Source organism: Bidens hawaiensis, unplaced genomic scaffold (assembly GCF_021521415.1).
Source record: "Bidens hawaiensis isolate Kalapana, Puna unplaced genomic scaffold, B.hawaiensis_p1.1 tig00018754_1, whole genome shotgun sequence".
In the NCBI taxonomy this organism is placed as follows: domain Eukaryota; kingdom Viridiplantae; phylum Streptophyta; class Magnoliopsida; order Asterales; family Asteraceae; genus Bidens; species Bidens hawaiensis.
In genome coordinates, this window is record NW_027492845.1 from 55,203 (window position 1) to 127,291 (window position 72,089).

Consider the following 72,089-nt stretch of genomic DNA (forward strand, 5'->3'; position numbering starts at 1 on the left):
CATTTGTGAAAACTCCAAGGGAATGTGGATATGAGACATATATTTCAGATAACATTGAAATTACCCATGAAGATCCTGAACCCATAACACTCACACCTAATGCTGCTACTGAAAATGAATCTGATGATTTGCAAGTTAGGATAGCTTGCACTTCATCATCTAACTAATCACTCTCTTTTAATGTGCAGAAAAAGTCCGCTACACTGAATGAAGTATGGCATTTGGATAGTGACTTGTGACAAAAGGTCACTTGTTAACTATGAAGAGAAGTTTGAAGGACCAACGGCATTTGGGAGTGATGAGAATGGAGGTAAATATTGGAAAGAGTATCTTGACAAATGGTAAAGTCACATTTGACAATGTTTTCAGTGTTGAAGGACTTCAATATAATCTTTAGAGCATATCCCAGATGTGTGATAAGGGTTATAAAGTTGGTTTTGATGACTCACACTGTTTCATCTTAAGACCTGAATATGTTATTCCACCTGAGATGATCATGATGATGGCCCCAAGAAATGGAAATTTATATGAACTTAACATGGAGAATGTTGTTTCAAGGGGTGGTACATGTTTTGTATCTAAAGCCTCTGAAAATGAGTCAAAATTGTGGCATAGAAAGTTGTGTCATGTCATTCTCAAGAATATGAACAAACTAGTCAAACGTGGGCATGTCATTGGCATACCTACTAGAGAGTTAAAATTGGATGACAATTTTATCTCATGTCAAAAGGGAAAGCAGCACAAGTCTTCCCACAAGACTAAATTCATCAACTCAATTGATCAAGTTCTTGAAAATGCTTCACATGGATCTCTTTGGTCCTGTGAGTGTACCAAGTATTGGGAAGAAAAGGACTATCTTGTGATCATTGATGATTTCTCAAGATATACATGTGTTTATTTCCGAAGTACAAAGGATGAGGCTGCTGAGTTAATTATGAACCGTGTAAACAAGATTGAGAATAAACTGAATAAAAGGATTAAAGTGATGAGAAGTGACAATGGTACCGAGTTCAAAAATGGAGTTATTGAAGAATTTTGCAACAACAAAGGAATACTTCAGCAATTCTCAACTCTTAGAACTCCTGAGCCGAATGGTGTTGCTAAGAGGGGAAACATAACACTCATTGAGGCAGCAAGAACCATGCTAGCTGATGCTAATCTGCCTGTCACCTTTTAGGCAGAAGCCTTTAACACAGCCTGCTACGTTCAGAACAGGGTACTAATCAACAAAAGTCACAACAAGACCCCTTATGAAATCTTCTATAAAAGAAAGCCCTACATCAGGTTTTTCAAAGCTTTTGGATGAAAATGTTCTCTTCTGAACACCAAGGATTACTTGAACAAATTCAAGCAAAATCCTTAGCCTGTTTCTTTGTTGGCTACTCTACACACTCAAAGGCCTGTAGAGTATATGTGAAAGATCATTTGGTTGTAGTTGAGTCATCAGATGTAGTCTTCAATGAAAATCAATTCAACATAGTTGATGGAGCAGCATGGCTGTTTGATTTAGAGAAATTGATCAAGTCTTTCAAGATCAATACTGAAGATTTTGATAAATCATTTTACAAAACCAGTGTGATTGAAGAGACAAACCAGAAAACATTGGATTTGGAAAAGTTGTGGAAAAAGGTTGCAAGTAAATAAAGGGAATATACAATAAAGGATCCTTCAAGTGCAAATATTGAGCAAGTTCATGACATTGAACAAGAGAACAATCAAAGTCAAGAACAAGATCAAGCAGATAATAATCAAGACAATCAAGAAGTGCAAGATGATCATGTTCAATATAGAGAAGATCCAAGAAACCAAACTGATGAAGAAGCAACTGCTCCAGGAGCAAGGTTTTGAAGATTTGTTTGAAAGATTGAATTTAGGAAACAATGGTGCATCTACCTCAGGATAGAACAATGAGGAAGCACCTGAAGTTGATAATGCAACAACTGATTTGATCATTGAAGAACTAGATTTCAATGAATCAAATCTTGACACTACTATGTTTACAGATATGATAGTTCAAACCCCTTATGTTGAAAAGAATCATCCTTCTGAGAACTTCATTGGAAATATATATGAAAGAGTTACAAGAAGTCATTATGAATCAACAAACATTTGTTTGTACTCTTGCTTTCTATCCCCAAATATAACCAAAGAACATTGTTCAAGCAATAAAGGACAACATTTTGGTAGAAGCAATGCAAGAGGAGTTGGCTCAATTCAGAGATCTACAAGTTTGGGAACTAGTAGATAGGCTAAGAAACAGATATGCAATTGGAACCAAATGGGTTTTCATAAATAAAAGGGATGAAAGGGGAATTGTGATTACCAACAAAGCTAGACTTGTAGCTTTGGGATGCCTACAAGAAGAAGGGATTGACTTTGAGGAAGTCTTTGCACCAGTTGCAAGACTTGAAGCTATAAGAATTTTCCTAGCTTATGCTGCCCCAAATAATATAAGGGTATTCTAACTTGATGTCAAATCTGCATTCTTAAATGGAAAGATAGAAGAGGAGGTGTATGTTTCTCAGCCATAAGGTTTTGTGGACCCTATTTATCCGAACATGGTGTACAAGCTAAACAAAGCCCTGTATGGACTTCATCAGGCTCCTAGAGCTTGGTATAATGAACTGTCAAATCACCTACTTGAAAATGGTTTCCAAAGGGGAGCTATTGACAAGACCCTCTTTTACAAAAAGAAAAGAAGAAATTTGTTATTGTTACAAGTTTATGTGGAAGACCTTATTTTTTGGTCAACCAATGAACATATGTGTATGGAGTTTGAAGAGGTAATGTAATCCAAGTACAGTATGAGCTCAATGGGAGAAATGAACTTCTTCCTTGGATTGCAAGTTCAGCAGAAGGCTGATGGGATTTTCATCAACCAGTCTAAGTATGTGCAGGACATACTAGATGCATTCAAGTGTAATGATCTGAAGACAACATCAACTCCAATGGATTCAAATGAAAAGATGGTAGCTGATGAAAAGGGGGAGCCAGTGGAGGAGCATGAATACAGAGCCAAAATTGGATCACTAATGTATTTGACAGCCTCAAGGCCTGATATCATGTTTGCAGTATGTGTCTATGCAAGATTCCAGTCAAGTCCTAAGGTCTCTCATATGAATGCAGTCAAGAGGATCTTTAGATATTTGAATGGTAGACCTGATTTGGGAATTTGGTATCCAAAGAACCAGTCATTTGATCTTACCGCCTACACAGATAGTGACTATGATGGCTGCAATATGAGCAGGCAGTCAACTTCAGAAGGATGTCAATTTTTGGGTGACAGATTGGTGTCATGGCAACTGCAGAAGTTGAATACAATGCTGCATCTGCCTGCTGTGCACAAGTCCTCTGGATTCAGAATCAAATGCTGGATTATGGTCTGAATTTCTTAAACACCCCTATTTACATTGATAATACTGCTGCATCTTTTATTGTTAAGAATCTTGTGCAACATTCCAAGACTAAGCACATTGAAATCAGACATTACTTCATAAGAGATTGTAGTGAAAAAGGTTTAATTGAGGTAAAAAGAGTTGACACAAGTGACAATTTGGCTGACCTATTCACAAAACCACTTTATAAAACCAGGTTCAACTTTCTTCTGAAAGCCCTGGGAATGATCAACTCCAATGAAGTTTGATTAATGATGTGTGCTTGTTATGCAAACTGACTATCTTTTCAAAGTCTTTGTGAATGCTGTGTGAATGTGTTTTGAATATGATACTTTTCATGTTGACTGATATATGCTTAAATGATTATCTGTGAAAATTTAGGTATCTTGGATGCTTATGCTTGTTTATCAATTAATATGTGTGTGATGTCAAAATAAGTGATTCTGAAATGAAATACCTGACTATGCATACTTATCTGATACCTTTATTAAATGTTTGATTATGTATGCTATCTTATCAGATGATGTTATTAGGATAGGCTAGACTATGCATCATAGAAATGTCTGCATGTTGTGATAATATCATTGATGATTAAAATTTCAATATGTTACAACTGTTTGTGTCAAAAAAAAGTGTCATTATGTCAAAATTAAATGTCCAAATGAATTTTCAAACGAATTTTTCATATTCACAAAATTTTGATCAAAACATGAACAAGTTGTTTATGGTGTAGAGATATGATAAGTCTATTCAGTTCAAACTTGAAAGAAGCTTAAAAGGATTTTCAATGGAAAGTCTCAAAAGAATTACTTTTGCTGAAAATTATGTCATTTTCCCATGTCTAAGGAGCATATACTTGTATATGTTTGGTCATATCATCTACTTGTAGATTTAAAAGGATAGCCATTAGTCCAAAGTATGAAAGCATTTGGGGCAATTGTAACTTATTCTTTCACTTACAATTATGACATCGACTCTAAGCCAAAAGGACATACACTTATGTGTGTGTTTGGTCCTGCTGTTTACCTGTAGACAAACTGGATAGCCTTAACCTGGAAGCTGAAAGTACTTGGGGTGATTGAATCTGTTAAATTGGGAAATGATAGTACATTTACTACTTAGCCAATCATATGGATTTAATAGGGTAAAAAGACACTTAGTACAGTTATTAACATGTATGGTTGCTTTCTCATGATGTGTAAAATCTAAGGTGATATAAAAAAATGAAAATGCTAATCTTTATGTGGAGATACATAGTTGTCTTTGCATGTCTCAAGATAAATCTCTCCAAATAATAGGCATAAAAGTTATTACCCAGTCATACACGAGCCTGTTGTTATTTGGTCAACCCAAAAATGAAACATCTTTATATATGACAAAGAACAAACTTGAGAAAAATCGAGAAAATGTCAAAAATAAGAATAAATCAACCAAAAGTTTATAAGTGTTTTTAAATATTTTATCAAACAAAGAAGGTTCTAACTAGAACTACAGAGATGTTGACATAATCTGTCTCATCTTGAATGAAAGGCATGAAAGTCCGGATGGCATTTAAGTCCACTGTTCAACCTCTATAAGTTTGAAATCAAAAATACAAAAATATTCAATAAGTTCGGTCATACACAAACAAAATTTTGTCCAAATATCAGGAGGTTGAAGTCAAATTGGGGTGATATAGGGAAAGCCAAATAAGCTTTGTGAAGAAATGTGAGGCATCATAGCACAGTGTTGACCATTTCTGAATTATGCTTCTTAATTGAACCTTAATCATATCACCAAAAAAATGAAAGTCATGCTAAGTTCAGACCTGCTGTTAACCTGTCTATACTGTCATAATAATGTTGAGAATGAAGTATTGAGAAAGCTGCTTAGTCAATATGATCCCATCCTTGAGATCTTTTCAGAAAAGGAAACAAATTGTTTTGAAAGGAAATATGACTGAATTTGATCTCTAAATGCACCATTTTCTCTTAAACAATGATCTTTAATGAGAAATATGTTTGATAATTGGTTTAACTCAAAAAGAGTTGCATTTTACATTCAAACAGGTTGAATATGTATTTTCGGGTAAGGATTGATGGTTTACAACTTTTCCGAGCATACTTAGATGTTTTTATCTAAGTTTACCCATATCGAGCATACTTTGAAGTTCTTATACTTTTTGGGTAGAGATTGTCTTTTTATCGGAAATTTTTCTCTTCCGAGCAGGCTTGATATATGATTACAATTGAATATGTTTTCTAGCAAGCTTCAGCAAGTTCAAGTTTTTCTAGCACACTTAACTATTTAATAACATGTTTGACTTGTTTCTAGCAAGCTTTGCATCTTAAATGTTGAGTATGATGATTCTAGTATGCTTTTAATTAGTTTGTATTGCTTAGCAGACCTTACCAATTTGTTTTAGAAATACAACTGTTTATTAGCAAGCTATTTGATATGTTACTATTCACTAGAAAGCTTTGTGATCTTTAAACTTTAGCAAACTTAAATGTTATAAGGTTAGTCAGTTGAGCAAGCTTTGTGAATGAATGTCACTTCCAGCAAGCTTTAATGTTTTTAAGACTATCTAGCACACTTTTGTGATTGACTATTTGAATTTATTTTAGCAAGCTTTGTGACTTTGAGTGTGTTTATTGTGAATAAGTGTTTTCGGGAAAACTTTGTTTTCCGGGCACACTTTATGTTTCGAGCACACTTTGAAATTTTCAAGTGTTCTCTCAACAAACTTGCTAATTTCTTACTTTTGCTTTTCGAGTACACTTTCTGTCTAGAACTCAAACCTAGCACACTTTGCTTGTTGAACAATGTCTCGAACACACTTTGTGTAACAGTCTACTTGAATGATCATTTTCTAACTGTTAATGCATTTTCGGCTACGGTTTGTGTTACGTCAGTCGAGCAAGGTTAATATTCTGGAATGTGTTAAGATATTATTTTGGGATTCTTAATTGATTCTTAGCAAGGTTGCCTACTTGTTGAGTTATACTTGGTTATTAGTCTTGTGATTTATTTCCCGAGCAATCTTGTATTTCGAGTAAGCTTCATTTATTTTACTTGTACTCATTTCTAATACATCTAAAACAAGCAAGCTTTATGAAAGTGGAATATACCTAGCACACTTTGCTAAACGAACTTTATAGAGTAAGGTGTTTTTAAGTGTTAAAACTTTTAATGGATAAGGTTACTGTATGACAGCTATTAACTCACTAAACGACAAAAAGCATTTAAAACCCACTTTAAAAAGGTATATAAGAGGGAGTGAGAGAAGTTTTTCAATATTATTTTTCCTCTATCTCTCCTTCCACTGATTGCTCTCAGAAAACCTAAACCGACGTATCGCATTCATCATAATCCTAACCCTAATTTGTCAGCCCTTTCAATCAAACTCGGTAAGCTTTGAATAAATGTTTTCCGACCACGATTACATGATAATGGGCTTTGATTACTTACGATTACTAAGTCTCTGTTTCTTGTGTAGGTTATAAACTTGTCGAAGATCTGGTTCTTAATGATATTTCTTTCTTTCTTCTTCAAAATTATAACTTGAAATTACTTAATGCTGTGAACTTTAGGTCTAATTTCTACTTTGAATGTGTTTGTTTATGTTTTCAGATATGGCAGATGATGATCAACCGACCTATCCTTTTGAGCATAAGCATAATATGTGCGCTCTGTTACAAATCACTCTGGAAAATGAAGAAGTTGCTCCGATGATCAGATGGTTACAAAGGTCAAATATCCGTGTCGCTTTGACGGAGTCCCCGGGGATATACAGGAATCACTCGCTCGATTTTTGGAGGTCAGTGAGGTTTTATAATGATGTAAATGGGAGAAGGATAGATGCCACAATTGCTAATCAGGAGATACAAATAAATGAAGCTGTGATACGAAGATGTTTACAGTTGAATGATGATAATCCGAACCCTATTCACCTTACAACATAATATCTACTCAAGGTGTTTGTTCAAACAATGGGTTATCAGGGGACTGTACATGAAGGACAATTCCAGAAGGGAATGTTCCCCAATATATACAAGTTTAAGATACACCATATCATTCATGGCTTCGCTCCAAGAAAGGGCTCATGGACTCTTATGAGTCGGGATCTGGCCAATGCCATTGTTGCTGTATTACTTAATCAACCATTCAATTTCTCCAAAATGATCTTTGAAGGAATGGTGAGCAACATAAAAAAGTCAAACAAGAAGAAACTTTTGGCCTATCCCAGGTTCCTACAGCTTATATCATCCAAGAGCTGGAGGGATTTCCTACTCATGGAACAACCCATGTGTTGCAAAATCCAGATACCTACAGGAAAATTGAAAATTTGGCTAGTACAAGCAGGTTTAATCCTGAAGAGGTGTTTGACATTGCACCATGGCTATTGATTGAAGGTTTTGAAGTTGTTTCTTTTCTTGAGTTGATCTAAGATGAGGATGAGGATGATGGTGAAAGTGAGGATGAAGATAATGATGAGGGTTAAGGTGATGATGATAATGATGATAATGATAATGATGATGATGGTAATGAAGAAGTAGGTGATGCTAATTTTGATGAAATAGTACAGCCTCAGGGGGAGTACCAAACCATACCAACACCACCAACCACACCCGTAGCCACACCACCACAAACACCACCATACCCACCATCACCATATGACCAAACTTACCAAACCCCACATCAAACACCACCTTTCTCTCCACCACCAAATGACCAACCCGCTCAATCCACACCCACTCAAACACATAACTTAACCCTAAGCCAACCCGAACCCAAATCCCACCTCAACCCACAACCCAACCTTTAACTGAACATATTATACAACCTGAGCCTACCATGAACCTTATATTCAAGAACCTCTACCCATACATCTACATACATTTACATCCCCACCCCATACTCAAACCACAAATCCTTTACCAGAACTATTTAACATGACACCACCTACTACACCTCCCCATATTTACAATCTTTACTAGAGAAACTTTAATTTGATAATTGAAGCTGTGAAATTGAGAAATGAAAATGATAAGTTGAGAAAAGAGAATGAGGAGTTGAAAGCTCAGTTGGCCGTAGCCCATTCAAGAATTCAAACCCTAGTGCAGGAGGTTGAGAAGACCTTAGCTGCCCTAAAACAGGGGGAGAACGTTTCACATGATATGGCAATTGAAGCTGATAAGGAGGTGATTGTGGAGAATGTAAATAATGATGGTTTGACTTGTATCTTGAACGCTTATGATGAAAGTGATGATGTGGACAGTGGTCGAAGGATGATATTTGAGGATGAATATGAAGCTGATAAATCTGTGGGTGAAGAAAAAAATTATGATGTCAATAATGAAGTTTTAAACACTGTTGAAGTTGATGATGATGTGTTGAGAAATAAGAAGGGTATGGAGGAGGATGAAGCTTAAAATGTGATTGTTCCTAATGTAGGTACTACTGATGTTGCTACTGATATTCAAACTGATGTTGCAATAGATGTTTTAACTGCAACTTATGTGCTGACTGATGTTGTGTTAGATGAAGATGCTGCTACTGAGGAGCTAGTACTCACAGAATCTGAAACTGATCAAAGAAGCTCTAAGAGGGTAGAGCATGATGATGAGATGGATAATTTGGACAGAGATATTGATGAGTTTCCACCTGAAAAAGAAGAGGAATTAAAAGAAGACTTGATAAAGGGAAATCTATAGTCAATGAGGAGGAGGAGAATGAGCCTGAAAAAGCAAGTGATGAAGAAGGGGAGGAAGATGAAAGCACTGTTGCTGCCAAAAGGCTAGAGAAAATTTTACAAGAGGCAAGGGAGAGGGAGCACATTCCCAAACCCTATCAGCTGAAGAATTGGCAGAGCAGGGGAATCTACTTGATCAAGCCAATATTACCAAAGTATTTACTGAATAAGTGGTTGATGATAAAGTAGTGATTGAAACTTCGATACATCTGAAAAGGCTGAAGAAGTGAATAATTATCTTGCTATAGTGGTAAGCATGCTTAGTCGATCCAAAGGCCAAGCTGAAAAAAGAAACTCAAAAGGAATCTGAGAGGCAAACTGGAGACACTTTTGAAGAGATGATGGCAAAGGCCTCAAAAATCCATGAAAATGTGAACATGTTTGAAAAGATATATTCAAGAAAGAGGAAAGCACATGAACAACCTGAAAGAGAAAAATCTGTAAAAAGAGGCAAGTGGGATGATAAGAACCAATATTTTATTGAAACACCTCATGATCAAGAGAGCCCTATTAGGCTAGTTCCTCTCCAAATATTGAGGCCAGAGGAAGTAGTTCAAGGTGTTCCAAATATTCTAGTTGCAGATGTTCCAAATCCAAATGAACCAAAGATTGATGCTGTGAATGAATCAACAGAGAAGAATGATACATCTGATGATGATGATGATGATGATCAGGGTAAAATGGCTGAAAATGTTGATGTTGTGTCCCCACAAGTAACAATGACAAATGATCAAAGGGCAAACATACAACAAAGCTTGATAGATGCTAAAAAGAAAAATTCTCTGGTAATAAAGCTGATGACTCATGGATTCAAGTGTGAAGATCTAGCCTCTCTAACTAATGATGAGCTACAAAGAAAATTGGATAGAGAGAGGGATATTATCAAGACACAAATGCAACAGAAAAACAGGGATAGTCAAAAATGTCAGCTCCCCGATTTCTGGTAGATGTTACACAAATCAAGTCATAACTCACACAAATAAATGTGTTGACACGGGAGTTAATGACGGGTTGCTATATTTAGAAAGATTACCGTTTGTTAAAGGCGGAATCAATAACAAACAGGGTAGTTTCTAAACAATAATCAAAGGTAACTAACCCACACAAGATTCACTAAAAAGATTTCCATTCATATAATGTTCATCATACTAATGATAATCGATTTAGGGTTTCTTGAAGGGAAAGTTTATCCGTATGATTGCTAGGACGGTTGTCAGACTCAGAAATAATCCTTCTTATCCTAAAAGTATGATTGCCTGAATCTGTCCTCAGGAGGCGTGCCCTAAGTTATTCCTTTTATAGGCCTGACACCTCCTTTACAGCTGTCATTCCTTCTAGAAACCCTAAATGCAAAAACATATTCAAAATTATTCTAAGTGTAAAACAAGTCTTCCGGGTAGGCTTTGTAGCAGTATAAACTTTCCGAGTAGACTGTGTGCTCTGCCTTCCTTCAGTATTTGGTAACATAGAGGTGTGCCCGGGATCAGTTTCCGGGTAGACCTTACTTAAAGAGTATTTTACCAAGTAAAATACTCACCGGGTAGACTTCAATCTTCTTGACTTTATCAAACTTTGCCCGACAAACCCTTACGAGCAACCTTGTTCTTCAATGGTCCCTTCAACTCTTTACTAGAGAATAGCTTATTAGCAAAGTGTGCCCGGTAGCATTGTTCCTTACTTGAGTTGAACCTTGCCCGATGTTACTTAAGATAATTCATTAAACATCAAGCTTACTTGGACCATTGTATTATTAAAGAATACCTTGCCCGGTCTTCCAATCACTTGGCTTCATGAGCTTGGTCAGCCAAAAGCTTACTCGGGAGTAAACCTTACTCGGCTGTGAAGAACAGACTTGCTTGATAAAGTGATCCTTGCTCGGGTATGTACAAACTAGTAAACCTTACCCGGTAATACACTAATTTGCGAACCCTACCCGGATATCCACTAAAAAGGAATTCTAGAATATAACCTTGCCCAATTGACAAAATATCATACTCGGCTAAGTAAAACCTTGCTCGGATGTCTAAGGTGTGCCCAGATCCATACTTAGCGAATTCTGATGAGGTTGAGAAGATTCCAATCTTCCATATATCTCTCTTAGGTCAAATCTTTGACTCAACAATCTCCCCCCCAGGTCAAATCTTTGACTCAACAATCTCCCCCTAGATTGGAACACCTCAGTTATCCCAAAACATCTCTATGGTTACATACACTTAGTCAAAATACATATTTATAATAAAATCAAATAATTTACATATTCAAATGTTGTCCTTAGACATTACAAAACAAAGCCTATACGAATGTTCATTTTCTTCTTGCATCATAGTAGGCTTGTCTTCTATTCACCATGACTGTTGCTGCTCTCTTCTTGAAAATATCAAGGATATGGTAGTGAGTGTGACTTTCTGGAATGACCAAATCCCTAATATCCATTAAGTCATCATAGTGCAGGTAAGTCAAGTCTTTATCTCTTCTTATTACTGCCAAAGCTACTCCATCTGAGTTACTTAGAACATAATGGCCTGTGTTTTCCTTGTATTATACCATTCTTCTGCACAGTGTAATTTGGTCTTGTCATTCTTCTTTCCAGACTTATGCAAGTATTCATGTTTGACAGAGGATTCTTGTCCTTTGCATTCATCTGATAGTACAGTTCAGCTTTGGCTATCTTTTTCAACCTATCAGCCCTTCTTGATTTGATCCTCTTTGTCACTTTCCAGCTCTTCTTCTCTTTTAAAAATGTAAAACCTTTGTCAGCCTCATCTTTCAAAAACTTGGAGAGTTTATTTTGTTGTCTCCATGCCATTTTGCTTGTGTCATGATAGTCAAAAAGGTCAAGCTCGGCCATCTTCTCCAACTGTTCTTGTGTGAAATCAGCAAAGTCATCTCTCAGAATTATGTCCCTTAGTTGTCTACTTTCCATTACTACTTTCAGAGATTGAGATATTGAATCATAGTAGAGTCTTCTGGGTAGATCCACATTTGATTGTGATCTTATTGTTCTTTGCAGTTCAGCTCCACTTGATTCCCTTCTGTGAGTTGTTGGTTGTTGTCTTGATGTAGATGGTCTTGTTTGTGTGGCCATCATGGGTTGACTAGGCCCCTCTACTTCAAATCTTTTCTTGTACCAACTCACAATCATTTTAGCAGGAAGATTGACTAATTCATCCAATCTTTCACCTCCTTCACTATATAATCTTGCAATCATTTCATCAATTGCCTCATCACGCAGTAGACCAGCATGTACAAATCTTCCTCTAATAAAACTTCTTGGATTTGGCCCCTGCAACAATACCTTCTCCCACTCAACCTTTTGCATATAGAACATTTCTTTCAATTCTTCTTTAGTTAGTGCATTAAAGGCTTCAACATCCATCCCTTTCTGAGTAGTCATTACCCCTCTCAAGATGTCTATCATTTCATCATTTTCCCATAGAACCATGGGTTCATCAATAGGCTCTGTTTTGACTTCCACTGGGATTGGGAAATCTTCTCCTTTCTTTTCAGATTGCTCTTTTAGTTTTTCCCTTAATGTTCTGATTCTTCTCTTCTTTGCTGGAGGTTCACCAAGTCTTTCAGACTGCTTAGTGGAGGGCTCAGGTTGTAATCTCTTCAATTTTTCTTTTATTATGAGTTTGTTGTATTGACCCAACACTGTTTCTCTTGATAGATTTTCGACTATCTCAGGCTTCAACCCTTTCTCCAATAAGTATCCACACATTCCTCCATACTTCTTTTTCAAAGCTTCAATCTTTTCAGCCTCTTCATTTTCGTTGACAAATTTTTCTATTACTTTTTCCTTTTCACTATTATAGAGATCTTGAAGCTTGTCAATCTTGAAGTGTGTTAAGTCTTTTTCTGAATAGCCATATTTTCTTATATATTCTCTGTATTTCTGGCTATCTCTATTCTTTTGTTGCATCTTTTTCTTGATTACATATCTCTCCTTGTCCAGTCTCTTTTGCAACTGATTGTCATCTAAATCAGCCAAAGTTTAAAACTTATACCAAAGGTTCTTAGTTTCATAACCAATTGATGTTTCTTTTTAGCTTCCATCATACTCAGCTCAATGTTTACCCTTTGCTCATCAGTCATTATGACTTGTGGGGACACAACACTGGAAGCTTCAGCACCTTTTCCATCATTGTTATCATTATTATTACATTCATCAGACTCATCCTCCTCCTCTTTTTATTAATTTACTGCATCAATCTTGGGATCATCAGAGGCTGGATGTTCTGTTTTTGGATCACATGCAACAGGAACATCAGGAACACCTGGGATCTTTTCACATGGTTGCAAAGTTTGTAATGGAACTGCTCTGATTGGACTATCTTCATCATCAGGAGTTTCCACATAACACTTGTTCTTTTCATCCCATTTTCCTTTCTTCTCAGGTCTTTCATTTTCAGACTGTTCATGTGCCCTCTTTCTTCTCATATAGGTCTTAGCAAACCTGTTGAATTTGTCTGCAAATTGTTCATATAGATTAGAAAGTCTTTCTTTCTTTTGTTGTAGTGTTTCATGAGATTGAGTCACATGTTCCCTTTCTGGCCAGCTATCAGTTGGGTTTTTCCTGATATCCTCTGTTATTTGTTAAGACCATTTCTTGGCAGCCATTGAAGCAATAGACTCACCAATTTCCTCTTCAACCATCATCTCTGTATTCATATTGGTTAGTTCAGCAGTTTCAGTTGACTTCTTTTCTGGTTGAAACATACTGACCACCATAGCCAAAGAATTGTCTATTTCCTCAACTCTTTTCAGTTTAATCAGGGCTTCAATAACAACTGATCCTCAGCCTCATCTTCATTTATCATTTTGGACACATTGGCTTGAGTGATCAGTGCTTCCTGCTCTGCCAATTCTTCAGGAGTCAAGGTTTGGGCCAAAATTTTCCTCTCCCTTGTTTCTCTCATAGTTTATTCAAGTTTTCTCCTAGAAGCAGCAGAAGCTTCTACATCATCTCTAAACAGAATGTCTTTCACAGGATTAGCCTTAACAGGCTCTTCTTCAGTGACCTTTGCCTTTCCTTTATCTATTCTTTTCTGCACATCTTCATCATCTTTAGATTGTTGATAATCATCAATCTCCTTTTCAAGTGCCTCTAATTCTGGATCATGCTCTACCCTCTTGGAGCTTTCATGTTGTTCAGATCCAGTTAGTATCAACTCCTCAGTAGCAGCATCTTCTTCATTCATTACATCAGTTTGTTCTTCAGTTTGAATGTCAGTTAAGACATCAGTTGCTTCATCAGTAAGAACCACATTTTCTTCATTGATTATCATTTCAGTTTCATTTACATTCTCCTTATCATGTCTCACTTTTTCATCCTTCTCACTCCATATCACTTTCATTACTTCATCATTCACATCATAATTTTGTACTCCTTTATCAGAAGAATCTGCTTCAAAATCAACATCCTCTACTAACCTCTCTTCACTATCCTCATCATCATCATAAACATTCAGCGTACATTTCAAACCATTAACAGTCTCTGCACCTGTATCCATTTCTGTTTCCACACTCACCATAGCATCAGTTGGTATATTTTCATTATCCCCCATGTCTTGGGGCAGCTGAGGTCTTCTCAACCTCCTGCTCCAGGGTTTGAATTCTCAATTTTGCCCGGACCAACTGATCTAGCAACACCACATTCTCATTTGTTACTTCTTCCGTTATTTTCTTCAGTCTTACATTCTCTAACATCAAATCCAAGTTTCTTTGAAAAAGGTCTGTATCAGTATGTGGGGTTGTAGGTGGTGATGTAGAAAAGGGTTCATGTTCATCTTGTTCATGGCTTATGGTTTTAGTTTGGATAATGGGTTGGGGTGGTGATTGTGTATGGGGTGGGCTTGGAATAAATGGATCTGTTTGAATTGGGCTAGTGGATGGTGGTGTTTGTGGTTGTGGCGATTCAGGTTGATGGCTCAAGGTTAAGGGTTGGGGTGGGGATTGAGTGGTGTATTCTTGTGGTTGTGGCGATTCAGGTTCTGATTGGTTTAAGATGGGTGGTGGTGATGGTATTGGTTGGTCAATTGGTAAAGGTTGCTTCCCCCTTGATCAAGTACATCAACTTCCGTGGCTACTCCATCCCCTCCTTCATTTCCATCATCATCATTATCTTTATCATCAGAATCACCATTATCACCTTCAACATCATCCCCTTCTTCCTCCTCTGAGCTCAACTCAGGAACTGGCATAATCTCCAAGTCATAGTTCAATAACCATGGCAAAATTTCAAATGGGATGTTTGGATTAAATCTGTTTGCCCTTCCCGGATTTACAATTCTTCTATATGTGTTGCGATTCTGCACAAAAAATGAGTTATGCCAATTGTGGGTAAGTCCTGTAACTCCCTGTTGAAGATTATCTGTAGAAATCTGGGATATTGTAAGAATCTATCCACTTCAGCCTTCTTCAAGTTTCCTACCATTCCTTCATATATCATCTTGGAAAAGATGAACGGTAGATCATATATGATAGCAACAGTGGCATTTGCTAAATCACGACTCATCAGAGTCCATGATCCTTTCCTTGGTGCAAACCCTTGAATCACATGATGAATTAAAAATCTGTACATCATAGGGAACATTCCCTTTTGAAATTGTCCATCATGTATTATCCCCTGATAGCCCGTAGTTTGTTCAAAGATCCTCATCAGGTGATCAGTGTTGAAATTGATCAGGTTATGATCATCATCGTGTAACTGCAAGCATCTTCTGATCAATCTTTCAGTTATGTGTATTTCTTATCATGCAACTGTCGCTTCTATTCTTCGACCATTTACATCATCAACCAGTCTTGCTGAGTGCCAGAAATCGAGTGAATGATTTCTATAAATGACCGGGCACTCTGTGAGAGAAAAGCTCACATTTGATCTTGACATCCAAGTAATCATCCTTGACACCGGCTCATTGTCAGGAGTGACTTGTAGCAGGGTACACATATTATGCCTCTGTTCAAATACATATTTTGGTTGATATTCTTCTTCTGCCATATCTGAATCAACACAATCAAACATATTCAAAGTGAAATTAGCATAAAAGTTCATTACTTTAAGCAATTTCAAGTTATAAATTTGAAGAAGAAAGAGATAAATTTCATTAAGAACATGATCTTTGACAAATTGATAACCTGAACATAAAACAGAGTATTATAATCAAATACATAATCAAAGTGTAACAACTCGGTTTTTCAACGTAATAGTTTATATCCGTTACCCGACCCATTTCGATGCTCGGGAAATTTTATCGCTTCTATCGAGTAAATTAAACTATTATTATATTATTATTTACATATTTATAACTTTCATATTTGGCAAAACCAACCCTAACTAGACCTTTTATCTCTTTTTTACCCATCCTTAAACCTTAAAGGGCTAAAAGGAAAATTGTTATAACACATTTGCACAAACGAGTCACCAAGACCCGTATCCTGATCTAAATTCTTCACCCATACCCTTTTCTTTAAACCCGATTTCATTTGAATACCTGGACCCAAATTCTCGGCATAAAATTTGAAAATTGGATCAAACCAATTATATACATACTTAATCTGGCTAAACCGACACGACTATTATGTTAAGACAAATCAATTTTGATCTGCAAATCGTTTATCAAGCCGACCCTAAACCCTAAATCGATGTACATATAATCTTTTATAAAATTTCAATTAAACCTGCAAAAACAATCTACTGCCCGTCGCCAACAATACCATGAATGTTAATTTGATTGTGAAGACCTGCTAGTACTTGTTCTAATCCCACGTTCATGCGTCTATACATCGGGTTAATTGATCATCGTAAATTAATCGTTAAGGTAATTTTTTTAGACCATCTGGTTCGTCTTTGATTACTGGTCAATAACCCTTTGTCTTTCTGATCAATTAACAATAGCTTAATCAGACTTTGATTTTAGGGTTCATATTAATTAATTGGGGCTAAATAACAGCAGCTTTATATAATAAATCATTTGTGTTTACTAATCAATTAACAAGATAGATCAACTCGTGTAGGGTGTGCGTAGTTGAGACTGTTATGGCTGGGGGCGCGGGTTCGAGCCACCCCAGCCCGGTTTTTTAGATAATTTTTGTTAATAAATCATTTTCTTATTTTGTTAATTCATTTCTTTAAACTATACTATCAATATTTTAAATACAATATTTACTCAATATTTTAACAAAACCGACATTTAAACTAGTTGTTTCTCGAATCTTAGTTATATATATATATACATATATATAATCATTAATACATAGTATATTTAAATTATTTTATATAATTATTAAGTATTTTTTAAAAAAGGTTTATTTTATATAAATTATTTATTGTCTATTAATTTTTACTTACACTAACTTAATTAAATAATGAATCAAAAAAATGCATATTAATACATAAAACGTATTTGTAGTTTTAAATATTTATTTAAGAATTCTAAGTATTTTATATAATTAAATCATATTATAAAACTTTGATTATAAAATTAATAATAAATATTTATATAATTTATTAAAAATTATAAATATTATATATTCAAGTAATCTACTTATAATTATAATTTTATATAATTAAAATATACTATTTTCTATGAAAGTTTGACAAATTAAAGTAATATTTAACCTTCGTAAGAATACGCCCGATCGTCTAATCTCGAACCTCATTCTAGTTATAGCTTCGTTATATCATCCATATTTATTTCCTTAATTATTGTAATTAGGATTATCGTCGGTATATCTCGAACTGCTTTCTTACATATTCCTTGTCTCTTTCTTAATCTCTAAGGTGAGTACCACATTCCCCAATTTTACTTGTTTTTCACTTTTGGGGACATATGCGTAAATATATTTTCTCATATATACTTATACTCAAAACTGCAACTTTGTCTTATGTGTTAACAACTTATACCTTACTTGTTTATTTGCTTATTTGCTTTGTATGCTTCCGCATTCGGAGAGGTCCAACATAATCGCAGTCTAGTATGATCATACGCCAGTCGTTAGCCTTGTGCTTCTCGACATCTCAGTTATACTTGATCATTTGGTTAATTTGTTAAATACTATATGTACATTTAAACTGGTGTGTTGCTCACTCAACCTTGTGTTGACAAACTATATTATTTTCAACGCATATGCAGGTTATCGTGTGACGTGATTAACAAGATTGTTTGAAGCAACTTAGGATGCATGTTAGAGAAAAGATAAAAGAATTTAATTTTGGCTGCTTAATGTAATTGTTTATTTCTAACATTGATGTACATGAATATTTTTTTCATTTGAAATTATTAAATAGATATTGAAACTTATATTGTGCATGATAGTAACCTTGAGAGCTGTGACAATTATTTCGCGCCCCGACATTTCCGCCGTAGGTTGGGGTGTGACAGATTGGTATCAGAGCCAGGTTTAAGATAGGTTGTTAGAAATTGCCTTAGACACATGTTTAAGAACCCTATACGTGTCTATCTGTTTATTTTTATGTGTTCAAATTAAATTGTTTACAACTTTATTAGATAATTATTTATTTATTAATTATTGTATTGTTATGCACACACACACACAAACTCCGAGGCTATGCCTCAACATTCAAAGAAAATTTTTCGAAAAGTAGATTGTTTTTATTTTCGGGAAATTCCTTAAGAATTCTCACATGTTGTTTTAACTCGTACACCTTAAGGCTAGGTTATGTGGCATGTCCCTGTGATAGATGAAAGGGGAAGCGAAACTGTGAGTTGGGCACTGGCAAAACGGTTCCAAGAACCAAAGGTAAGACGCTATTCCTTACCTGGGTGATAACCTGACCATAGTACTCAACCCTATGGACCCGAGCGAGACCCATAAATGCCATATGACCGACACCTTAGGTTAATTTTAACCGAATTCACGGTGATTCGTGGCTAAACTCAGTTTTCCCGATTATTGTGTTCCGTTATTTAAATGGTTAGTTTGGTGAAAAATCCATGGAACCCATGGGCACTCCTACTATTCATTTCTTAACTTGATTTCGTATTTTTGTTGGAGTAATCAACGTGGTGATTCACAAGATTCTCCGACTACCCATATTTATTTCGATAGTTCGTTATTTAGTTTGGTCGGTTAAAACGACGAGTAACGCTCATTGGGCCAACAAACTTCGTTGCATTGATTCGTTAATTAGTTGGGACAATCAAATTGCCATGTAACGCTCATGGGCTGTCCAACTCAGTTGTTTTTCGTTAGTTCGTTGGGCCATTCAAATTGCCACGGAAAGCTCATGGGAGGCCAACATTCACAATTTATATTTCGTTAGTTTATTGTAAATTTAATAATCTAAATTTTAAACTGACTTAACTCCTCATGTAGTCATCACACATTAATCTTATTGACTACATCATTTAACAACTATTTACGCTATGTACCCCCTCATCTTATAAACTTTTACTTTTAATCCTCATGACGCAATTCCTCATTTCTTAGGACAACATTATTATTTTCACATAATTAAACATTTTAGTATTCTTATAAGTCCTCAGTTTATCCTTCGTCTTATAAATCCTCATTTTTTGTCCCTATAAAATGTCTCATTCAAGAAATCAATGTCGTCCTCAACATCAATCGTCGAATTCTCACGACCACCGTATGGCTGCCTGTATCGCCAAAGAGATAGCTGCTGCGATCCTTAGGATAGTGACGCAAATTCAAACATCAGTGCAACCGATTCAACTTTTCCCACTAACTTATTTGTTGGTGTCTACAAACCATCTACCTCCACTCATCCTCACAACAAGAAATGTAAGAACATTACTACAACAAAACCTACCTACCTGCAAGTCTCCTCAAACAAGAAACCTTACCTCGGTCCTCTTCCGTCATGCTCCATTTGTAACTATCCTCACTCGGTTGAATCCCTATGCCGTCGCTGCACCCAATGCAATCGTTATGGCCATCTTGCAAACACATGTCATGTTCCGCCTACTACACAAGCTGTTCCGCAACAACCTACCCCCTTGCTCAATCCGGTGATCCTAATACCCGTGCTTGCTACCATTGTGGAAACCCAAATCACCTCCAAAATGCGGACCCATGCTTACCAAGCTCAGACCCATCAACCTCATGTCCCTCAAGCTCCTCCCATCAGACAAGGTTAACCTTACCTAACCCACCAAACCTCGCAACCACAAGCTCAAGTTTACCAGACATATTTTCACCAAACAACCTTTTTGCAAACTGTTTAAGCTCACGTTATTCAAGCTACCCCAATCAATCTACCTCAACTGCTCCTACTCCTGCAATTCCTCATGGTACTTCAAGTCACGCCAATTAAACTACTCAAAACCCCGAAGACTTCTATTGATTCCCTTATCTTATCTTACCATATTTTGTGTTTTTATTAATTACATATTGTAACGCCTTTTTATGGCTTTGAATTATTTCTCCATTTGAACTATCTTATATTTTATGAATAAAATCTCTTTTGTTTAATAGATTGTTTATTAAAGTCTACTTCTATCTTATTTCTTACCTTCATTAACCTTAACTACTTATAATCTACCCCTTCTTGATCTTTAAATAGTTATATCTTTACAAGTCGTCTTAAAATTTTTTTGCTTTACTAAAATTCACTGCAACTTTTGAAATTATTTTTGTACATTGGTGACTTCCTAGTGTTCTAAATTAAAACTCCTTAAAACTTTTGTTTACTCAAAAATCATGTTTTAACCAAACGTTTTGTAAATCCACATGATGGGACGAATCATGTGGACCATCCGACGATAACAATAATTATGGTCCGGAACATAATTATCAAAATCCTCGCATGGAAATCATGATGTGCAAGATTAGTGTGTCATAATATAGAATGGAAATTAGTTGGGATAACGGTACAAATGTAGAAATGATAAGGGCATGGTCGATACGCTGCTGGTACATCCTATATATAAGTGCCTTTATCGGAGTTCCATTTGGAGAGTTATTTTAACTATTCAAAGTTCAATATTATGAATTTTTAAATTTTATTTTAAAATTTTGTTTTCCTCAAAATTTAATGGTGTTAGTATTCTTTAATTTCGGGAGGAAATTCCCTAAAGTAGGGGAGACTGTAACAACTCGGTTTTTCAACGTAATAGTTTATATCCGTTACCCGACCCATTTCGATGCTCGGGAAATTTTATCGCTTCTATCGAGTTAATTAAACTATTATTATATTATTAATTACATATTTATAACTTTCATATTTGGCAAAACCAACCCTAACTAGACCTTTTATCTCTTTTGTACCCATCCTTAAACCTTAAGGGGCTAAAAGGAAAATTGTTATAACCTATTTGCATAAACGGGTCACCAAGACCCGTATCCTGATCTAAATTCTTCACCCATACCCTTTTCCTTAAACCCGATTTTAATTGAATACCTTGGACCCAAATTCTCGGCATAAAATTTGGAAATTGGATCAAACCAATTATATACATACCTAATATGGCTAAACCGACACGACTATTATGTTAAGACAAATCAATTTTGATCTGCAAATCGTTTATCAAGCCGACCCTAAACCCTAAATCGATGTACATATAATCGTTTATAAAATTTCAATTAAACCTGCAGAAACAATCTTCTGCCCGTCGCCAACAATACCATCAATGTTAATTTAATTGTGAAGACCTTCTAGTACTTGTTCTAATCCCACGTTCATGCGTCTATACATCGGGTTAATTGATCATCGTAAATTAATCGTTAAGGTAATTTTTTTACACCATCTGGTTCGTCTTTGATCACTGGTCAATAACCCTTTGTCTGTCTGATCAATTAACAATCGCTTAATCGGAATTTGATTTTAGGGTTCATATTAATTAATTGGGGCTAAATAACAGCAGCTTTATATAATAAATCATTGTGTTTACTAATCAATTGACAAGATAGATCAACTGGTGTAGGGTGTGCGTGGTTGAGACTGTTATGGCTGGGAGCGCGGGTTCGAGCCACCCCGGCACGGTTTTTTAGATAATTTTTGTTAATAAATCATTTACTTATTTTGTTAATTCATTTCTTTAAACTATACTGCAAATATTTTAAATACAATATTTACTCAATATATTAACAAAACCGACATTTAAACTAGTTGTTTCTCGAATCTTAGTTATATATATATATATGTATATATATATATAATCACTAATACATTAAAATACATAATATATTTAAATTATTTTATATAATTATTAAGTATTATATAAAAAAGGTTTATTTTATATAAATTATTTATTGTCTATTAATTTTTACTTACACTATATTTATTAAACAATGAATAAAAAAATTCATATTAATAGATTAAACGTATATTTAGTTTTAAACATTTGAAACAAACCTTTTTATAATAACTATAAAGTCTTACAAATATTATAAAACTTTGATTATAAAATTAACAATAAATCTTTATATAATTTATTAAAAATTATAAATATTATATATTCAAGTAATCTACTTATAATTATAATTTTATATAATTAAAATATACTATTTTCTATGAACGTTTAACAAACTAAAGTAATAATAAGTTAAGTAATATTTAACCTTCGTAAGAACGTGCCCGATCGTTTAATCTCAAACCTCTTTCTAGTTATAGCTTCGTTATATCATCCATATTTATTTCCTTAATTATTGTAATTAGGATTCTCGTCGGTATATCTCGAAGATTTTTACTGCTTTCTTACATATTCCTTGTCTCTTTCTTAATCTCTAAGGTGAGTACCACATTCCCCTATTTTACTTGTTTTTCACTTTTGGGGACATATGCGTAAATATATTTTCTCATATATACTTATACTCAAAACTGTAACTTTGTCTTATGTTTTAACAACTTATACCTTACTTGTTTATGTGCTTATTTGCTTTGTATGATTCCGCATTCGGAGAGGTCCAACATAATCTCAGTCTAGTATTGATACGGGCTAAATAATGTATAAATATTATCATTATTTCCTACACTTTTGAGTTGCTTTAGGGTTGTTTTTAATAAATCATACCCTTAATTTGTTTATATTTACATTTTAAATGTTTTAAGAGTCAACGAGTTAAAAGAAAACAAACTTTACGTATATTGACACTCTTTATAAATGATTTTATACAAAGAAAAAAAATGATTCATTAATAGAGTACAAAAGATAAAAACATGTTAAAGTTAATTCTTAGAATTAAATGATGAAAATTAATATGATATAAGAAATTGTGTTATGAGTGGAACTCACGTAAATTACAAGAAATTGTGTCTTGAGAGTTAAATTGCATTTAATAGTCCTATTTAACTACTTGTAGAATGTTGAGGCAGAAAAAGAAACGTGATGGATAAATACAAGATGGACTTTAATCAGAAATATTTATTGGACTCTTACATTTACATGGATCATGGGCTGAAGCAAAAAAGAATATATCGAAATCTTGGAATGCAAGAAAAAGGGGTCTGTAGACTATTAATTGGTTTTTACGGAAGGACACTAAGAAGGTTTTAATTGAAGGGGCGGCTCTTTTTGTCTGCTGTGTACGAGAGGGGTCCAAAAACATCACAGGGGATCCGCCCCTGTGTTGTGGTGGAATTCGAGACAGAAAAGAAGAAGGAAAAACAAGGAAGAAAGCAAGAACAACAAGAAGGTAAATTATATATATTTTATTGTTCGATGAACCGGTTTGTTTGTTTTGTTTTTGTTTTATTCATAATTATGATTGGTTAAACTTTTATACTGCCTAGGTTTTGGTTGAATACTAGTTTAGATTAATGGTTTGACGAACTATTATTTGACGTTGGTTGATTTAGTATTATGGTAAAGTTTTTAATTGGTTTGTTCATGGTATTGTTGAATAATTGAATCTAGTTTATTACTTTAATATTTATTCCACTTGTGTTTAATAGTTTTTTGGTGATTGTTAGCGGTTTTTGGTTTTCAACTTGTTTGCGGTTTTTGGTCGAAACAACCGTAGGAGTAGATTATAAAAGTTTATTATATTTTTATTCTTCTTTCACTAGAGAGACCGGAAGGTGATTTAGTGTTGTGCCATCTTTGTCTTTTGCGAGTTTGGGTAATAATTGCACGGGATTGAGTTATCCTAGGTCCCTAAGATTATTGTGATACAAGTTGTGTTCAAGTTAATTTAAAATACCCTCTTTATATTAATATATATTGTATTCGAAGAGACCGGAAGGTGATTCGTGTTTTGGGGTACTATAATATTATTAGGCAAGGTGAGACCGGGAGGTGATCCAAACCTTTAGAAAATAAGCTTCACATGTCATTAGAGTTCTAGAGTGTCGTTGGTGAGGCCGGGAGGTGATATAGTGTATTTTAGTGGTCTCTAGTGTCATATTTTTTAAGGTATTGTTTTTCAACCAAGTCAAGTTCATTAACTATTAATTTTAACTAGTAGGATTCCATTACCCAGGTAGTCGTTTATCGCATATTAGTTAAACCCAATTTATATAAAGTTTCGTTTTTAGTTTAATTTTTAGTTTTAGAGCAAGTATTATTTAGTTTATATTTAATAATAAAAAAACACAAAAAATTAATTTAATCTATATATTTAAGTTATTGGTCAGAGTCTAGTTTAGGTGTCGCCAGTGTCCTTTGGGTTCGATATCCGGACTTCATTAGGCTTTACTACAGTCGATAGGTACACTTGCTTGTTTAGTGGTCTAGTATTAGGAGAGTCCAGATTTATAAATTGAAAACTAGAGTGTCTAGGTTAGGTTAGGTTTTTAATAGACCGTTTTGCACATCAATTTTTTGGCGCCGTTGCAGGGGATACTTAGGCGATAGCGAAAGTAGCTTTGATTGAACTTAATTGATTAGTTGGTCTTTTTGTGTCTTGATTTGTGGTGTGTCTTGTGAGTCAGTGTCTTAGATTAAGCGTGTCTAGTCGTATTTAGGATAATTTAGTTTGTGTTTTATTTTATCGAGTCTAGTTAATATGTTTAATAGATCGAGTCAGTTTAGGATAATTTTATATCGAAGATGTTGGAAAGAGATGATGTTGGAAAGAGTCGAACAACTGGAACGTGAAAAATTCCAAAAGATTAAGGAATTGGAAGTTAGGATTGATAAGTTGATCGAAAGAGAAAGACTCCGTAAGATAGAGGAAATCGAAGCTAGGTTAGACGAGGTAAGTGCTAGAATTCAATATGAGAGTTTTTCTTACAAGGAGCAGGAAGCCGTCTATGAAACAGATGATGAATGCTGGAATAATGATGATGAGGGCTTGATAGAAGAGATGGAGTTGGAGCTACCTGATTACACGGATCTGAGCGAAGATGCCGTTGTGGAGCCACTTGAACAGATGGAAGATGAAGAAGAGGAGGAGCATGCACCATCTTGGGAAGATAAGTTTGGTGATGAGTTAGTGGGTTTACCAGATTTTGAAAAACATGAAGAATTTGACCCTGTTGGTGATCTTATCTATTTAGAAACACTAATCATGGGGAAGCCAACAATGGAGATCAAGTGTTCACCAAACGAAAAAGAAGAGGAAGTGGTAAAGGAGAAGGATCAAAATATGGTGGTACTTGAGTCGCCACGTCGTAGGAATGTTAGGATGTCTGTGGAGGAAATAGGTAGTGGACCGCCACCAAAATCGACAAAACCATAGAAGAGGAAGCGGAAGTGCTTGGATCAACACGTTTTGAGGGTTCAAAAATGGTACATTAAGAGTTATACGACAACACTAAAATGCGCAAATAACCATTTTTCTCATTATATGCCACGTATTAGGTTTGGTCCGGGTAAGTTTAAGTGTTGGTGGTCTGACCCGTTTGAATGTTTTAAAATGCTTTAGTTTCACTATGTGCTATTTGTTTAAATCTGTTGGACGGGTGGAATTAAACGGGTTAGACCGGGGTTGGATAAAAGAAAAGCCTCCTGATTGAAATGTCGGGAGAGAGTCTGGCTGAAGACTCTTATGTAAACTTAGCGCTTCCCGGGAGGCAACCCGGTAGTATGTTTTGGTTTACTTTTATTTTTTTGGGTTTCTTGCTTTCTTGTGCTGGCTGTTTCTTGGTTTTCTTTCAGGTTGATTCAGAGATGCTATTGTATGATTGATGACACATGGTTTGATTCAAGTGTGGGGAGACTATTTGCTTATAGACTGTCGCTTTCGTTCGTAAGTGACTATTTGCTTTTATAATTTGCACATCAAGTATGATCATACGCCAGTCGTTAGCCTTGTGCTTCTCGATATCTCAGTTATACTTGCTCATTTGGTTAATTAGTTATTCTCATATGACTTGTTGCAACTACGTATTTTTGTTATATAGTATATGTACATTTAAACTGGTGTGTTACTCACTCAACCTTGTGTTGACAAACTATATTATTTTCAACGCATATGCAGGTTATCGTGTGACGTGATTATCAAGATTGTTTGAAGCAACTTAGGATGCATGTTAGAGAAAAGATACAAGAATTTAATTTTTGGATGCTTAATGTAATTGTTTATTTATAACATTGATGTAAATGAATATTTGTTTTATTTGAAATTATTAAATAGATATTGCAACTTATATTGTGTATGATAGTAACCTTGAGAGCTGTGATAATCAGTTCGCGCCCCGGAATTTCCGCCGTAGGTTGGGGTGTGACACAAAGCCCATAATCATCTAATCGTGGTCGGAAAACAAGTGATTATTGCTTAACGAGTCGGAATTAGTGGGCTGGTAAAGTTAGGGTTAGGATTAATCGAATGCGATGAGTCGGTTTAATATTACTTAGAGTAATCCGTGGAAGGAGAGAGAGAGAGGTAAAATAATGTGTAAACCGTCTCTCACTCCCTCTTATATACCTTTTGAAAAGTGGGTTTTAAATGCTTTTTGTCGTTTTGTGAGTTATTAGCTGTCAAACAGTAAAATGATATTTTAAAAACATTTGAAAAACATACAACTCTTTATCATTTAGGTTTAGCAAACCTTACTCGGAAAAGTAAATCTTTGCAACGTCTACTCGGTATACTCAAAGCTTACCCGATTATAAGTTGGTATAAATTAGAAGTTAAAATGAAGAAAGCTTACTAGAAATACAAGATTTCTTGAGAACTCAATCACAAGTAACATTAATTAAGTATAACACATCAAGCATGCAACCTTACTAGGAATCAGTTAAGACGCCCAAAATAATTTACATCTAATTTAACTACCTTGCTCATTAAAACAGTTAATCACAAACTTTACCCGTAGTAGTAAACATTCACAATAATTAGTCATGTATACTTTGAAGCAAAGCATGCTCGACAACCTTTCAAGAGTACAAAATGCTAGAAAGGGATTCATAGCACACACTGTACCTGGAAAGTTAGATTGAAATTACCCAAGTATATTAGGGGAACATTTGAAAACTCAAAGTGTGCCCGAAGTATAAAGTGTGCCCGGTAAACAAGGTTTGCCCGGAAACACTTGTAATTTCAAAGAAAACATATTCACACAAATCATAAAGCTTACTCGGTGTACTAAAACTAAGTTCACAAAGCTTGCTTGGTATATCATTCAGCATATAAGATGCAAAGCTTGCCCGGAACAAGAAATCCTTGTTAAAAGTTAGCTAAAACACATATTCATCCCAAGACTTCAAGCTTGCTCGGGAAATTAGTACAGTAGTGTACTCTACCCGGAAAGTGTAAAACACTTTAAAGAATGCCCGAAAATCATAAACTTAGTCCAAAATGACTAAGGTTGCCCGGAAAGGTTATAAAACATCCAACTTACCCGAAAATACTTATTCAACTGTTTTTTATTCGGTAAGGTTGAAAAACATTAAACCTTAGCCGAAAATACTTATTCAACCTTTTTGAGGTAAAATGCAACTCTTTTTGACTTAAACCACTTGTCAAAGTATATTTCTCATTAAAAATCATAGTTTAAGATCAAATGGTGCATTTAGAGATCAAATTTCAGTTGTATTTCTCTTTAAAACAATTTCTTCTATTTTCTAAAAAGATCTCAAGAATGCGATCATATTAACTAAGTAGCTTTCTCAATACTTAATTCTCAGCATTATTATGACAACATAGATAAGTTAACAGCAGGTCTACACTTAGCATGAATTTCATCTCTTTGGTAATATGATTAAAGTTCATTTAGTAGCATAATACATTAATGGTCAACACTGTGCTATTATGCCACATATATCTTCTCAAAGCTTATTTGGCTTTCCCCATATCAACCCAATTTGACTCCAACCTCCTGTATTTGGTCAAAAATTTGTTTTTGTATGATAGAATTTATTGGATCTCTTTGTATTTTTGATATTCAAACATATATAGAGGTTGAACGTTGGACTTACTGTTAAATAACATGCCTTTCATTCAAGATGAGACAGATTTAGTCAACATCTTTGTAGTTCTAGTTGTAACCCTCTTGTTTAATAAAATATTTAAAACACTTATCAACTTTTGGTTGATTTATTCATTCTTCCCCTTGTTTTTGATATTTTCTCAAATTTTTCTTAAGCATTTTTGGTTGACCAAATAACAACAGGCTTGTGTATGACTGGGTAATCACTTTTCTGCCTATCATTTGGAGAGATGTATCTTGAGACATGCAAAGACAACTATGTATCTCCACATAAAGATTAACATAGTCATTATGTTTATATCACCTTATTTTACACATCATGGGAAAACAACCATACGTGTTAATGACTATACTAAGTGTCCTTTCAGCCTATTAAATCCATATAATTGGCTAAGTAATCAATGTACTATCATTTCCCATTAAAATTCAATTAAATATTCAATCACACCAAATTCTCTTCATTGGCAGGTAAATGGCTATCATGTTTAACCAAAAGTGGTCAACAGGACCAAACATACATTTGAATATATGCCCTTTCAAAGTCAGAGTTATTGACATAGTTTTAAGTGAATGAACAGAAACAAGTTATAATTGCCCCAAATGCTTTCAGTTTTCAGGTTAATGGCTATCCTTTAAATCTATACAGATTATAGGACCAAACATACACAAGTGTATGTCCATCTAACTGGGCAAATGACATAATTTTCAGCAAACATAACTACTTGAGACTTTTCTTTAACAATCCTTCTTTTAAGCTTCTATAAAGCTTGAACTGAATAATCTTATCATACCTCTACACCATTAATCAACTTGCTCATGTTTTGACCAAAATAAAGTATTTATGCAAAATTCATTAGAAAATTCATTTTATCATTTAATTTTGACATTAGACTCATTTTGACACAAACAGTTGTAGCATAATTAGGTCTTAATCAAACATAACATCATTAAGACAAGCAGACAGTACTAACATTCAAGGTCTAGCCTATCCTAATAACATCAAATGATCAGATAAGACACATAATCAAGCTATTAAGCAGTGATGTCAGATAAGTACACACAAACAAGTAATTCAAAACAAAAACACTAATCCTAACATCACATACACTTCAACTGATAAACATGCAAAAACATCAATAATATCAAAATTTTGCACTCGTATATAGTTAAAGCACATATCAGTCAACATATCAACTAACATAATCAAGCATATTCACATAACATTCATTATGTGTAACCTCTAACAATATAATCAGTGAGCACAAAAAGGTACACAACTAGGCACACATCCTTAATCAGATTACATCAGAGTTGATCATTCCCAGGACTTTCAGAAGAAAATTGAACCTGGTTCTATCAAGTGTTTGGCGAATAGGTCTGCCAAATTATCACTTGTATCAACTCTTTGCATTTCAATCAAACCTTTTTCACTATAATCTCTTATGAAGTGATGTCTGATTTCAATGTGCTTAGTCTTAGATTGTTGAACTGGATTCTTAACAGTAAAATATGCAGCAGTATTATCAATAAGAATAGTGGTATTCAAAAAATTCAAACCATAGTCCAGCATCTGGTTTCGAATCAATAGAGCTTCTGCATAGCAAGCAGATGCAGCAATGTATTTAGCTTCTACAGTTGAGATTGATACAGTGGTCTGCTTCTTGCACTGCCATGACACTAGCCTATCACCCAAAAATTGACATCCACCTGAGGTTGACTTTCTGCTCATGTTACAGCCATCATAATCACTATTTGTGTAGGCAATATGATCAAAAGACTGATTTTTGGATACCAAATTCCTATTTGTGGTCTTCCCTTCAAATATCTAAAAATTCTCTTCACAGCATTCATATGGGAAACTTTTGGATTTGATTGGAATCTATAATATTTGGTCTGGTTGCAGTAAGGTACATCAGGGATCCAATTTTGGCTCTATATTCATGATCATCCACAGGCTCCCCCTTTTCATCTGCAATCATCTTTTCTTTTGTGTCCATTGGAGTTGAAGCTGTTTTGTACTCATGACAATTGAACTTATTCAAAATGTCCTGCACATATTTGGTTTGGTAAATGAAAATCACTTCAGCTTTCTGTTGAACTTGCAGTCCAAGGAACAAGTTCATTTCTCCCATAGAACTCATGCTGTATTTGGATTTCATTACTCCTTCAAACTCCATACACATTTGTTCATTTGTAGATCCAAAGATGACATCATCTACATTAACTTATAACAGAAGCAAGTATGATCCCTTTATTTTGTAGAAGAGTGTCTGGTCAATGGCTCCTCTTTGAAAACCATTTTCTAGAAGATGATTTGATAGCTCATCATACCAAGCTCTAGGAGCTTGATGCATTTGAGTTAAAGATTTGACCTAAGTGAGATATATGGAAGATTGGAATCTTCTCAACCTCCTCAGAATTCGCTAAGTATGGATCCGGGCACACCTTAGACCTCCGAGCAAGCTTTTACTTAGCCGGACATGATATTTTGTCTATCGGGCAAGGTTATCTTCAAGAAGTCTTCTTTAGTGGATATCCGAGCAGGGTTTGCAAATTAGTGCATTGCCGGGCAAGGTTCATTAGTTTATGCCAAACCGGGCAAGGATTACTTTATCAAGCAAGTATGTTCTTCATAGCCAAGTAAAGTTTACTCCCGAGTATGCTTTTGGCTAACCGAGCTCATGAAGCCAAGTGATTGGAAGACCGGGCAAGGTATTCATTAATAAAAGGGTCCAGGTAGGCTAGATGATTTAATGGAATATCTTTAAGTGCCATCGGGCAAGGTTCAACTCAAGCAAGGAACAGTGCTGCCGAGCACACTTTGCTAATAATCTATTCTCTAGCAAAGAGTTGAAGGGACCATTAAAGAACAAGGTTGCTCGTAAGGGTTTCTCAGGAAAATTCTGGCAAAGTCAAGAAGATTGAAGTCTACCCAGTGAGTATTTTACTTGGTAAAATACTCTTCAAGTAAAGTCTACCCGGAAACTGATCCCAGCACACTTCTATGTAACCAAGTACTGATGGAAGGCAGAGCACACAGTCTACTCGGAAAGCCATATTGCTACAAAGCCTACCCGGAAGACTTGTTTTACACTTAGAATAATTCTTAATATGTAATTTGAATATGTATTTACGTATGGGGTTTCTAGAAGGAATGAAAACTGTCTTAGGATGGCATGCCTATAAATAGAATAATTTAGGGCACGCCTCCTACGGATTCTAGCCTTTACACTTTTCGGATAAGAAAGAATATTTCTAGAAAGTGACGGCTGTCCTAAGAATCGTACGGATAAACTTTCCCTTCAAGAAACCCTAAATCAATTATCCTTTTGTATGATGAACATTATATGAATGGAAATCTTTTGAGTGAATCTTGTGTGTGTTAGTTACCTTTGATTATTGTTTAGCAACCACATCGTTTGTTATTGATTCTGCCTTTAACAAACGGTAATCTTTCAAAATACAGCAACTCGTCATTAACTCCCTTGTCGACACATCTATTTGTGTAAGTTATGACTTGATTTGAGTAAGATGTACCTGAAATCGGGGACCTGACAAGTGGTATCAGGGCTTGTTGCTACTATTTTGGAAGGATTCTTGTTGCTGATTGAAGATTTGAAGATAGATGACGTAAGCAGACCACTGTCCCATTGAAATGTGACGTCAGCAGCTCTGTTCTTCATTTTTTCTTCCAGATCTACAATCTTTTGGTGTCTTCTCTTCCTTATTTTATTTAATGCTTTATTTTTTATATATAAATCTTGTTCTAATCGCATCAGACACATCAGATCTGAACAACCGGTTTTCAGATCTGATTGTTTTTTAACTCTGTTTTTACTAAGAAATTGATTTTGATTTTTCAAAATGTCTGGTTACGAAGAACAAGAAGTGCCTACTAACAAGATTCCTAGACTGTATGGACATGAAAATTTCACAAAATGGAAAGTCTTGTTTGAAGCAGCCGTTTGCTATAATGGTGTGGATATGTGGAAGTCAATCAAGGAAGGTCCACAAGGCACTGAGGAGGATGGTGCAAATCCAGCTGCAACTGCAGCTGTGAGAGAAAGAATGAGAAAAGTAGATGACAAGGCTTTAGAAATGTTAAAGTTAGGTCTGTCTTGGGAGATACTCACCAAGGTTGCACATCATCCCACCGCAAAGGCAATGTATGATGCAATACTTGAAATGTTTGAGGGAAACATTGAGCTCAAAAACATCAAGAAGCAAAGATTGAAACAACAATTAGAGAGGTTCAAGTATAAAGATGGAGAAAGGTTGAAGTCCATTCTTGAAAGGTTCTTTGCAATAGTGAATGATCTCAGAACCACAGACTATATCATGACTGACTTTGATTTGAATACCAAGCTGCTCAACTCAATGCCAAAGGAATGGTACACTGCTTGCAAATTCATCTTTCAGAAGCACAACTTCAATGATGTAGTGTTCTTCCTTCAGGCTGCAGAGATTGATATGATAGAAAATGAGATGATTAAGGAGGAAAGACCCTGCTTCAATGTTTCAAATGCATTGATTGCACCCATGGGAAATTTGAATACCAAGAATCAACAACAAATTCCCATTATTGAAGAACCAATTGAGCATAATGCTGATACTCCAAAATCTTTTGTTGGTGGTAGCACAAGTAATCTTGGAAACCAGCAAAGGTTCAATATGCAACTCAATGGCAAGTGGGCATGTACCTCATACTAGTGGTGGAAATGGTCAATGCAGTGAAACACAGGCCTTGTTTTCAATATTTACAGAGTCATATAATGCTTTTGTTACAAAGAATTTAATTCACACAAGTGTGATGCAAGATGATCTTGAGCAGATAGATGCTGATGACTTGGAGGACATGGATTTGAAGTGGCAAGCCGCCATGTTGGCTCTTAGAAGCAAGAGGCTATACAACAGGACTGGTAGGTCACTCCTATCAGGACCAAATGAAAGAATTGGTTTTGATAAGTCAAAAGCCTGGTCATTTTGCAAGAGAATGTAACATGCCAAGAAACTTTCAAATGAACCAGTTTCAAAACCAACCAAGAAATCAACAACCTCAGTGTCAACAGAATCAGCAGAGAACCAACAACAACAACTTCAACAACAATTTTAACAACAATTCCAACAACAACTATAATCCCAACTTCAACAACTTCCAGCCACAACTGAACAATCATAATCAAGGAGTGCCTCAGAATCGAGGTTTTCAGAGAAACAACAACCAAAACCTTCAAACTGTTCCAAAGAACACTATTCCAGCCAACCAAAATCAGGTCAGAAATCAAGGAAATGTTGCTGTAACTACACAACATGAGGGTGGTTTTGATAGGAGCAATAATGAAGAAGACATTGCAGATGATACCAAGAAAGCAAATGTGGCATTCATGGCCATAATTGAGAAATAAACTGGAACATCAACCCAGGTACACTCTGCTCCTACTATTGATTTAAATGAACTTATCAATGAGTTAAAAGTAAAAGTAGGCAAGATGGAAAGTGAGTGTTTCAAGAAACAAGGTATTATCGATGGATATGAGGCTAGTGAGATGATTAGTGAAGAAAGGATGAAGAGTCTTCAAGATGACTGTATCAGTAGTTATAGAGCTCTGAAAAGGTACACAACTGAAATAGAAGGGTTGAAGAAAATGATTATAGAAAAGAAGGTGCAGAACACAAAACTTCAAGTTGACAATGAATTCTTGAAACACTTGGTTTCCACTGGAAACATCTGTGGTATTCTAAACCAAGTAAAAGAAGAAGACAAATACAAGGCAGTGCCACCACCATTCAACAACACCTTTATGCCAAAAGTTGATAAAGATAAAAGAGATGCATATCTACAACAATTCAAAGATATTTTTCAAAACAAAGAAGAATTTGTGGATTTGTATAAAAATGTTGAGGTGAATGAAGAAGGAGAATTTGTAGTAAAGAAAGATATGAAAGAAGAAAAGTCAATTGGAGTTCAAATCTTTGAGGATGACTATGATTCAATTGATTTGAATCAAGGTGACTTGAGTGATTTGAGTGATCAAATCACTGATGAGGAAATTAAAGCTGCTGAAAGAGGAAGAAAATACAAGAAACCAGAATCCATTGACAAACTTCCAATATATCCACCTGTCACACCAAGAATGAAGAAACAGAATGAAAGAATTAAGAGAGAGCACGTGTCCTTTGACATATGTGAAAAGAAGAAGGTAAATTACAATGATGTAAGGCCTCCAAGCAAAGCAGTATTGGAAAAGATAAAGCAGAACAACAAGAAAAAAGGTGAATGAAAAAGTAGATGTTGAAAACTTTATCCCAATTTACCCTGTTTTCTCTAATCATGAGGTGCTTGACATTGGAGAAGTGGAGACCATGGAAGAATATGAGAAGAGACAATCAAGATATGGAGATAGTCAAGATGAAGAACCACTGAATATGCAAACAATTGTGTTTGTGAAGAGCAAGACTGAAAGACAAGACATCAAGATTGAGGATTTTGTTCCTTTCTCAATCAGTTTTGGTAGTCTAAAAAATCAGAAGACAATTGTTGTCAAAGAACCTAGACCAAGTGAAAGGTTCAGAAAGGGAAGTGATCATGAGAAATACAAAGGAAAGGTTTGGTGCAAGAAGTGTGATGAGTTTGGACATCACACAGACTCTTGTAATGAAAGACTCAAATTCAAACCTTTACATGTCCCTAATGAAACAAAGTATGGACAAGACCTTGTTATGTTTAAGCAAAAATATGATGAGTGTCTGGGAAAAGGAAAAAATTGTGAAAAGGAAGATCTGAAGAAAGAAACCCAGAAGCCATCAGTAAAAGCCAAGAAACATGTGGTTGAACAAGCTCAAAGGTGTAAATCTCCTGTTAAGCATGATAGAAATGTCAAAAAGAACTTTTAACCCTTGAGAATCATTCCAAAAAGGGATACACAATCTGTCAAATCTGATAGTTCTCAAGGATCACCGAACAGTGAAAAGACAAGAATCAGAGGTGTATTTCCTAGAAAGAAACCAACTGAACTTACTGGTGATGAAAAGTTTCTAATGAAACATGGGTTTGAACCTGAACGATTCCTTTGGAAACCTAAGGCTGAAACTAAGGTTGAGACAGTTACTGATGTAAGACTATGTGGTGAAGGAGTGTGACACTACATCAGAAGAATGTCTAAGCTCAACCTCATTTGTTAAAACCCCAAGAGAGTGTGGTTATGAGACACACAATTCAGACGATATAGAAGTCACTCATGAAGATTCTGAACCAACAACACTCACTTCCCAAGCTGCCACTGAAACTAAAGAAGATGAGTTGCAAGCTGAAACAGCTTGCACTTCATCACTTAACTGATCAAATTCTTTCTTTTGTGCAGGAACAGTCCACTCCTCTGAATGACATATGGTATATGGATAGTGGTTGTTCTAGGCACATGACTTGTGACAAAGATCACTTGTCAATTATGAAGAAAAGTTTGAAGGTCCTGTAGCATTTGGAAGTGATGAAAATGGTGGAAAGATTGTTGGAAAGGGAATCTTAAAAAATGAAAAAGTTTCATTTGATAATGTATTTCATGTTGAGGGTCTACAGTATAATCTACTGAGCATATCACAAATGTGTGATAAGGGGTACAAAGTCAGTTTTGGTGATTCACATTGTTTCATCCTAAAACCTGAGTTTGTAATACCACCTAAAATGATTATGATGATGGCACCAAGAAATGGAAATGTATATACATTGAATATGAAAGAAGCTATTTCAAGGGGAGGTGCATGTTTTGTATCCAAAGCCACTGAAAATGAGTCAAAATTGTGGCATAGGAAACTTTGTCATGTAAACTTAAAGAACATGAATAGACTTGTCAAAGGTGAGCATGTAATTGGCTTACCTACAAGAGAGTTCAAATTGGAAGATCATTGTAGTTCATGTCAGAAAGGCAAACAACACAAATATTCTCATAAGACAAAGCTCATCAATTCAATTGATCAAGTACTTGAATTACTTCACATGGATCTCTTTGGTCATGTGAGTGTGCCAAGTATAGTAAAGAAAAGATATTGTCTTGTTAGCATTGATGACTATTCAAGATATACTTGGGTTTATTTCCTAAGTACCAAGGATGAGACTGCTGAATTGATTAAGGGATGTGTAACAATGATTGAAAACAAGTGAGTAATAAGGTTAAAATGATGAGAAGTGACAATGGTACCGAGTTCAAAAATGGAGTTATGCAAGAGTTTTGTGCAGAAAAAGGAATACTTCAACAATTCTCAGCTCCTAGAACTCCTGAACAAAATGGTGTTACAGAAAGAAGGAACAAAACATTAATTGAAGCTGCAAGAACCATGTTAGCAGATTCCAATTTACCTGTTACTTTTTGGGCTGAAGCCATAAATACAGCCTGCTATGTTCAGAACAGAGTACTTGTAAACAAAAGGCATAACAAAACTCCTTATGAAATATTCCACAATAAAAAGTCTTATATCAATTTTTTCAAGCCCCTTTGGATGTAAATGTTTTCTTCTGAACACAAGGGATTATTTGAACAAGTTTCAAACAAAATCTCTAGATTGTTTCTTTGTTGGATATTCTACACATTCAAAAGCATACAGAGTATATGTGAAAGACCATTTGAGTGTTATAGAATCATCTGACATCATCATTAATGGGAATCAATTCAATACAGTTGATGGTGCAGCATGGCTGTTTGATCATGAAAAGTAGATAAGGTCTTTCAAGATTTATCCTGAAGACTTTGATGACTCATTCTATAAGACCAGTGTAGCTGAATAGAAAAAGAAGAAATCATTGGACTTAGAAGAGTTGTGGAAAAAGGTTGCTAGAAAAGAAAAGTAATACACTTTTGTGAAGAATTCCTCAAGTGATATTGTTGAACAAGATCAAGAAAATAATCAAGAAAACAATCACAGTCCAGAACATGATTATACTGAGATCAATCAAGACAATCAAGAAGTACAAAATGATCAAATTCAGAATGAGGGAAACACAAGTAACCAAGCAAATGAAGAAGAAGCTGCATCTACTGCAAGGTTTCAAGATCTGTTTCAAAGACTGAACTTAGAAAACAATGGTGCATCTACTTCAGAATTTCATGATGAAGAAACTGATTTGATTACTGAAGAACCAGATCTCAATGAATCAAATCTACACACAAATGTGTCTGCAGATATGATTGTTCAAACTCCTTATGTAGAAAAGAATCATCCTTCCAAAAACATCATTGGAGATTTGCATGAAAGAGTCACAAGAGGTCATTCTGAGATTACAAACATCTGTCTTTGCTCCTGCTTTCTATTCCAAATAGAGCCAAAGAACATTGCTCAAGCACTAAAAGACAATAGTTGGGTGGAAGCAATGCAGGAGGAACTGACACAGTTCAGAGATTTACATGTGTGGGATCTTTTTGATAGGCCAATAGACAGATATGCAATAGGAACTAAATGGGTTTTTAGAAACAAATAGGATGAGAGGGGTTTGGTGATTAAGAATAAAGCTATGCATGTGGCACAGGGGTGCCTTCAAGAAGAAGGAATATACTTTGAGGAAGTATTTGCAATTGTTGCAAGACTTGAAGCTATCAGGATCTTTCTTGCATATGATGCCTCAAAGAACATTAAGGTGTTCCAGCTTGATGTTAAGTCTGCATTTCTAAATGGAAAGATTGATGAAGAGGTGTATGTTGCTCAACCTCCAGGTTTTGAGGATCCTTTGTATCCAAGCTGGGTGTATAAGTTAAATAAAGCCCTATATGGATTGCATCAAGCTCCTAGAGCTTGGTATGATGAGTAGTCAAATCGTCTTCTTGAAAATGGGTTTCAAAGAGGAGCCATTGACAAGACACTCTTCTACAAAAGAAAGGGATCAGATTTGCTTCTGTTACAAGTTTATGTGGATGACATCATCTTTGAATCTACAAATGAACAAATGTGCATGTAGTTTAAAGGGGTAATGAAATTCTTTCTTGGACTGCAAGTTCAACAGAAAGCTGAAGGGATTTTCATTTACCAAACCAAATATGTGCAGGACATCTTGAATAAGTTCAATTGTCATGAGTACAAAACTGCTTCAACTCCAATGGACACTAAGAAAAGATAATTGCTGATGAAAAGGGGGAGAACATGAATATAGAGCCAAAATTGGATCCCTGATGTACCTTACTGCAACAAGACCAGATATTAGTATTGCTGTATGTGTGTGTGCAAGATTCCAATCAAATCCAAAGGTCTCCCATACGAATGTTGTGAAGAGAATTTTTAGATATTTGAAGGGAAGACCAGACTTGGGAATTTGGTATCCAAAGAATGAATCTTTTGATCTGATTGCCTACACAGACAGTGATTATGATGGCTGTAACATGAGCAGAAAGTCAAACTCAGGAGGATGTCAATTTTTGGGTGAAAGGCTAGTGTCATGGCAATGCAAAAAGCAGACTACTGTCTCAATCTCCACTGCAAAAGCTGAATACATTGCTGCATCTGCATGCTATGCACAAGTTCTATTGATTCAAAATCAGATGCTGGACTATGGTTTGAATTTTCTGAACACCCCTATTCTTATTGATAATACTGTTGCATATTTTACTATTAAGAATCCAGTTAAACATTCTAAGACTAAGCACATTGAAATCAGACTTCACTTCATAAGAGATTGTAGTGAAAAAGGTTTGATTGAAATGCAAAGAGTTGATACAAATGATAATTTGACAGACCTATTCACCAAACCACTTGACAGAACCGGGTTCAACTTTCTTCTGAAAGCCCTGGGAATGATCAACTCTGATGAGATCTGATTAAGGATGTGTGCCTGGGTGTGTACCTCTATGTGCTAACTGATTATATTGTTAGAGGGTGCACTTAATGAATGTTAAGTGAATATGCTTGATTATGTTACTTGATATGTTGACTGCTATGTGCTTTAACTGATTATGAGTGAAACATTTTGACATGATTTATGTAAATGATTTTTTTACATGTTTATCGGTTGATGTGCATTTGTGATGTTAAGATGAGTGTTCTTGTTATGAATTACTTGTTAATATAAGCTTATCTGACATCACTGCTTAATTTATTGAATATGTGTTTTATCTAATCTTCTGATGTTATTAACATAGGATAGACCTTGAATGTTAGAACTGTCTACTTATCTGGATGATGTTATGTTTGATTAAGATTTGATTATGTTACAAGTGTTTGTGTCAAAATGAGTCTTATGTCAAAATTAAATGATAAAATGAATTTTCAAATGAATTTTGCATAAACACTTTATTTTGGTAAAAACATGAGCAAGTTGATTAATGGTGTAGAGATATGATAAGATTATTCAGTTCAAGCTTTAAAGAAGCTCAAAAGAAGGATTTTTAAAAGGAAAAGTCTCTAGTAGTTATTCTTGATGAAAATTATGTCATTTGCCCAGTTGGAAGGACATACACTTGTGTATGTTTGGTCCTAAAATCTCTATAGATTCAAAGGATAGCCACTGACCTGAAAATTGAATGCATTTGGGGCAATTACAACTTGTTTCTTATTTCTTCACTTAAAACTATGTCAATAGCTCTGACTTTGAAAGGACATATATTCACATGTATGTTTGGTCCTGTTGACCACTTTTGGTCAACAGGATAGCCATTTACCTTCCAATGAAAAGAAATTGGGGTGATTGAATATTAAACTAAATTTAATATGGGAAATGATAGTACATTGACTACTTAGCCAATCATATGGATTTAATAGGCTAAAAGGACCTTAGTATAGTCATTAATGTTGGACTCGGTCTGCCCAAGAGACATATTAATTGATGTGGCTAGTACATTATGATCCAAGTCGGGTCATACCCAATAACAAGCTAGACAAACACCGATAATATTCGTTCATATATGATGTGATCATAACAAATGAATATTAACACTTGAGTTATTTGTAAAGGGGTTTCTAAATAAAATGTACTTGTGTAATAAACAAATCATATGGATGATTTATGTTTTATGAAAGAACATTACATAGTGTTATTTAAGTTGGTTAAATAACAATATGTGAATAATAATAACCAAGCATGTCTCTTAACATATAATAGGTTTTATAAGTTATAAGTTATAAACTTATAAAAGTATATATGTATGGATATATATATATATATGTTTAAAGTTTTATAAAAGAAAAAGATAATAACTCTTTCAAATGTAATATTATTATATGTTTGAGTGGAGACATGCAAGGTGAGTGGAGACATGCAATGGTTATTATTGGTGGAGAGAAAGATGCCTTTAAATAAAACCAAGTCTTTCTCTTTCATTCTTTCATAACACACATAATTTCCAAGTAAACTTTTCTCTCTTCCTCTCTTGGGTATTTTCATTCAACATAAGAAAAGAAGAAGAAAATTTCAAGTGCAAATCCTAGCTAGAAGTGGTGTGTTGTTGAAGCTTGGGGTATGCTAACTTGAGGAGCTTCCATATTCAAGTTCTTACCTTTCAATCATCATCTCTTTCACCCGGTTTTGTCATATTGAAAGGTAGTAGTAACATGCATGGACTTATAGTGACATGCATGTATTTGATAGTGTGTAATTCGTATTTGGATCCGGGTTTGGGTTTTGCATGTTTAAAATTCGTTTTATACATATCATATTAACAAGATTTAAAACTTTTATATCCGCTGCGTTTTTGGTAAAATAGGGATTTTATCATTTTGATAATCTTGTTAAAACTCAACAATGGCATCAAGAGCCGCTTATACGAATGCATGCTTCATTAGACCCAAAATTCTTCGGGTTTATGGTGGGTTTCACCATTTGGCCGAAACTTTTTGGGGTTTTGGTTACCCCATGGTTTTTCAAGGTTATACTTTACATGCATTTGGTAATCTTGATAAACCAAGTCATTTGGATGATTTTTTAGTTTGTTTGGACAAAACCCGAAACTTTCGGTTTGCTTAAGCTTTTGCCGAAAGTTTTGAGGCAAAAAGGGGAACCATTTTGGTCTTGTATTATTGCATATTTGGATGTGTAATAGATGTTCATAAACTAGCCATGGCCTTGTGTTTGGTTGAATGATTGTGTTGGTTGTTTGTTCATTCGATTTGGTTGTAATATTTATTTGGGTTTGTAATCTATTTATTCATTCATATGGCTTGTAATAATAAGTAGATTAAATGTATTTCTTTTACTAGAAAAATGTATTAGGATATATTTTGTAAAAGAAGATGCATGGATGGAAGCCCAAATAAAATTATGAAGACCACAACACCGGGAGTAAACACTTGGAGCATATGGATGCGGAATCAAGTGGGAGTTCACCGACACAAGTGCATGTTCTTTTGGGTCCCTTAGGAGAGACTTTTTGACACACTTGTCTTCGGTCAACAAGTGTGGTCAATATTAGGAGGCTATGGTTATGAACTTGTGGTTGTGTATATTTTATGCTTGCATGGTTGATTTACTTATTATTTGCAATATGGTTTGCTTAACAACTTAAAATCAACTAGCATAAAATTGGTTCCTTAGAAATCGTTCGGTAATAAAAATTGGTTTTATTAATAACTAATGATTTCATAATAAAAATGGGCTTTATTAATTGGAACTTTGAAAATGGGTTTTTCAACTAAGTACCATACATTTGAATGCATGCAAATGAAAGGTACAATAAATAGTTTTCCAATCTAGAATTTAGAAAACTAAAATCCCTTTTTAAAAACAAGTTAAACACCATCCTTTTATACGACACTTAAGTCACTTGTAGACTTGAAAGTGAGTTAGGATCACCTAAGCACTTTTAAGAAAACTTGTGATCTTAAGGTGATTTTACAAGTACTTTTGGCATTAGGATCACCTAACCACTTGTATGAGTAAACTCACACGTGTGTATAAGTAGGACGACTTGATTTGAAACCATGACTATAGGATCACCGTAACATGGCGTTCAAAAGTGTTGATGGGATTTAACATACCAACTAAACATATGATGTTTAACCGATCCCATAAAACTAGAAGTTGCAAAGGGTTGCAATTGTCAAACGTTGACTACCTTGTTAATTCGAATAGTAGGATAAAGGTCACCTAACTACTATTTGAATGAAACGTTGGGTTCTAGATTTTAATCAATAATTGTCTTGGAGACATTTAAAGGGTATTAAAGATTAAAATTTTATTAATATCGAAAATACTAATTTGAACTTTGTTAAAATTTAAATGGCCGCAAACAACGCACCAAACGCAATTATCCCACACGTGCATAATCTATCACTAAGATCCATTCTGGATAAGGATCGTCTAAACTTTAACAACTTCATGGATTGGTATCGAAACTTGAGAATTCTTCTCAAGCAAGAAAAGAAGTCTTATATTTTAGACGATCCTATTCCCGATGAACCCGATGTCAATAACTTGGATACCTATGCGGATTGGTTAAAATACACCGAGGATTCGGTGCAAGTTTCTTGCCTCATGTTGGGAACAATGATTCCTGAGATCCAAAAGGATTTCGAGAATCATGGGGCATATGACATGATAACCCAACTTAAGGAAATGTTCCTTACTCAAGCTCGGGTTGAGCGATTCGAAACGGTTCGAGCGCTTCATGCATGTCATATGGAAGAAACCCAATCTGTTTCATCTTATGTACTTAAGATGAAGAGCCACATTGATCGGCTTGAACGGCTTAACTGTCCCGTCTCAAAAGAGTTAGCCACGGATTTAATCCTAAATGGCTTAACTAAAAGGTTTGAGACATTCGTCATGAACTACAACATGAATGGATGGGACAAAAGCATTGGTGAGCTTCACGCAATGCTTAAGACAGCCGAGGCCGGCATGGGTAAAAAGGTTTTACCTGTTCTTGCGATCAATGAGGGTGACTCAAAGAAAAGACATCACCCGGAACCAAAAGCAAAGGTTGCCGTTGGTAAGGGGCAAGTCAAGAAGGGGTTCAAGGGAAAGGCAAAGGCGGAGCAAAAGCCAAAGAAGCTAAAGGTTAGCGCTGAGGATCCGTGCTTTGGTTGTGGTAAGATAGGTCATTGGATGAGAAACTGTCCGACCTATCTCAAGGAGTTGAAAGCTAAGAGGGATTTGGGGCAAACCTCAGGTACAACTTTCATGATTCACATTGATGTTAATATTATTTCTTCTAACACATGGGTATTGGATACCGGATGTGGAACTCACATATGCAATTCATTGCAGGGGTTCAAAAGAAGAAATGAGGTGAAGAAAGGTGATATAAGTCTCTTCATGGGCAATGGAGCAAAGGTTGACGTCCAAGCCCGAGGAGATTATGTTTTAAAGATTCCAAATGGTTTGGAAATTGTTTTGAAAAACATTTTATATTCCCCTAGTTTGACTAGGAATATTATCTCTGTTTCTGTATTAAGACAATCTAGTTATGACTTTAAGTTTGTTGATAATGGTATTTATGTTTTCATGGATAATGTCTTTTATTTTAAAGCGATGCCGTTTTATGGCATTTATGAATTAATTCATGATGACTCATACATTGATAACTCGTTGTACCAAGCTAACACCAAAAGACTCAAAATGGATTTGAGTAATACTTTTCTTTGGCATTGTCGTCTTGGTCACATAAACAAGAATCGTATTCATACACTTCGAAAGAATGGTCTTTTGAAATCAAATGTTGATTCATTTGAAGAATGTGAATCTTGTTTATTGGGAAAGATGACCAAAGAACCCTTTAATGGAACAAATGAAAGGGCGAAAGACTTATTAGGTATCATACATTCGGATGTATGTGGACCTTTTAGGACTATGACAAGAAATGGTGAAAGATACTTCATTACCTTTACCGACGATTAGAGTCGCTATGGGTATGTGTTCTTGTTAAGACACAAAAATGAGGCCTTTGAAATGTTCAAAGTCTTCCAAAATGAAGTACAAAATCAACTCAACAAAACAATCAAAGTACTACGTTCCGATAGAGGAGGTGAACACCTCAATGATGCGTTTCTAGAACATCTTAGGAGTTGTGGGATTGTCTCACAACTTACTCCACCTGGAACACCACAACATAATGGTGTGTCCGAAAGGAGGAATCGAACTTTATTGGACATGGTTCGATCCATGATGGCTAGATGCTCATTACCTCTATCATTTTGGGGTTTCACTGTGATCTCTGCTGGCCGTATTTTAAATATGGCACCAACCAAGAAAGTGGATAGGACACCTTTTGAAATATGGCATGGAAAGGCTCCAAAATTTTCATATTTAAAGGTGGCTTATGTTAAGATCTACACCCCTGACAAACTTGAATGTCGATCCACTAAGTGTATATTTGTAGGATATCCCACGGATTCGATGGGATATTATTTCTACAATCCAAGCGAGCATAAAGTGTTTATAGCTCGAAAGGCTAAGTTCTTGGAAAGAAGGTTCCTTATGGAAGGAACTGATAGAACTGTAGAACTCGAAGAGGATCGAGAACTACAAGCCGATACACGTTTGGTTGACACTAGCAATCAACAAGAGGTTGTTGAGGATGATCAAATGGTTGATCAAAACACACAAAACATTCGCAAATCTGGTAGAGTTAGCACCCCACCTGAGAGATATGGATTTTTCATGGATGGATGCTATGTGGTTGATTCGGATGAACCCACCACATACCGAGATGCAATGTCGCAATCTGATTGTGACAAATGGCTAGAAGCCATGAATGTTGAGATGCAATCCATGCATGACAATCAAGTATTGGACTTGGTTGCTCCACCTCTAAATTCCAAGTTGGTTGGAAGTAAGTGGGTTTTCAAGAAGAAAACTGATATGCATGGAAACTTGGATACTTATAAAGCTAGACTTGTAGCAAAGGGATTCACTCAAACTCAAGGGATTGATTATGATGAAACTTTCTCGCCTGTGGCGATGCTAAAGTCTATAAGGATATTGTTTGCTATAGCCGCATATTATGACTATGAGATATGGCAAATGGATGCCAAAACTGTTTTTCTAAATGGGCATCTTAATGATAATGTTTATATGGTTCAGCCTGAAGGTTTTGTCGATCCACAACATCCTAACAAAGTATGAAAGTTGAAGAAATCAATCTACGGATTGAAACAAGCATCAAGAAGTTGGAATCACTGTTTTGATGATGAAGTTAAGAAATTTGGATTCATCAAAAACGCTGATGAAGCTTGTGTGTATAAGAAAGCTAGTGGGAGCATCATAACCTTTCTGGTATTATATGTCGATGACATATTACTGTTTGGAAATGACATTCCAACCTTGGAAGGTGTGAAAGCCTGGCTTGGAAGCTGTTTTTCCATAAAGGATCTTGGTGAAGCCGCCTATATTCTGGGAATAAGAATCTATAGGGATAGATCAAGGCGGTTGATAGGTTTGAATCAAAGTGCATACGTTGACAAGATCTTGAAAAGGTTCAAGATGGAAAACTCTAAGAAAGGTTTGGTACCTATTCAAAGAGGAACGATGTTGAGTGCTTCTCAATGTCCAAGCTCAAAGGATGAGCAAGACAAAATGAGTGGTATCCCATATGCATCTGCTATAGGATCCATCATGTATGCCATGATTTGCACTAGACCGGATGTGTCATGCACCTTGAGCATGACAAGTCGATACCAACAAAATCCGGGAACTAGCCATTGGATGGCTGTTAAGAGCATATTGAAATACCTTAGAAGGACTAAGGATATGTTTCTAATATATGGCTCTGGTGAGGAGGAACTCGTTGTAAAGGGTTACACTGATGCGAGTTTCCAAACTGATCCAGATGATTCTTGATCACAATCGGGATACGTTTTCGTTCTTAATGGTGGTGCTGTCTCATGGAAGAGTGCAAAACAAGACGTGGTAGCTTTATCCACCACTGAATCTGAATACATCGCCGCCTCCCTGGCAGCTCAAGAAGCTGCATGGATTAGAAAGTTCATTTCCGATCTAGGAGTGGTTCGTACCATTCAGGACCCTCTAGAGATCTTTTGTGACAACGAGGGTGCGATTGCTCAAATCATCGAACCGCACATCAAAAGACTAGGCACATTGAGCGGAGATTCAACTACATAAGGGATGAAGTTGAAAAGGGAAAGATATGTATTCGCAAAGTTCACACTGATCAAAACATTGTGGACCCACTCACAAAACTCCTTGAAAGGCCGAAGTATGAGAGTCATACTTGCGCCTTAGGACTTCGATATTCTAGTGATTGGATTTGATCAAAATTTGTATTTGGATATTGGAACAATTTTATTTTAACTCAATCATATGGTTTTGGTTATGGTCATGTTCTTGAGTTATGTTCCATTTTAGTATGTTTAAATCCGTGAATAATTTGAATTATTCTAAACGTCCGTAGTCGTTCATATTTGTGGGAACAAATGTGAAAGTAAGACTATTATGAACTTGGATTGGTAGATATTCATGAGGTATGAATATAGCAAAGGGTTGCTGCCAAGGTTCATAGATATTTATGGGATAAATATTGGACTGACCCGCTCCCAATTTTACTGCATGGAATCCTTGGGATTTGTGATCATAAGTAAATTTGAGTAAAGGCGAACTTCATAGTATCCTCTGACCTGAGATACATATTGGGTCTTGATATTCATCGACTATTATGCTTTGACTTAGTTCTTAGCTGCTCTGAAATATGTCAGTACATAAGGCTAAGCTCAAGTATAGTACAAGGTGATAGTGAGAGACGTATGTAGTCAATATGGGATTTGTCCCTCTTATTCGTTGAGAGTTAAATGTCTAAGGCCTGACAAGTTAAATCAACAGAGAATGATCACTCTGAGTCTCTGGATTTAACATAACATTTGTGGCAAAAGGATAAATGATAGTTTCACCTAAATCATTTTCAGGTATGGGACTTGAAAGGGATGATGTTATTGAATGGCACTTCGTCATACGTATTAGGGGTAGTAACCGTAGTTAGGCGGTATTTGCTACTTGCATCAATCTTCTATGTATCTTGTGCAAGTGGGAGATTGTTGGACTCGGTCTGCCCAAGAGACATATTAAATTGATGTGGTTAGTACGTTATGATCCAAGTCGGGTCATACCCAATAACAAGCTAGACAAACACCGATAATATTCGTTCATATATGATGTGATCATAACAAATGAATATTAACACTTGAGTTATTTGGAAAGGGGTTTCTAAATAAAATGTACTTGTGTAATAAACAAATCATATGGATGATTTATGTTTTATGAAAGAACATTACATAGTGTTATTTAAGTTGGTTAAATAACAATATGTGAATAATAATAACCAAGCATGTCTCTTAACATATAATAGGTTTTATAAGTTATAAGTTATAAACTTATAAAAGTATATATGTATGGATATATATATATATATATGTTTAAAGTTTTATAAAAGAAAAAGATAATAACTCTTTCAAATGTAATATTATTATATGTTTGAGTGGAGACATGCAAGGTGAGTGGAGACATGCAATGGTTATTATTGGTGGAGAGAAAGATGCCTTTAAATAAAACCAAGTCTTTCTCTTTCATTCTTTCATAACACACATAATTTCCAAGTAAACTTTTCTCTCTTCCTCTCTTGGGTATTTTCATCCAACATAAGAAAAGAAGAAGAAAATTTCAAGTGCAAATCTTAGCTAGAATTGGTGTGTTGTTGAAGCCTGGGGTATGCTAGCTTGAGGAGCTTCCATATTCAAGTTCTTACCTTTCAATCATCATCTCTTTCACCGGGTTTTTTCATATTGAAAGGTAGTAGTAACATGCATGGACTTATAGTGACATGCATGTATTTGATAGTGTGTAATTCGTATTTGGAACCGGGTTTGGGTTTTGCATGTTTAAAATTGGCTTTATACATATCATATTAACAAGATTTAAAACTTTTATATCCGCTGCGTTTTTGGTAAAATAGGGATTTTATCATTTTGATAATCTTGTTAAAACTCAACAATTAACATGTATGGTTGCTTTCCCATGATGATGTAAAATCTAAGGTGATATAAACATAATGAATATGCTAATCTTTATGTGGAGATACATAGTTGTCTTTGCATGTCTCAAGATAAATCTCTCCAAATGATAGGCAGAAAAGTGATTACCCAGTCATACATAAGTCTGTTGTTATTTCGTGACAAAACGAGGTATACTATATCCACTACGTAACATGTAAACGATAAATCGGTTAATTCGTAGTGCTTAAACGAGTAACCCACCGATACTAATTATGACCCGTATACATACTGAGGGGTCATATACGAGTTATATATATATATTATAGAGGCTAACATATTGATATTTAGGCCCCAGTACTTTTAAAACTCTTTAAACGAAAAAGGTTTCGTTTATCGATACGCTATAAGCTTAAAGCAATCGTTAATATCAAAGCGAGCATTGTAGAATCCGTTAAGCCGAAAAAGATTTATAAAACACTTATATGACATGTTCTAAACAATCCGTGAAAATATTTTGGAATTTTATAGCGAGTCAGTACGTTTTTCTTATTTTACAAAAAGAAGATGAAAAACACTCGTTTTCGCGCTGGTTTTCGCACTCGAACTAGTTTTCTTATGATAAACCGGACCCGAATTAAATTTTGGACCGACGTTTACGTATGGCACGAATACCGAGGCACCATTGGGCCAAAAAGGAGGCCCAATGGGCCTTTATATGTTGCGGCCGGAAAAAAGGGGTAAATACCCCACCCTTTTCTAGTGTATTGTAAATATTAAATTAAGTGAGATATTTTAGCAAACAAAGTCCAGAAGACTCAATTTCAGCTGACCTTCATTATCCATCCGCCAAACCCTAAAGGTAGGCCTCTTAATACATGAGATTACATGCTTGATTAGTAAGGTTTAATCATGGAAAATTAGGTCTTGGTAAGTTTTAAACATGTTTAACCATTCAAAAACCATAAAAATCAACAAAAATCATGTTTTGATGTTAAACATGTTTACAAGTCAGTACCATGTGGATTTTTGACCAAAAACACGGATTAGAACATGAATATGTCGTTTTTCCGGTTCGAAAGTTCGGTTTGAAACCAAAACCGAAAACCTAGTTAAAAAGGCTGATCAATGGATGATTTATCCTTGGTTTGATGTTATATGATATGTAGATACATTGAGTTTGCAACCCGAGACCCGGGAAGTCGTTTAAGCTAGCAAAACTCATCGAAAACCGACAAGGTAAACCCGTAACACTCGTTTAAGGGCTGTTTAGAATTCGGTTGTGACACGCTTGTTTATAGCTTGTGAAAATTTTCAGGGACATTAGGGATCATTCAAATGAGTCCCTGTTTAAATTTGGTAATTTTTCGATAAACGGAGAATATTTCGTGAATTTATTTCCGTTTATGATAGTTTATTTGGGAAACATAGCTAAACATATTGAAAAGTTATGAAATTTGGTTTTGGAGATTAATATGTGATGGTAAGATCACTGGTAAAGTTTGAGAACCTTTGGAGATGTCTAAGTATTATTTGTGCAATTGTGTTTTAACCGAGTTTTAATAGCCGAAAAACGCGCAAAAAGGAATTTTCACCAAAGGTTTAGATTCTGGAGATTTTTCAGGGGATATGTACTGATATTGAGACCACTTGGAAAAATTATCGGATTTTTCGGATGTCGTTTTATATAAACGGGCCATTTATTACACAATTATAACCTATTAAATGAATTTTTATAAATAAATAATTAATCATAAAATGTCTGAAAGTATTTTTATAAAATTATCCATATATTAATGTATATTTACTAAAATTTACATAATTTATATATAAGTACATATTTAGTTATGATTAATCAAAGATTTAAATTATAATTGTTTTAACGAAACCGGCAGTTTTGTGTTTAACGGACTGACTGGTATGTCAAAATGTCAAAAGTGGTCAAATATCATATTTTTGAATGAAGTTGATAAAAACGAACTTTTTACGAGAATTCCGGACAATTCAGGTGGATTGTACGCGTTTTGTATAATCAAACCCGTGTGAAAACGGAAACGAACCCTGCGATCAAACCAGATACCGAAACCTTAAACTCTTTCATAAATCAAATCATTTTATCAATATATTTACTTAAGTTTATGTGATCTTACCTAATCCCGAAACGCATAAACGATCAACTTGGCTAGGCTCGGGAAACGGTGAAACTGAGCCAAATCCAGTTTTAAACATTTCATAGTATACAACGTCACAATCTAAGACTATGGTCATGTTTTAGGCCAAACAGTTATACCCACGTTAGTTATACAGCCAGATTTAGCCTAAACACTATACTAGTATTAACGATACGATACCGTTTATAGGAATCAGGCTATAAGCGAGGCACCTGACCTATTGATACATAATTTCTGTGCGAACTACGATAAGGTGAGTTTCACGACCCCCACTTTCTAAACTGTGTTATGAACTTTTGGGGTGGAAAGAATGTTTACATATACTTATATACTTGAAAACGCGTGATGATGTGAATTATATAAGTACTAACACTTAAAAGTCCCCACAAACACAAGTGATTAACTTCGTGCCGGTGACGTGTGGATAGTACTACCGGTTTGACAAACCCAACTGACAGAGCCGGTGGGGTATGCCGGAACATGTTAACCCAGTTGCACATTGTCATTTAAACTTGTTACATACTGCTATGTGGTGTTAGACATAGTACATACTTGGGGCAAAGTGGCTGTTAAATGCCAACGAGAGTGCATGGGCAGGGGTGGCCATGTGTTTTAGCTCATTTCGGTTTCACTTATGGCTTAGGATAATACATCATAAACATACTTATATACATATTTATTGTGAACTTTACGAACTCGTATACTGATTTTGTTCGTACTCGTGAAACTTGAAACTCACCAACTAGACGTAGTTAACCCGTTTTAACATGCTTTTCAGGTAAAGCAAAGGTGGAATGATTTGCTTACGTTCTTGGTGTTAGGAATGAAGTTGAATAGCTGTGAATAGATGCAGATATATAATATTGAATAAGAAGCTCGTAAACCGGTTATGTGATTCTCATCTAGTTTGTAAACATAGTACCAACCCATGTAATATGATGTAAATTAGTTTGTGAATTTCTTTATAAACAATGTTGTTGATACCAATGTTATCTGTTACATTCCCGTTTTACGCTTCTGCAACTACCTAGTCGGGGTGTGACAGAAGTTGGTATCAGAGCCATTGGTTATAAAGAATTAGGATGTCCCTTAGGATACCCTAAGATAACCGTAGGCTCGATTAACTCTGGGAATAAAATAATAATAAATAATATACACTGATGATTCTCGTGATGAACGTGAATGGACAAGTGGGTTATTATGGTCCGGAACGTAATAACGGACTTGTTTGTACGAGAAAATTCGAGAAGAAATCGATAAACAATCGAATAAGTAAAAACAACAACATATGTGCATAAAATATAATAATAATAATAATAATAATAATAATAATAATAAATATATATATATATATATATATTTGTATATAAACGAATATTTGTGCTTATGTGTATAAATACCTGCATGTATTTTACTATGATTAATATAGAAATATATTATTCTTATTACTAACCATTGTGCAGGAATATGTCAAGATCTACTTATCGTTTATCTAATACCCTACCAATATTGTCTGAGGAGGAGGAGGATCCAAAAGAGGAAACTGGGGAGCAATCAGAGGAAATGGAAGAAGGTTCAGATGCGGTAATTCCCCACGAGGTACCCTCAGATCAACCCGACTTATCGGGTTACGGTTGTGACACCTATCCCCCTAGGGAATCCCCTAGGAATGTTGTAGGACAGGGAGCTACTAGTGCTTATCATTCACCGATTAGGGCACCCAGATCACCTACTCCACCCGTGCAGCATACACCAGTACCCCCACCCACTATTAGAAACCGTCGGACCGCTCGTATTTCAGTGCGGCCACCTGAGCACACATCTCCCCCACCTCGATCTACGTACCATAGGGGAGAAACATCACGTGTCCAGGTAACTGAGATACCTATTCCTACTTGGGGTTTACCCGCCCCTGTACCCGAGCCACCTCGTCATTCTGATTCAACATGGTTGGGTTTAGCGACTGATCAGATTTTAGAACAATCACATCGATAAATAACCTTAACCAGCATAGACATGATATGCAAGATCATATGTGGTACATGCAGCAAGAAATTAGAAATGTGCAAAGATCTAGTGCTCACAGCCACGGGCGTCAGGATCGGGCAATGATACTGCTAGAAGCATGTTTAGCGGTTAATGCAGCCCTAGTGGCTGCTGTTGTTTGGTTATGGCTTCATGTTACAAAGAATGGATAGGACATAGTAGTCTAGCCTTATGTATATAGTCTTTTTATATCCCAAGCAGCATTTTGTTACAGCGTGTTGGGTTGACTTGGGAGTTGTTTGTGGTTTAGTACTATTTCAAGCACTGGCCCTTATCGGGTTAAGTCTATATGTCACTTAGGGACAAATTTTGATACGCATATACAAGCGCTGACCTATACCAGGTTAAGCCTATGCGCTAATTTTGGATGCATATGTACAGAAATGATTATAATTAATACAAATGTGTTTTCTTTGGCATAGTTGTGTGTTGTAAAATTGTAATATCGTAAAGTTGTGCTGGTTATAGTGAAACGATATTAATTATTATATAATTGATTATTTTATAGAATGGCCACGAAGAAAGCAAACCCTTTATCTGAGGCGGAAGTGGCCGCAATGATTGCTCGTCAACTACAAGCAGTGATACCAACAATTGTAGCACAAGTCACTGCAGGCATACGTGCTAACAATACTGTTAATCAACCTACGAGAACCACCACGGCCACTGCTAATATACCTCCGCCGGACACTAATGTAGCCCCGGGTGTTACTACCCCGGTGAATACTGATAATGTTATAAACACTAATAATACTCGCCCGACTGTTAATGTTGTTGGGAACCCTGAAACCGTTTTGAACCCAAATAATGTCACGAATCCAAACCCCGTACCGGTTATCAACCCAACTGTTAATAATAACACTCAACCAAATACTACTAATGATCGTAATAATCCCGAACCCCCCACGTCAGGAGTACGCATACAAACAATTTACATCATGTAAACCAATTGAGTTTAAGGGTATTGAAGGACCTAGCGGGCTGGTCAAATGGATAGAAAAGACCGAATCAGTAATTAATATCAGGGAGTGTCCACCGAACCGCGTGGTCAAATTTGCTACCAGTATGTTTCTAGACCAAGCGCTGATGTGGTGGAATACGGTAGTCCAAATAAGGGGACAAGATGCTATTAATCGTATGTCATGGATTGAATTAAAAACCCTCATGCTAGAGCATTTTTGTCCTAAAAGTGAGATTCAAAGGTTGGAAGACGAGTTGTGGAATCTGGAAATGAAAGGAGCGGACCATGTGGGATACACGAATTGAACGTTATATCTGGGGACTAGCCCCTGCTGTGAGAAGTATAGTGAATTCAGTAGCCCACCCAACAATAGAAAGTGCTGTATCTCAAACGGGTGTCGTTACTTTTGATCTGATGAGAAGTGGAGTGATAAGGATGCCAGGTGAAACAACAAGTTTAAAACGAACTGATTATGAGACAAGGATGCAAGGAAACCCTCAAAACAAACAGGCCCGTCCGAATACCCGAAGTTATGCCATGACCAGTTCTAATGTAAAACAAGAGACCTATAAAGGAACGTTACCGAAGTGCAGAAGATGTAACTTTCATCATGTGGGTGATTGCAAACCGATCATTTGTCAGAAGTGTGGAAGAACGGGACACTATGCCCCCAACTGTAGAACCCCCACCAACACTGTTAACCGTCCACCACAATCAACTCAACTACCTCGACCTCAACCAACCCGCCCACAACTCAACCAACAAACCCCACCTACCACGAACCTACGTGCCTGCTATGAATGTGGCAGTACGGAACACTTTCGGAGATACTGCCCCAATCTGAACCAGGGTGCAGCGAGAAGGCAAAACCAAGCAAAAGCATCAACCTCCAACGCAGCTAGGGGACGCGCGTTTGTATTAGGATCGGGTGAAGCACGTCATGATCCAAATGTGGTGACAGGTACATTCTTAGTTTCGGGTCAGTATGCTTCAGTCTTGATTGATACGGGTGCCGATAGAAGTTTCGTATATGTTAACTTCTTACCTTTAGAAAATATGCCGGTGAGTGAGCTAACAAAACCATATACTATAGAACTCGCTAACGGTAAGTCTATACTTGTTAACTGAATAGTCCGAAACTGTTCCCTCATCCTAAACGACCACCCATTCCTTATTGATTTACTTCTAGTGGAATTGGGAAGTTTCGATGTTATAGTCGGTATGGACTGGCTATCTAAGTATAAAGCTGAAATTATCTGTAAGGATAAGACTGTTAGGATACCTCTTCCAAATGATGAGGCTATGACTGTTCAAGGTGAGAAATCTGGTACTATGTTGCCTCTCGTATCCCAACTTAAGGATTTAAAGTATTTGCGCCAAGGTTGTACATTATACTTGGCGAGCGTAACAGTCAAAGACCCCGATGAAAAGCGAATAGAAGACATCCCAGTGGTACACGAGTATTCAGATGTATTTCCCGACGAGTTGCCTGGTTTACCACCGACCCGACAAGTGAAATTCCGAACTGATTTGATACTGGGAGCAGCCCCCATTGCTAAGGCACCTTACTGACTTGCACCTTCTGAATTGCAGGAACTATCCAACCAATTGCAAGAATTGTTAGACAGGGGTTTTATCAGACCTAGTTACTCACCGTGGGGAGCACCAGTGTTATTTGTAAAGAAGAAAGATGGGAGTTTTCGAATGTGTATTGATTACCGGGAATTGAATAAAGTGACTATAAAGAATAGATACCCCTTACCTCGAATTGATGACTTGTTTGATCAGCTCCAGGGTGCGAAGTATTTTTCAAAAATTGATCTTAGATCTGGTTATCATCAAGTAAGAATTCAGGAAGAAGATGTACCAAAAACAGCTTTCCGAACTCGGTATGGTCACTATGAATTTTTGGTTATGCCGTTTGAGTTGACAAATGCACCTGCAGTGTTTATGGACCTCATGAACCGAGTTTGCAAACCTTACCTTGACAAGTTCATGATAGTGTTTATCGATAACATTTTGATATATTCGAGAAGTAAGGAGGAACACGAACAACATTTGCGGGAAATCTTAGAATTATTGAGGCAAGAGAAGTTATACGCAAAGTTGTCCAAATGTGAATATGTCTCATCTTGAATGAAAGGCATGTTATTTAATAGTAAGTCCAACGTTCAACCTCTATATATGTTTGAAAATCAAAAATACAAAAAGATCCAATAAGTTCTGTCATACAAAAACAATTTTTGACCAAATACAGGAGGTTGGAGTCAAATTAGGGTGATATGGGGAAAGCCAAATAAGCTTTGAGAAGAGATATGAGGCATCATAGCACAGTGTTAACCATTAATGTATTATGCTACTAAATGAACCTTAATCATATCACCAAAGAGATGAAATTCATGCTAAGTCTAGACCTGCTTTTGTTAACCTATCTACTTAGTCAATATGATCCCATTCTTGAGATATTTTTAGAAAATGGAAGAAACTATTTTGAAGAGAAATATAACTGAAATTTAATCCCTAAATGCACCATTTGCTCTTAAACTATGATCTTTAATGAAAAATATATTTTGACAAGTAGTTTAAGTCAAAAAGTGTTGCATTTTGCCTAAAAAGGTTTGAATATGTATTTTCGGGTAAGGTTTAATGTTTTATAACCTTTCCGGGCAAGCTTAGTCACTTTTGACTTAGTTTATGATTTTCGGGCATGCTTTGAAGTGTTTACACTTTCCGGGTAGAGTACACTATTGTATTAATTTCCCGAGCAAGCTTGAAGTCTTGAGATGAATATATATTATAGCTAGCTTTTAACAAGAAATTCTTGTTCCTGGCAAGCTTTGCATTCTATATGCTGACTGTTATACCAAGCAAACTTGTGAACTTAGGATAGTGCACCGAGTAAGCTTTGTGATTTGTGTGAATATGTTTTTCTTTGAAATTATAAGTGTTTCTGGGCAAACTTTGTTTTCCGGGCACACTTTATACTTCGGGCACAATTTGAGTTTTCAAATGTTCCCCTAGTATGCTTGCATAATTTCAAACCAACTTTTCGGGTACATAGTGTGCTATGAATCCATTTCTAGCATTCTGTACTCTTGAAAGTTTGTAGAGCATACTTTGTTTCAAAGTATACTTGACTGATTATTGTGAATGTGTACTATTACGGGTAAAGTTGTGATTAAATGTTTTTTTAATGAGCAAGGTAGTAAAATAGATGTAAATTATTTTGGGTATCTTAACTGATTCCTAGTAAGATTGCATGCTTGATGTGTTATACTTAATTAATGTTACTTGTGATTTAGTTCTCAAGAAATCTTGTATTTCAAGTAAGCTTTCTTCATTTTAAACTTCTAATTTATACCAACTTATAATCGGGTAAGCTTTGAGTAAGTGGAGTATACCGAGTAGACTTTGCTAAGAATTACTTTTCCGAGTAAGGTTTACTAAACCTAAATGATAAAAGCTGTATGTTTTTCAAATGTTTTTAAAATATCAAGTGGATAATGTTATTGTTTGACAGCTAATAACTCACTAAACGACAAAAAGCATTTAAAACCCACTTTTCAAAAGGTATATAAGAGGGAGTGAGAGACGGTTTACATATTATTTTCCCTCTCTCTCTCTCTCCTTCCACTGATTACACTAAGTAATACAAACCGACTCATCGCTTTCAATTAATCCTAACCCTAACTTTACCAGCCCACTAATTCCAACTAGGTAAGCAATAATAACTTGTTTTCCGGCCAAGATTAGTTGATTATGGGCTTAAATTATGTATTTGATTACTAATACTCTGTTTTTGTGTTTAGGTTATAAACTTGTCGAAGAACATGAACTTGATTTTTCTCTCTTTCTTCTTCATTTTTGTAACTTGAAATTACTTAAAGTAGTGAACTTTATGACTAATTTCACTTTGAATATGTTTGATTGTGTTGTTCAGATATGGCAGAAGAAGAAGTTCAACCTAAGTATGCCTTTGAAAAGAAACACAATATGTGTGCACTGTTCCAAGTCACACCTGATGAGCCTGTGTCAAGAATGATTACCTGGATGGCCAGATCCTATGTGAGCTTTGCTTTCACTGAGTGCCCAATCATCTATAGAAATCATTCACTTGATTTATGGCGCTCTGCAAGACTTGTTGATGACATAAATGGTCGAAGAATCGAAGCAACTGTTGCAAGCCATGAAATACATGTGATAGAAAGAATGATAAGACGATGCTTGAAGTTAAATGATGATGACCATAATCCAATAAACTTCAATACAGTGAGGATATTTGAAAAGACGATGGGATATCACGGAACTTTACATGATGGGCAGTTCCAAAAGGGGATGTTCCATATGTTGTATAGATTTTTAATTCACCATGTGATACAGGGGTTTGCTCCAAGAAAATGATCATGGACTCTGATGAGTCATGATTTAGTAAATGCCATTGTTGGTATTATATATGATCTACCTTTCAATTTTTTAAAGATGATATTTGAAGGCATGGTGGGAAATTTGAAGTAGGCATAGGTGGATATAGATTCCTGCAATACCCCAGATTCTTACAGATAATCTTTAACATGGAACTACATGGTTTACCTTTAACTGGCACTACTCATCTGCTGCAAAATCCCGACACATATAGAAGAATTGCAAATCAAGGAAGTGCAAACAGATTTAACTCCAACATACCATTTGAAATTTTACCATGGTTACTGAACCATGATTTGGAGATAATGCCAGTGCCTAAGTTGAGCTCATAGGAGAAAGAAGGGGAAGATGATGTTGAAAGTGATGATGATGATTCTGATGGTGAAGATAATGATAATGATGGGAATGAAGGAGGGGCTGGAGTAGCCATGGATATTGATGCACTGGATCAGGGGGAGAACAAACCTATTCCAACACCACCACAATCACCACTACCCATTAACCAACCCATTATACTATCACCACCATAAACTCCACCACACCAAACCACTCAATCCCCACCCCAAACCTTAACCATGAGCCAGCCTGAAACATCAACTCATATATCACCAACACCACAAACACCACCAACCACTAGCCCATTTCATTCAGATCCTTTTATTCCGAGCCCACCCCATACACAATCACCACCACAATCCATTTTCCAAACTCAAACCACAACCCAAGAACAACCTGAATATAAACCTTTCTCCACATCACCACCAACAACCCCACCTACTGACACAGACATATTCCAAAGAAATTTGGAATTGTTAACAGAAAATGCTGAATTAAAAGAGAAATGAGGAGGTGATTATGGAGAATGTTATGTTGATGGATCATTGGGCCCTGGCTATGATGAAGATTCAAACCCTGGAGCAGGAGGTTGAGAATACCTCAGCTTCCCCAAAACAGGGGGAGAATGTTAATATTCCAACTGACTATATGGTGAATGTTGAAACTGAGAAGGAAAAAGTTACAGGTGATGAAACTGTTGATGGTTTGAAATTGATTTTGAGTGCATATGATGATGAGGATGAGGATAGTGAGCAGAGGAGAAAGGAGGATGATGACTATGAAGCTGATAAATCAGATGTAGGAGAACATGATTATGATGTGAATGATGAGATTGTGATTGTGATATGGAGAGAAGAGAATGAAGAAGAGACAGGAAATGAAATTGAAAAGATAACTGACATTCAGACTGAAGAACAAACTAAGGTAATGAATGAGGAAGATGATGCTACTGAGGAGTTGATACTCACTGAACCAGAAACTGAACAAACAGAGAACGCCAAGACTGTAGAGTATGATCCAGAGTTAGAAGCCCTTGAAAAGGAAATTGATAAATATCAACAATCAGAGGATGAGGAAGAGGTACCGAAAAGAATGGATAAAGGTAAAGAAAAGGTGACTGAAGAAGAGCCTATTAAGGCTAATCCTGAGAAAGACATTCTTTTAGAGATGATGCTGAAGCTTCTGCTGCTGCCAGGAGAGAACATGAAAACGTTATGAGGGAAACAAGGGACAGAGAAATACTGGCCCAAACTATGGATCCATTAGAGCTGGCAGAGTAGGAAGCCTTGATCAATCAAGCCAATATTGCTAAAGTAATTAATGAAGAAGTGGCTGATCAATATGTGATTGAAGCTTTGATTAAGTTGAAAAGAGTTGAGGAAGCAGACAATTCCTTGGCTATGGTGGTTAGCAAGTTTCAAACACAAAGTCAACTTGAAGAGAAATCAACTGAAACTGCTGAACCAATCAACTTGAATATTGAAATGATGGTTGAAGAAGAAATTGGTGATTCTATTGCTTCTATGGCTGCCAAGAAATGGGCTGAGCAAGTGAGAGAAGATCTAAAGAAAAACCCAACTGACAGCTTGTCTGTAAGGGTAAAAGTGACTCAACCTCAAGAATTAGAAACAATTCATCAAAAGAAAGAAAGACTTTCTAATCTGTATGAACAATTTGCTTAGAAAGTCAACAGATTTGCCAAGATCTATGAGAGAAGAAAGAGGGAAAATGAGCAATCTGAATATGAAACATCTGCTAAGAGGGGCAAGTGGGATGATAAGAAAAAATGTTTTGTAGAAACTCCTGATGATGATGCAAGTCCAATCAGGCACTCCCATTGCAAACCTTGCAACCAGGAGGAAAGATGCATGGTGTTCCTGATGTGCCTATTAGAAGTGAACCAAACCCAGATCATCCACCTTCTGATGAGCCTAAAATAGAAGCAGTTAATGATTCAAATGAGGAAGAGGATGAGTATGATGAATCTGATGATGATCTGTCACACCCGGCCCTGAGCGGCGGAAACAGCCGGGCGCGCGCGAGTGGGGATTGATAATTAAGCACGGGCCATTGCAAACATTCAAAGATTTTCATTGCGCATGAAAAGTTTAATACAAATACATTACATTGTTTAAAAATTATAAAAACATCCAAGTATAAAAACTGTTGATTTCCACGCCATATCCCCTTGCGCGGCGGGAACAACCACGCGCATTGAAGGGATAGAACTAAAATCTTCCAAAAAGCTAGTTTTAGATGTTCAGCGTGAGGTGCTCTAAGTGTGACTCCATGCGCTACCTAGTTATCTCCTGAAAGACACGTAAAAACATTCGAATCAGTATAAACTGAGTGAGTTCACAAGTTTTAGTAACTTGATAAATCGTATTGCATCATAATCTTGATACAAATCATTCTGAAACATAATTCTGATATCTTCATTAAAACACATGCTTGGTAAAACAGTTCTATCAGCATATTCTGATAAAATCGTTCCGCGGTTTACGCGCGAACATTTCTGGGAACTGTGCTCGTCTATGCAAAGTGGCGCTGCCACTACGAGCTAAAATAAGTAATACCGTCCCGCGGGTTAAGCGCGAACGTTTCAGGAAAATGTGCTCGTCCATGCAAAGTGGCGCTGCCACTACGAGCTAATCAATAATTCCGTCCCGCGGGTTACGCGCGGACGTTGTGCCGGAAAACAAGGCGCTCGTCCATGCAAAGAGGTGCGACCCCTACGAGCGGGCTCAAACCCATAGTACTGCCCCATGACCATACTAGGCACTCGTCCATGCAAAGAGGTGCGACCCCTACGAGTGGGTGGATCAAACCAGCAGTCCCTACCCTTAGAGTTCCAATGGTAAAGTGATCACTTACTCGAGTTCTAGCGCACACACATCGAAAACCTTAGATAACCGTTCGCATTGCTCATCATGAAATATAATTTAAACACATAATCGCTTGCATAGCTTGTAAGTATACCATGATAAAATATTACTTAGGTACGTGTCCCTCGCCCCGAAAACAGTTTAAAAACAGTGAAAATAGCGAGGATAGGGGCTGTGAGACTCACCTGTGGTTCTTGTTAAGGGATTAAATCGAGATTCGGGTTTTCTTGGTGTTGGCCTTGGAATTGAAGGTCTAGAATACGATTAAATAACAAGAAGCATATATATTAAGATCAAGAAATAGGAGAATATAAGGGTTGGAAAGTAGATCTCAAGGTTATATTCTCGGCTTACCTAGTAACAGGATCGGAAATGAAAACAACGGATGCTTGGGAGAGGATTAGTGCAAGTTTGCAGTTCTTTGAAGTGTGTTTTGGGTGATAATTTAGGTTACATATTTATAGGCAAACTCAAGGGAACACAATCCCTTGCTTTAGGGGATTGTAATCTTTTCATATCTAGGGGTAATGATGATAAAGTATGGAAATTATTATTATTTATTTAAGAGTGGAGTAGTGGATAAAAGATTTTGATTTGATTTGGTCAGGACATGCAGGTCTGGGGTTGGTGAGAATAGGGTGGCTGACAGTTGACTTTTCGTGTTACAGTGTGCTTTTTCAGGTACTTTTGTTAGTGTACAGTAAAAAGTGGAAAATCTCTGAAACACGCTACTGTTTCCTTTTGGGCGGGAGTAATTTCTTTACAACTGGAGAATAGACTAAGTGTTCTGCGCGTATTACTTTGTGCGCATAGCTTTCTGCGTGAAGGACATTTCTTTGCTGCGGGTAGGTGCGTGACCTTCTCGCAGTCAGGGACATTGAGTTTCATTTGTAGATTCTCCAGGTGGTCTTGGTATTTCAACATAGTGATCAGTTATGTTGAAGTCAATTCCATCTTGGAGCTTCAGACAAACTAGCTCTCAATGTTCCCGCCATGCGGGGAGGTTAGTTCCCTTCCGCACGCGCATAAACGATTTAGGGTGCACCCGCCTTAGCATCATGCTTGACGGTCAACCCATTAGACATCATAACGTTAAGGTACATGAAAACATAAAGCCAAAACATTCGCGCATGGCGCATATAACATATGCCCACGCTGGTTCTTAACATGGCGCGCTCGCGCAGGGCGCACATAACAAATGCACGCGCTGACTAACATGGCGCGCTCGCGCAGGGCGCACATAACAAATGCACGCGCTGACTAACATGGCGCGCTCGCGCAGGGCGCACATAACAAATGCACGCGCTGACTAACATGGCGCGCTCGATATTTACAATCACCTAATTATTAGGTTGATTACTTAGTTTATAGGATTGAGAAATTTACCGGGTGTCACATTCTCCCCCTGTTAAGCGAATTTCGTCCCGAAATTTAGGAGACGTTGCTGGCAGAAGCCATGCTCTGAAAGAGGTGTGGGTATTTCTGGCGCATTTGATCTTCTCTTTCCCAAGTGAATTCAGGCCCACGCCTCGAGTTCCATTGAACCTTTACTAACTTGATTTTGCTTCTGCGCAACTTTTGTTCCTTCCAATCGGTTACTGCTATAGGTTCTTCTACGAAGTGCAGCTGTTTGTCGATGTGAATCTCTTCCAACGGCAAAATCAACGTTTCATCAGATAAACACTTTTTGAGGTTGGACACATGAAACGTATCATGAACTCCACTGAGTTCGGCGGGTAAACGGAGTTTATAAGCAACCGGACCGATCCTTTCCAGGATCTCAAATGGTCCAATGTAGCGCGGATTCAACTTTCCTAGCTTGCCGAAACGGGGGACTCCTTTCCATGGAGAGACTTTCAAAAGTACTTTATCCCCTACTTGAAATTCCAATGGTTTCCTTCGCACATCTGCGTAGCTCTTCTGTCTATCGCGCGCTGTCTTAAGGCGATCCCTTATCTGAAAAATCTTGTCTGTTGTTTCTTGGATCAATTCTGGACCAGTCATTTGCTTTTCACCCACCTCAGCCCAGCACAGTGGGGATCTACACTTGCGCCCGTACAAAGCTTCGAACGGCGCAGCCTTGATACTTGTGTGATAGCTGTTGTTGTAAGAAAATTCAACCAATGGGAGATGAGTATCCCAGCTACCACCGAAATCGATTGCGCACGCGCGCAGCATATCTTCCAATGTCTGGATTGTTCGCTCGCTTTGCCCATCCGTTTGAGGATGATAAGCTGTACTCATATCAAGGCGAGTACCTAGAGCTCCTTGTAACGATCTCCAAAATCTTGAGGTGAACCGACTATCTCTATCAGAAATGATGGACACTGGGACTCCATGTTTTGAAACTACTTCTCGAATATACAATCGGGCTAACTTTTCCATCTTATCGGTTTCCTTGATCGGCAGGAAGTGTGCTGACTTAGTTAGCCGATCCACAATAACCCAGATCGTGTCGTAACCCCCAGGTGTCCTTGGCAGTTTGGTGATGAAGTCCATAGAGATTTGTTCCCACTTCCACATGGGAATTTCTGGCTGTTGAAGCAACCCTGATGGTTTCTGGTATTCAGCCTTTACCTTCGAACACGTCAGGCACTTACTGACATACGTCGCGATGGCGCCTTTAAGATTGGGCCACCAATACAGCGCTTTAACATCTTGGTACATCTTGTCTGCGCCAGGATGTACGGAATACCGCGTCTTGTGAGCTTCGTTTAATACTTGCTCGCGCAATCCTCCCTTGAGAGGGACCCATATGCGGTTAGCGAAATATAGATTGCCGTTCTCTTTAAGTTCCAAACTCTTAATCATACTCCCAAGGCATTCGTTTTTAACAAACTCTGGTTTCAAGGCTTCTTGCTGAGCGTCTCGGATGCGGGTAGAGAGATCTGCGTGAATGGTCAACCTTAGAGCCTTGACTCGTAGCGTTTTTATTCGCTCCTTCCTACTTAGCGCGTCTGCTACCACATTCGCCTTTCCAGGGTGGTACTTAATTTCACAATCGTAATCGTTCAACAATTCAACCCATCTTCGTTGCCTCATGTTTAAATCCTTTTGATCAAATATATGTTGAAGGCTCTTGTGATCCGTAAAGATTACACACTTTGTACCATAGAGGTAATGGCGCCAAATCTTTAGCGCGAAGACAACCGCTCCAAGTTCCAGATCATGCGTTGTGTAGTTCTTCTCATTGGTCTTGAGTTGGCGCGAGGCATACGCTATGACTTTGTCTCGCTGCATAAGGACACATCCGAGTCCCTGATGTGAAGCGTCACAGTAAACGACGATGTCGTTCGTCCCTTCAGGCAGAGACAAAATTGGCGCACTACATAACTTCTGTTTCAACATTTGAAACGCTGCTTCCTGATTTTCGCCCCAAACAAACTTCTTGTCTTTCTGAGTTAGCGCGGTCAGAGGTAGAGCTATCTTGGAGAAGTTCTCAATGAAGCGTCGATAGTAGCCAGCTAGTCCTAGGAATTGCCTCACCTCAGTTGGGGTTTTTGGCGCTTCCCAGTTTTCGATGGCCTTGACTTTGGAAGGATCAACGTGTATTCCTTTCTCGTTTACAACGTGACCGAGAAAATGAACTTCTCTAAGCCAAAACTCGCACTTGGAAAACTTCGCATACAACTTTTCTTTCCTTAACAATTCCAGAATCAATCTCAGGTGTTGCTCATGCTCGGCCTTGGTCCGAGAGTAAATCAGAATATCATCTATAAACACAATCACAAACTTGTCCAAGTATGGTTTGCATACGCGGTTCATCAGATCCATGAATACAGCCGGCGCATTAGTTAGCCCGAAAGGCATCACTAAGAACTCATAATGGCCGTATCTAGTTCGGAAGGCTGTTTTCGACACATCTTCCTCATGGACCCTAAGTTGGTGGTATCCGGACCGTAGATCTATCTTCGAATAATAACTGGATCCTTGCAACTGGTCAAATAAGTCGTCAATCCTCGGTAAGGGGTACCGATTTTTGACTGTCAGCTTATTCAGCTCCCTGTAGTCAATACACATTCTGAACGAACCATCCTTCTTCTTAACAAACAGTACTGGAGCTCCCCAAGGTGAAAAGCTTGGGCGTATGAAACCCTTATCCAATAGTTCCTGTAACTGATTGGATAGCTCTTGCATCTCAGATGGAGCTAGTCGATAAGGCGCTCGAGCTACTGGCGCAGCTCCTGGGACCAAATCAATACGAAACTCGACTTGTCGCGGCGGCGGTAATCCGGGCAAATCTTCAGGAAAAACTTCTGGAAATTCGCGCACTACTGGTAAGTCTTCGATTCTTCGCTCATCTCCTTTCTTCTCTACGACATGCGCCAGGAAGGCGTAGCACCCTTTCCTTAGGCACTTACGCGCCTTTAGGCACGAAATCAGTTTCGTCGCAACTCCCCTTCTTTCCCCTTGAATTACCAAGGTTTCTCCGTTCAACAGTGGGATCCGAACCTGCTTCTCATGGCAAATAACTTCCGCGTGGTTCTCGACTAACCAATCCATACCTACCACAATGTCAAAACTTCCCAAGTCTATTGGCAACAAATTAATATTGAACCCGTGACCTCCCATGACTATTACACATTCTTCAGTTCTTTCGTTCGCGCATAACTGCCTACCATTGGCTAGTTCTATAGTATAAGGCGTGTCTAGCCTACTGGTTGCTAAGCCTAGGGAGTTTTTAAACTCAGCAGATATAAAACTTAGGTCAGCGCCAGTATCAAATAAGACAGATGCAAAATGTCCGTTAAGCAAAAACGTACCGGTTACCACATTCGGCTCTTCTTTAGCTTCGCCTGCGCCGATCACAAAAGCTCTTCCGCGAGCTTGGTTTCCCTTTTGCGGGCAATCCCGACTAAAATGCCCTGGCTTCCCGCATGCGTAGCAGTTGTCGCTTGCTCCAGCTTCTCTGACACGGCAATTCATCGTCTTGTGCCCTGGTCTGCCACATTTGGCGCATTCGATTCTTGCGCATTCACCCTCGTGGTGATACTTGCATTTGTTGCACCATGGGCGAGGCCCGCTGTATCCTTTCCTTGATGGATCCGCGGCTTGGATCGCGTAAGCCCTTACGCTCTCCTGCTTCTTGAACGGTGGCTGCTTGGAGTCGGACCCTCGGTGGTGAGAGTTCCACTTCCTCTTGGGATCAGAGGTTCGCTGCTCGATTCCGCGCGTAGTTAACAAACCCGCACGGACCGTATCCCTTGTAAGGGTGATGGCCCGCGCTACCGCCTCATCAAAGGTTGGAGGCGCTGCGGCGTTGAGCGGAACCCTAACAACAGGAGGTAACCCAAAGATATACCTCTCGATCTTCTTTTCCTCCGTGTTTGCCATGTCTGGCACCAACTGGCAAAGCTCGTTGAACCGGTTGTTGTAGGCGTCGATATCCGTTCCTACCATGGTGTGGTTCCAGAATTCCTGTTGTAGGTTCTGAATTTCTGCGCGAGAGCAGAACTTTCTCATCAACATTTCCTTCAGTTCCTCCCAGGTCTTGTGGAGAGCAACTTCTCGCCCCAATGTTTTCGTTTGAAGCTTCCACCAAGACGAAGCTGCTTCTTGGAACATGCAGGTCGCGTAAAGGACCTTCTGGTTCTCACTACATCCGCTAATGGAGAGAACTGTCTCCATCTTGTCAATCCAGTTGTAGAGCCCAATGGCCCCTTCGGTACCCTTGAATGGCCAAGGCTTACAGGCTATGAATGTCTTGTAGGAGCATCCTTTGTCCAAGGCTCCTGATTCGGGTTCTGGGGTCTCATTCTGACGACCCTGACTTGATTCGGCCTTGCTGGCCTCATGTGTTGCGATTGCTTGCGCGATTATTTCCGCGAGTTCCTCGGGTGTCATGGTAATTCCTTTGGCTTTAGTTGGAGGCATTCTCGCTTTAAAAGAGAATGGAAATATATCAAACTTAGCGCATGTACTCTGAGCACATAATGTTATCATTATTTACTAGACACTGTGTGACCCGTGTTCCTAAGTGTGTGTATAGTTTCTTTTGAAAATATTTTCTTTGAAAAGTATTTCATGTGATTCCCCAACGGTTATAGTCTAGGTTAAAACTTCTTTTCCTAGTTCGCTATAACCAGGGCTCTGATACCAATCTGTCACACCCGGCCCTGAGCGGCGGAAACAGCCGGGCGCGAGCGAGTGGGGATTGATAATTAAGCACGGGCCATTGCAAACATTCAAAGATTTTCATTGCGCATGAAAAGTTTAATACAAATACATTACATTGTTTAAAAAGTATAAAAACATCCAAGTATAAAAACTGTTGATTTCCACGCCATATCCCCTTGCGCGGCGGGAACAACCACGCGCATCGAAGGGATAGAACTAAAATCTTCCAAAAAGCTAGTTTTAGATGTTCAGCGTGAGGTGCTCTAAGTGTGACTCCATGCGCTACCTAGTTATCTCCTGAAAGACACGTAAAAACATTCGAATCAGTATAAACTGAGTGAGTTCACAAGTTTTAGTAACTTGATAAATCGTATTGCATCATAATCTTGATACAAATCATTCTGAAACATAATTCTGATATCTTCATTAAAACACATGCTTGGTAAAACAGTTCTATCAGCATATTCTGATAAAATCGTTCCGCGGTTTACGCGCGAACATTTCTGGGAACTGTGCTCGTCTATGCAAAGTGGCGCTGCCACTACGAGCTAAAATAAGTAATACCGTCCCGCGGGTTACGCGCGAACGTTTCAGGAAAATGTGCTCGTCCATGCAAAGTGGCGCTGCCACTACGAGCTAATCAATAATTCCGTCCCGCGGGTTACGCGCGGACGTTGTGCCGGAAAACAAGGCGCTCGTCCATGCAAAGAGGTGTGACCCCTACGAGCGGGCTCAAACCCATAGTACTGCCCCATGACCATACTAGGCACTCGTCCATGCAAAGAGGTGCGACCCCTACGAGTGGGTGGATCAAACCAGCAGTCCCTACCCTTAGAGTTCCAATGGTAAAGTGATCACTTACTCGAGTTCTAGCGCACACACATCGAAAACCTTAGATAACCGTTCGCATTGCTCATCATGAAATATAATTTAAACACATAATCGCTTGCATAGCTTGTAAGTATACCATGATAAAATATTACTTAGGTACGTGTCCCTCGCCCCGAAAACAGTTTAAAAACAGTGAAAATAGCGAGGATAGGGGCTGTGAGACTCATCTGTGGTTCTTGTTAAGGGATTAAATCGAGATTCGGGTTTTCTTGGTGTTGGCCTTGGAATTGAAGGTCTAGAATACGATTAAATAACAAGAAGCATATATATTAAGATCAAGAAATAGGAGAATATAAGGGTTGGAAAGTAGATCTCAAGGTTATATTCTCGGCTTACCTAGTAACAGGATCGGAAATGAAAACAACGGATGCTTGGGAGAGGATTAGTGCAAGTTTGCAGTTCTTTGAAGTGTGTTTTGGGTGATAATTTAGGTTACATATTTATAGGCAAACTCAAGGGAACACAATCCCTTGCTTTAGGGGATTGTAATCTTTTCATATCTAGGGGTAATGATGATAAAGTATGGAAATTATTATTATTTATTTAAGAGTGGAGTAGTGGATAAAAGATTTTGATTTGATTTGGTCAGGACATGCGGGTCTGGGGTTGGTGAGAATAGGGTGGCTGACAGTTGACTTTTCGTGTTACAGTGTGCTTTTTCAGGTACTTTTGTTAGTGTACAGTAAAAAGTGGAAAATCTCTGAAACACGCTACTGTTTCCTTTTGGGCGGGAGTAATCTCTTTACAACTGGAGAATAGACTAAGTGTTCTGCGCGTATTACTTTGTGCGCATAGCTTTCTGCGTGAAGGACATTTCTTTGCTGCGGGTAGGTGCGTGACCTTCTCGCAGTCAGGGACATTGAGTTTCATTTGTAGATTCTCCAGGTGGTCTTGGTATTTCAACATAGTGATCAGTTATGTTGAAGTCAATTCCATCTTGGAGCTTCAGACAAACTAGCTCTCAATGTTCCCGCCATGCGGGGAGGTTAGTTCCCTTCCGCACGCGCATAAACGATTTAGGGTGCACCCGCCTTAGCATCATGCGTGACGGTCAACCCATTAGACATCATAACGTTAAGGTACATGAAAACATAAAGCCAAAACATTCGCGCATGGCGCATATAACATATGCCCACGCTGGTTCTTAACATGGCGCGCTCGCGCAGGGCGCACATAACAAATGCACGCGCTGACTAACATGGCGCGCTCGCGCAGGCGCACATAACAAATGCACGCGCTGACTAACATGGCGCGCTCGCGCAGGGCGCACATAACAAATGCACGCGCTGACTAACATGGCGCGCTCGATATTTACAATCACCTAATTATTAGGTTGATTACTTAGTTTATAGGATTGAGAAATTTACCGGGTGTCACATGATCAAAGAAAAAGTGCTAAGACTACAAATGTTGAATCCCCACATGTGACAATGACTGATGAACAAAGGGATAACATTGAGCAGAGTCTGTTAAATGCTAAAATGAAGAATCCTTTGATTGAGAAGCTGAAGGCACTTGGTGTAAAATGAATGACGATGAATTGAATAAGAGACTTGAAGAAGAAAATGACAAGATCAAAAGGGCAATGCAACAAAAAAAATAGAGATGATCAGAAATACAGAGAATATCTTAGAAGACATGGTTATTCAGAAAAAGATCTAACACACTTCAAATTTGACAAACTTCAAGATCTTTACAATAGTGAAGGAGCTAAGGTGATAGAAAAATGTGTTAAGGAGAATGAAAAGATTGAAAATATGGAAGCTCTAAAAAAGAAGTTTGGAGGTATGTGTAGATACCTATTGGAAAAAGGGTTGAAGACTAATATTGTTTAAAATATGACAAGAGAATCAGTGGTGGCCAATACAACAAACTCAAGAGAAGAAAATTTGAAGAGGTTACAACCAAAGATCTCCACCAAGCAGTCTGAACCATCTGATGAACCTCATGGAAAGAAAAGAAGAATTCAAACTTTTAGGGAGAAATTGAAAGAACAAGTTAGATCGGTTGAAACCCCAACACCACAAGAAGTCAAACCTGAACCTGAAGATGAACCCATTGTTCCTTGGGAAAATGAAGAGATGATCAAAATTTTGAGGGGAATAATGATAAATCAGAGGGAAATGGATGAAGCAACTTTTAATGCCTTGAAAAAGGAAGACTTGAAGTAACTTTTCTATATTCAGAAGGCTGATTGGGAAAAGGCTCTAAGGGAAGGAGAGAACCCTAGAAGCTTTGTTGCTGGAAGGTTTGTACCTGCAGGATTGTCAAACAATCCTGGGTTAGACAAAATGATGTTGATCCTTAATGAACAAGCAGGACATGACCTTGTTGAGCTTGCCAACCTTCCACCTGAAATGGTAGAGGCAATCTACATCAACACTTTCAATTTGAGGCCTGGAAAACCCAAGAAGTCTATTCTAACCAGGCGCTCTACGTCAAGGTTGCATGCCTCATCAAGCAGAGGTGAATCAAGTAGATCTGAACCCCAAAGAGCAGCAAGACCACAATCAGATGTGGATCTTCCAAGAGAACTCTACTATGATTTTGTCTTTGAATGTTTGAGAGTGATTATGGAAAGCATACAACTGAGGGACATAGTTGTAAGAGGTGACCTTTATGAATATTCTCAAGAACAACTAGAAAGAATTGTCATACTCAGGTTGTATGACTATAGAAACAGGAACAAGATAGCTGGAAGACAAATGATTGATCTATCATAATTTTTGAAGGATGAAGCTAACAAGGGATTCCCATTCCTAAAAGAAAACAGAAGCTGGAGAACGATTCTACGTCAAAGATCAAGAAGGACAGAGAAGTTAAAGAAAATGGACTGTGCTGAACTGTACTACAAGATGAATGTCAGAGATAGGAATCCCTTGTCAAACATGAACACATGCATCAGTCTTGAAAGAAGAATGACACGCCCCAACTACACAGTTCGAAAAAAATGGCATTATAACTGAGGTTGAATACAAAGAGGATGTTGGCCATTATGTGTTAAGAAACTCTGATGGAAGAGTATTCGGGATAATTAAAAAGGATGAAGACTTGACTTACTTGCATGATGAAGATCTGATGGATATAAGGGATTTGGTCATACCAGAAACTCACACTCACTACCAAATCCTTGATATCTTTAGGCTGAGAGCTGCATCAGTAATAGTCAACAGAAGACAAGCTGCCCACAATGCAAGGAAGAGACAAGATTCCTAGAATAGGATTTGCTATGTAATGTCTTCGGACAGAATTCTGATTATGTAATTTGTTTATGATTTGATGAATATGTCATTTGACTTTAATTTGATGTGTATTTTGACTAAGTGTAAGTAACCATATAAATGTTTTGGGTTAGCTGAGGTGTTCCAATCTAGGGGGAGATTGTTGAGTCAAATATTTGACCCAAGTGAGATATATGGAAGATTGGAATCTTCTCAACCTCCTCAGAATTCGCTAAATATGGATCCGGGCACACCTTAGACCTCCAAGCAAGCTTTTATTTAGTCGGGCATGATATTTTGTCTATCGGGCAAGGTTATCTTCAAGAAGTCTTCTTTAGTGAATATCCTAACAGGGTTTACAAATTAGTGCATTGCCGGGCAACGTTCACTAGTTTATGCCAATCCGGGCAAGGATCACTTTATCAAACAAGTCTGTTCTTCATAGCCAAGTAAAGTTTACTCCCGAGTAAGCTTTTGGCTAACCGAGCCCATGAAGCCAAGTGGTTGGAAGACCGGGCAAGGTATTCATTAATAAAAGGGTCCAAGTAGGCTTGTTGATTTAATGGAATATATTTAAGTGACATTGGGCAAGGTTCAACTCAAGCAAGGAACAGTGTTGTCGAGCACACTTTGCTAATAAGCTATTCTCTAGCAAAGAGTTGAAGGGACCATTAAAGAACAAGGTTGCTCGTAAGGGGTTGTCGG

General features: G+C 37.1%; 1 protein-coding gene across 1 annotated transcript; it reads left to right on the forward strand.

The window, feature by feature from the left end:
• The first annotated feature begins 24,716 nt into the window (after nt 1-24,716).
• Nucleotides 24,717-26,131, forward strand: LOC143556923 (uncharacterized). Its single transcript, XM_077046133.1, has 2 exons — nt 24,717-24,952; nt 24,986-26,131. Exon 2 carries the CDS (start codon nt 25,060-25,062, stop codon nt 25,732-25,734), a length of 675 nt encoding a protein of 224 aa, XP_076902248.1. The 5' UTR covers nt 24,717-24,952; nt 24,986-25,059; the 3' UTR covers nt 25,735-26,131.
• The last annotated feature ends 45,958 nt before the right edge of the window (nt 26,132-72,089 follow it).

Bases quoted from the DNA above. Each gene is read 5' to 3' on its own strand.
- LOC143556923 (XM_077046133.1), top strand. From the start codon at position 25,060: ATGTTTAATAGATCGAGTCAGTTTAGGATAATTTTATATCGAAGATGT.